The sequence below is a fragment of the Salmo trutta genome, chromosome 9 (genome assembly GCF_901001165.1).
Source record: "Salmo trutta chromosome 9, fSalTru1.1, whole genome shotgun sequence".
NCBI classification, from domain to species: domain Eukaryota; kingdom Metazoa; phylum Chordata; class Actinopteri; order Salmoniformes; family Salmonidae; genus Salmo; species Salmo trutta.
The window spans coordinates 11706189-11762495 of record NC_042965.1 but is presented as its reverse complement, the minus strand read 5'-3'; the positions used below and the strand labels follow the sequence as shown (position 1 = coordinate 11762495).

At 41.3% G+C, this 56307-nt stretch overlaps 3 protein-coding genes and 1 long non-coding RNA gene across 5 annotated transcripts; 1 reads left to right on the top strand and 3 right to left on the bottom strand.

Moving 5' to 3' along the window:
• Window positions 1-9143: 9143 nt before the first annotated feature.
• On the bottom strand, window positions 9144-12170 carry ier3ip1 (immediate early response 3 interacting protein 1). Its single transcript, XM_029762387.1, has 3 exons — window positions 11995-12170; window positions 11733-11834; window positions 9144-9824 (listed from the first exon to the last, which is right to left on the bottom strand). The coding sequence occupies exons 1-3, from the start codon at window positions 12083-12085 to the stop codon at window positions 9769-9771; spliced, it is 249 nt and encodes an 82-aa protein (XP_029618247.1). The 5' UTR covers window positions 12086-12170; the 3' UTR covers window positions 9144-9768.
• A 671-nt stretch (window positions 12171-12841) lies between these two features.
• LOC115199870 (mothers against decapentaplegic homolog 2) lies at window positions 12842-32967 on the bottom strand. Of its 2 annotated transcripts, none has more exons than XM_029762385.1 (11): window positions 32764-32967; window positions 26024-26430; window positions 20156-20245; window positions 19682-19875; window positions 19348-19482; window positions 19176-19250; window positions 18960-19013; window positions 18558-18770; window positions 15791-15928; window positions 15407-15551; window positions 12842-15039 (listed from the first exon to the last, which is right to left on the bottom strand). In XM_029762385.1, exons 2-11 carry the CDS (start codon window positions 26257-26259, stop codon window positions 14916-14918), a joined length of 1404 nt encoding a protein of 467 aa, XP_029618245.1. In that variant the 5' UTR covers window positions 26260-26430; window positions 32764-32967; the 3' UTR covers window positions 12842-14915. The 2 variants fall into 2 exon arrangements, with proteins under 2 accessions (XP_029618245.1, XP_029618246.1); XM_029762386.1 differs by having other exon boundaries at window positions 19188-19250.
• Window positions 32968-37292: 4325 nt separating this feature from the next.
• On the top strand, window positions 37293-46065 carry LOC115199868 (low-density lipoprotein receptor-related protein 2). The gene is made up of 23 exons (XM_029762384.1): window positions 37293-37350; window positions 37825-37983; window positions 38138-38353; window positions 38488-38718; window positions 39190-39402; window positions 39540-39773; window positions 40066-40281; window positions 40419-40648; window positions 40946-41075; window positions 41231-41421; window positions 41519-41705; window positions 41884-42096; window positions 42208-42394; window positions 42615-42816; window positions 42956-43120; window positions 43277-43477; window positions 43751-44282; window positions 44363-44482; window positions 44644-44751; window positions 44837-45070; window positions 45307-45670; window positions 45805-45907; window positions 45991-46065. Exons 1-23 carry the CDS (start codon window positions 37305-37307, stop codon window positions 46012-46014), a joined length of 4506 nt encoding a protein of 1501 aa, XP_029618244.1. The 5' UTR covers window positions 37293-37304; the 3' UTR covers window positions 46015-46065.
• A 3178-nt stretch (window positions 46066-49243) lies between these two features.
• LOC115199614 (uncharacterized) lies at window positions 49244-50741 on the bottom strand. The gene is made up of 4 exons (XR_003879388.1): window positions 50701-50741; window positions 49930-50179; window positions 49740-49815; window positions 49244-49596 (listed from the first exon to the last, which is right to left on the bottom strand). It is a non-coding gene; the product is annotated as an uncharacterized LOC115199614 (long non-coding RNA).
• Between the last annotated feature and the right edge of the window lie 5566 nt (window positions 50742-56307).

The window sequence follows — 56307 nt, the reverse complement described above, 5'->3', positions numbered from 1 at the left end:
TACTTGCCATTTTGAGCCTGTAATCAAACCCACAAATGCTGATGCTCCAGATATTCAACTAGTCTAAAGAAGGCCAGTTTTATTGCTTCTTTAATCGGAACAACAGTTTCAGCTGTGCTAACATAATTACAAAAGGGTTTTCAAATGATCAATTAGCCTTTTAAAATGATAAACTTGGATTAGCTAACACAACGTGCCATTGGAACACAGGAGTGATGGTTGCTGATAATGGGCCTGTGTACGCCTATGTACTGTATATCTAGGAACAGCATTTACCGTGTAGAATGACTGTGATTGAGGCTAATCGCAAAGTCCTGTGTCATCTGTTTATTTAACCTTGAGCCAGTTAAGTCATTGACAAGAAATATTCCTTACCAATAACAACCTGTTTTATATGTTCTTTCTTTCTTTCTTTCTTTCAGCAACTCCCTCAGATGCACTTGAGTCAGTGGACATATCCCAGTTTGAAGTGCCAAGGCTGCCAGTCAATGACTCTCACTGTGAGATTAATGAAATCCTGCTGGATCTCAAGTCATCAGGTACAAAACTATCCCTTTACTGTAGATCTTACTTTACTGTAGATCTCACTTTACTGTAGATCTCACTCTCACTTGTGGCTGCTTATATCAGGATACAGGATATAGCAACCTGCAATGTTGTTTGTTCTGAGATTCCATCACTAAGTGTGCTGCAACATATACACAGTACATCATATCTCTATATATGACTCTGTAAGCGTGCCACTAAGTGATGCAGCGTGCCACTAAGTGATGCAGCGTGCCACTAAGTGATGCAGCGTGCCACTAAGTGATGCAGCGTGCCACTAAGTGATGCAGCGTGCCACTAAGTGATGCAGCGTGCCACCAAGTGATGCAGGGTCTCATGGGGCCGGTGATTGTCTTGAAGTTATTTTGTGTCTGAGAAAGATCAGGAGGAGATGGAACAGGCACTTTGGATGTAAACCCCTGACTTCAACTGTAGATATTCCATATAAAATCTGCCGTTTACAGCTACAATAGTCATTTACACCATTAACAATGTCTACCCTGTATTTCGGATCAATTTGGTGTTATTTTAATGGACAACATTTTTTATTTTATTAAAAAACAAGGACATTTCTAACAACCATCTTAGTAGGCAGCGTGCTGTTTGAAATGATGATTATAATGAAATTAAATCATATCCCTAGAACAAATTTGACTACTACATTGTCAAGAGACTCTGCCTTTGACATCACCATCGCAGGAGTATAAATGACCCTGTCTTTTAAGAAGAGCGAAAAAGGTAGGGAAACATAAAATTCTTTGATGACTGTCAAACACGACATTAGCTTTAAGTAGTTTATAAAAGCAATACATGTTTGTATAAAGAAAATATATGGCACATGCTGGAAACCCAGCAATGAAAAAATGTATCAGAATATTTCAAATTTTCAGAAAATTGATGAGAAGCTAGGTGCTTTTAGCAATGCGGGTGTATTTATATACACTAGCGTTGCTTTCAATTGTATGGAGGAATGCTGCGTTCATAACAACTGGGAACTCGGAAATCTCAGACTTCCGACTATATCGGCCATATACCACAAACCCCTGAGGTGCCTTATTGGTATTATAAACCGGTTACCAACATAAATAGAACAGTAAACAAGTATTGTCTGAAATATCACAGCTTTCAGACAATCAGCATCCAGGACCCAAACTACCTAGTGTAAATACTTTGCTTGTCGTAACCAAACAATGCACATATTGTGATCATTTGACAAAATGTTAACAATAATCGAATGATGAGATTGAAAGGATTAAAATCGATGGAAGATGAATGTCTGCAGACGGGGCCAACTAATAAGAGAGTGAATAGCTGAGCACTGAGCACTGCAATGCACATTCTGACAGAAACATAGAATTGAGGCAGTAATGTCCATCCTCCATTGACTTGATGCGTTAGAAGTTTCAGGAAATCGTCAAATCTCTGGCTGGCTGTGCCTTTCAGGAACTGATATTTTAGTCGCAGGAAGAATCTACAACATACAGTAATATGGTATTCCAAGACTGTGATGATACACAAAACAATACTTCAAAGACAAGGACAAACAGTGACCAGCATGTTAGTGTTAAATCATTTGTTTAAACAACAAGACTTGAATGACAACAGAAATTCCTAACAATAGAGGAATAATTCCTTATATTTGGGGTTTTGCTGGGGTGGACAGGTACAGTATATGATCCTGACTGGTTTGTTATTTGTTCACAATCAATGGATAGCTTTTCAACATTAATTAAAATGGCCAAGGAACAGACAGTAATGCCTTTTAATAGCTCTCAGTGAGATTTTTGGTGTTGCTATTCTCATGGCACAAGAAAGCCAGTACTTCCTCAGGTAGGCCAGGACAAAAGGATACAGAAGCACTTCCTCCAGTGTTGTTGAAGTGTCTTCAAAGTCTTTATCCTGTAAAGTGTATTGACAGAAAAACATTACGGTATTTCCAGTATGTGATGCAGTCATCCAGGTGGTCCATTCCTGTAATGCCAGATTATTTTGTTGTAATCCACCGGTTTACAGCCTGCAAAAAGATAACCCTATCATTCAGTGTATTCTTTAATCCTAGCCTAAAAGTGAACATGATTAATGTCAAAAGCGTTCTTTAAAACCATTCTTATAATAATAATTACCTGCTAAACGTGATACCAGCACAGAAGGATGTGGACATTTGGGAACACTTATTTTGTAGCCCCCACTTCCTTCATGTCCTTGTCCACCATAAAGGCCCTAAAGATAATTATAAATCACTCACATTGCACAATGTCTACAGATTTTCTAGGCACTGTAATTAGCCTACATGTACTGTAGATCTACAGCCATTCATCTTAATGCAGAACAAATACCTGGTCTCAAATTCTTGCGCAGCATTCCTGATCTTCCTCAAGCAGAATGCGACATTTTCCTTGGCTCATTATGAAAGTTGCCACAGGAAAGCCATACCCACACTCATCCCTGACAACTAGTGTGTAGATGGCATAGCCATATGCAGTGTGGCCTGAAAAAGAAATGCAGGTCTAAGCAAGTTAACCCAGAAAGTAGTGGCTCTGCACCTCATCCGTAACACATTGTGCCACTGCCACACAGGCTGTCACACAGGCTTTGATTTTCATTCGACCCTCTATGTGCGCATCTTGAAAACGTCTCTTCACTGATGTTGAATGAATAAGAATGTTGTTAGTGTAAAGTGTTACCATTTGTTTAAACACCAGAATAGGATGCATCCACGAGCAACAGGTTTTTACCACATTTCACCATCTTCTGCCTGCTCTTGATTTTGAAGAAAGAGGAGCAGAATGAGGAGCAGTGGATGCTCTATGTCTCGTTTTTTCAGGTCCGTCTTAGCTTGAGAATCCACACTCAGAGAATCGCTGTTGGGATGCCTCTCTAGCGACTCATCCTGTTCTTGACATTCTTGACATAGCACCTATCTTGCATGTCCATGAAGCCTCTAGCCTTAGAACACTCCATTAGATACACTCATGGCAATCTCATGGCACGCCTTCCCTTCAACAGCCAGGAATGAAATGTGGGACGTCAGGTCTGGGTGGATCCTGTTGTTTTTCTGCTCTTCAGTCATGTTACTGTGTCCAGTGTGCCGGAACATCTTTCTTATGATGGTGGGTCCATCCATTAGGTCAAAGGACACATAGGCCTTACAGCTGTTGGCCCTGGTCTCATCAGGCTGCCCAGATGACTTCCCTATGGGGTTGTCATGCCTTTCACAGTGGTAGTGAAGAGGCTTTTGTTTGTGTTTGGTGAAGATATATGCTTCCTCTATTTCGCCTAGACTCTTCTGTATGAAATCTTCAAAGATCGTATCCCCCTCCAGAACTCTCACCTCCACTTCTGCTCCCTGGCTCTTCTTTCTGTCTCTCTACCTTCTATGATTTATGAAGACTAATGTTAAATAATATAAAACGTATACCTCTCATTATAACTTCTATCTTTGGTTTGCTTTTAATTCACTGCAATGTTCATGTTTTACAGGGATGTTATGATCATGTCACATACCTGGACTGTAACCTTTATTTAAAGCTTTTTCATCAAACTGTTCCCTTTTTTTTATTTTGCGGGGCTGAAGGGTCCAGTACAATCCTCCGATTGTTGTTTTCATTTTTAGTGTCATTCTAATTTCTTTATTTAAAGCTTGAAAAACAGGTATGTCATGTTAGAAACATGGGGCCCTGGGTTAGTAGAGAGCATTATGAGGTATGAACGAATGTAGCATATAAACACTGAGTGTAGCTTTCACCTGGATTCACACTGACCAGGTGAATCCAGGTGAAAGTTATGATCCCTTATTGATGTCACTTGTTAAATCCACTTCAATCAGTGTAGATGAAGGGGAGGAGACAGGTTAAAGAAGGATTTTTAAGCCTTGAGTGAATTGAGACAAGGATTATGTGTCATTCAGAGGGTGAATGTGCAAGACAAAAGATTTAAGTGCCTTTGATCGGGGTATGGTAGTAGGTGCCAGGCACACCGGTTTGTGTCAAGAACTGCAACACTGCTGGGTTTTTCACGATCAACAGCTTCCCTTGTGTATCAAGAATGGTCCACCACCCAAAGGACATCCAGCCAATTTGACACAACTGTGGGAAGCATTGGAGTCAACATGGGCCAGCTCTCCTTGTGAAATGCTTTCGCCACCTTGTAGAGTCCATGCCCTGACGAATTGAGGCTTTTCTGAGGGTAAAAGGGGGTGCAACTCAATATTAGGAAGGTGTTCCTAATGTTTTCTACACTCACTGTATGACAGGGCACAAAGTTAACGGTAGGCATTGAGACTAATCTATATATAGATGTTTAAAATTAAACATAGGGGGCCCCTATGGACTGATTCGATGTCCAATTTGGGGTTAGTGGGCTCTTCAATAGCATTGCCCCCAAATCGATAAGGCCCCTACAAGTTGGCCTGACTGAGAGCACTCTCTCTGAGTTGAATTACCTCAGACTGCTAAAGTGATGTAAGATACCTCAAAGTGAATGCTCTCAGACTTGTCTACCAACCAAAAAGCTATTGTAATATTTTCCATTATATACAGTGCATTCAGAAAGTATTCAGACCCCTTGACTTTTTCCAGATTTTGTTACATTGCAGCCTTATTAAAAAATTGATGCAATTATTTCCCCCCTCATCAATCTACACACAATACCCCATTATGACAAATCAAAACAGGTTTTTAGAAATGTTTGCAAATGTATTAAAAATAAGAAACAGAAATGCCTTATTTACACAAGTATTCAGAACCTTTGCTATGAGACTCGAAATTGAGCTCAGGTGCATCCTGTTTCAATTGATCATCCTTGAGAGGTTTCTACAACTTGATTGGAGAACCCGCGTGTGGTATATTCATTTGATTGAAATTATTTGGAAAGGCACACACTTGTCTATATAAGGTCCCACAGTTGACAGTACATGTCAGAACAAAAACCAAGCCATGAGGTCGAAGAAATTGTCTGTAGAGCTCCGAGACAGGATTGTGTCGAGGCACAGATCTGGGAAGAAGTTTGGAAGAAGTTTGGAACCACCAAGACTCTTCCTAAAGCTGGCCGCCGCCTGGCCAAACTGAACAAACGAGGGAGAAGGGCCTTGGTCAGGGAGGTGACCAAGAACCAATGGTCACTCTGATAGAGCTCCAGAGTTCCTCAGTGAAGATGGAAGAACCTTCCAGAAGGACAACCATCTCTGCAGCACTTCACCAATCAGGCCTTTATGGTAGAGTGGCCAGACTGAAGCCACTCCTCAGTAAAAGTCACATGACAGCCTGCTTGGAGTTTGCCAAAAAGCAACTAAAGGACTCTCAGACCTTGAGAAACAAGATTCTCTGGTCTGATGAAACCAATATTGAACTCTTTGGCCTGAATGCCAAGCGTCATATCTGGAGGAAACCTGGCACATTCCCTACGGTGAAGCATGGTGGTGGCAGCATCATGCTGTGGGGATGTTCTTCAGCGGCAGGGACTGAGTGACTAGTCAGGATTGAGGGAAAGATGAACGGAGCAAAGTACAGAGAGATCCTTGATGAAAACCTGATCCAGAGTGCTCAGGACCTCAGACTGGGGAGAAGGTTCACCTTCCAACAGGACAACAACCCTAAGCACACAGCCAAGACAGCGCAGGAGTGGCTTCGGGACAAGTCTCTGAATGTCCTTGAGTGGCCCAGCCAGAGTCCGGACTTGAACCCAATCGAACATCTCTTCAGAGACCTGAAAATAGTTGTGCAGCAATGCTCCCCATCCAACCTGAGCTTGAGAGGATCTGCAGAGAAGAATGGGAGAACCTCCCCAAATACAGGTGTGCCAAGCTTGTAGCATCATACCCAAGAATACTCAAGGCTGTAATCGCTGCCAAAGGTGCTTCAAGAAAGTACAGCGTAAAGGGTCTGAATACTTATATAGATGTAATTTTTTTATTATAAATTCGCAAAAATGTATACAAACCTGTTTTTGCTTTGTCATTATGGGGTATTGTGTGCAGATTGATGAGGAAGAAAAATATTTCATCCATTTTAGCATGAGGCTGTAACTTAACAAAATGTATATAACCTCGCTACTGTTATTTTATTGTTGCTTCTTAATTATTTCTTTCTTTTTTTCTTAAAAAAAATTATGCATAGTTGGTTAAGGGCTTGTAAGTAAGCATTTCACTGTAAGGTCTACAACTGTTTAAAAAGTGACAAATATGATTTTATTTGTTATCAACCCCTTGCATTGGTGGACATGGTAGCAGGACCCAATACAAATATGCCTACAGACTGAAAGTGGGGAGGGAGAGAGAGAGCAAGAGAGAGAGAGCGAACAAAAAGATAATTACTTGACACATTGGAAAGAATTAACAAAAAAACAGAGCAAACTAGAATGCTATTTGGCCCTAAACAGAGAGTACACAGTGACAGAATTTCTGACCACTGTGACTGACCCAAATTTAGTAAAAGCTTTGACTATGTACAGACTCAGTGAGCATAGCCTTGCTTTTGAGAAAGGCTGCTGTAGGCAGACCTAGCTCTCAAGGGAAGGCAGGCTATGTGCACACTTCCCACAAAATGAGGTGGAAACTGAGCTGCACTTCCTAACCTCCTGCCAAATGTATGATAATATTAGAGACATATTTCCCTCAGATTACACAGACCCACAAAGAATTCGAAAAAAAAACAGATCTAATTTTGATCAACTCCCATATCTATTTGGTGAAATAAAACAGTGTGCAATCACAGCAGCAAGATTTGGGACCTGTTGCCACAAGAAAAGTGCAACCAGTGAAGAACAAACACCATTGTAAATACAACCCATACTTATTATTTTCCCTGTTGTACTTTAACTGATTGCACATTGCTACAACACTGTATATGGACATTTGAAATGTCTTTATTCTTTTGGAACTTGAGTGAGTGTAAGATTTACTGTTCACTTTTTTGTGTTTATTTCACTTTTGTTTATCCATTTCACTTGCTTTGGCAATGTAAACATGTGTTTCCCATGCCAATAAAGCCCATTGAATTGAATTGAGAGAGAGAGCGATAGAGAGAGAGAGAGAGAGAGGAAGGGGGATCTAGTCCATCAGCATGACTGTAGTTTTTATATCTGAAAACCTGTAATTCTACTCGTAATCCTACTCGTAATCCTATCTAATTCATTAGCTAGTCTGCTCAGTTTACATATTTCATGGAATCTAGCTTGAGGTCTGTCAGTCAAACATGAATAAAAACATGTGCTTCCATCAAATTGACTTGTTGCAGTTAAAACCCACTGGGCACACATTAGTTGAATTAACGTTGTTTCCACGTCCTTTCAATGAAATTACGTTGAACCAACGTGGAATAGATGTTGAATTGACGTCTGTGCCCAGTGGAAAGGATGTGCGTGATGACATAACGCACATAAAAACAACTTTTTGCGGTTAAATTCCAATGTACCGAGTTACAATGGGTTTCCATCTTGTTTTCAACTCTACTGATGGTTTTGTCACCAAAAAAATTGTTATATAGCGAATGTGCCCACTCCAGTCTTGGCACATGTGCTCTAGCCAACAGCTCGCAGATACCGTGTGGGTATAGCCTATATGATCAGATTATTATGGACAAAAGAGCAAGATTTGTTTTACTTGTCGAAGGGCAGCAAAGCATCAATCATCATGTCACCAGAATAAGACCCTCAATATTAATTGGAAAGGAGCATCACGCTCATAACTTATTTAATCTGTAGCCTAATAAATAAACCTAATAGCCTAATCAAGCTCATAACTTATTTAATCTGTAGCCTAATAAACTGCAGGCTTTCCCGAGTTGGAGTGGACCACACAACAAATCATCATGTGACTCCAAGTTTATATCCGAGAGAGATTTGCATGGTTATCAAAACGTCACTCCAGGGTAAACCTACACGAAACACAAAGTGTTTCTAAAATCGTCTATGGGAAGAATGAATGATTGGAACCATTTCCCTGTTTGACTGGTATTATGACACCTCCAACGTGGAGCTCTATTCCCCCGTCGTCATGACCAACTGGCCTTCCCACCAACAGTTATACAATTGAAAGCAACACTAGTGTATGTAAATACACCCGTGTTGCTAAAAGCACCTAGTGAGAAGCACCCACCTTATTTGGTCACCCTTGTGCTCAAGTTTGCAGCTAGTTCAAGAGTGCACTGATTGATGCCATTTATACAGGGTATTGCTAACATTTTTTACAGATTTGCCATAGGAAGGATTCATTTTGTTTACATGCAAACAATTAGCCACTTAGCAAATATACATTTACGTCATTTAGCAGACGCTCTTATCCAGAGCGACTTACAGTAGTGAATGCATACATTTCATACATGTTTTTTTTTTTTTTTTCTGTGCTGGCCCCCCGTGGGAATCAAACCCACAACCCTGGTGTTGCAAACACCATGCTCTACCAACTGAGCTACAGGGAAGGCTAAAATATATATTTTCAGCAAGGTCTCTTTGGTCTTAATGTGCTTTTGACACAGCCATGATCAAAGAAAAGTTGTGTAAGTAGGTAGTGTGTTCTGGGACAAAAAAGTTATGTAATGTACTACAGTAAATCAGTCTTTTTTTTATAGCTAATGTTGGGTTATGAACAAACTCAAAAGTGGTAGATTTTTAAAAAATCTTTATTTTTTTTCAAGTAATTCATAGAAAGTTACTTAGAAAAGGTCATACATAATTAAATTGCGCATGGGACACAAAATATGACATATCCCAACTAATGGTGTTTTAGAGTAGATCTGTTCAAATTACATACACTTAACTTTTTATCCAGGAATATGTTAAAAGCAACATACATAGAATATACCATCAGAACTGTGATGCACCACAATTTCAAATAAGGAGAAAGAAAGTTGAATCATGAGATCAAAGTCAATTATCCTTTTACAATGAAGAAATCTTCCAAAAGCAACCGTAGGCACTTTTGAAATGCTTTGTGCTGTAACATTGACTAACAGGTGTCTGTAAAAGAAACTGCGAATGTAGTAAACCCAGATTTGTCTTGCATCTGAACTGTCACTTAACCTGACCTAAGCCCAACAGGTTTGACAAATGAGGTAAGGAATAATAATAAAGGAAATCAAATTTAATGTTGAATCTCTGAGATACATAAACGTGTGGGTGTACTCTTCTTCTTGGGGGGTCCCTCCTCCAGGTGCCAGGGTGACATCCCCCTGACCCCTAAAAGTGTCTTCTCTTAGTTCAGCGTCCAAATTCAGTCCAGTCTTCTCTTCAGCCAAAAAGCAGCAACAACACAATGCAGACAGAATTGACAGCAATCAAGGGCACTGCAAGATGAGAGAGTAAAGATTATGAATAATGCCAGACCAGTCTCAGTTCAGTCTGGTCAACATCAAATTGTTAGAGGAAAACAAGAATAATCTATTTTAAAAAAACAACAGTATGAATGCAGATATATATTTTTTTGATATTTGAATATGGTATTGATTTTTAGATGGACATCGCATTATATCTGTCCCATTATGGCGTCTGTGAGAACATGTGCAGCGCCACTGGGGCCATCTCCATTTTGAAGGGTTTCCACTAGATGACATAGCCAAAGTCAAAATTTTCTAGATCGAAAAAAATGTATGAAAACAAAAATGTGATTTTTTGTTTTAATTTAAGGTTAGCGGTTAGACATAATGTTAGCAGTGTGGTTAAGGTTAGGTTAAAGTCAGATTTTAAGAAGATAAATTGTAGAAATAGGAAGACTATATGACTTTGTGGCTGTGTTAACTATCGACAACAATTATATTTTTCTACTACTACTTTGTGCTGTCAAACAAACGGAAAGAGTGCACACTGCCACGTAGAATGTGTTGTTTGAACAGGTATAAAGTAAAGGTTGGTAATTTACTGCCACCCGCAGTTATGGAATGTTTTCTCACGAGTATAATTCATTGCCTGATCCCTCCTGGTAACCTGATGGAATTATGTGATCCTTCCTTAACCCATAGATGGGTTAGGCTACAACGTCATGAAAATGATGCCCGGGCGATGGGGCGAAATTCTGTGTGTTATGATTCTGGATGATCAGATAACTATTAAAAATTACAACACGTTGCAATGTGGGGAATTGCAGGTGGCTCGTTTCAGCTTGTTGTATCTTGCTATTGATAACATGTCTAGTTTTGAGGTGTTTTGACTTGTCACGCCTATGCCAATATGGCTAAATGTCGCTAGCTAGTTAACCAAAATTAACCAACAACTAACGAACTTAAAAGACAAGTGCTCATTGTACAGATTTATTTCTGTTTTCAATAAAGATTAGGAAAGGAAATATAGTTCACATCTTGTCAACAATCCTTTGATTCTATGCCAACTCCGCCTTGCTTGACTGCTGTGAGGGTGATAAGCACAATATCGTTAGCGAAATGCAGCACCTCAAACGATTCGTTCTCGAGTTCAGGTTTGTTTATAAAGCCGTGTCCATCATAACTTTTTCCGCAACCCGATCAAATTCACATAGAAATGTGAGTTATAAATCCGTCATTGTCATTGAAAGCCAGTCTAAGAAGCAGTACATAATGTTCTATGTACGCTATTTCTATGGTCGGAGAACGTCTCTGGAACCACTGAGTGTGTATCAATCATGCTGTGGGACTTAATATGGCCAGCGGATCAAACGAACAACTAAAATGACTAATCATGACTCTCGAGTCAGTACAAAAAGCATAAATCATTCACCAACTGCACATCACTACAACCCATATGAAGTCCCGCCCAGTTGACTACTTCAAAATGGTGAAAGTAATCAATGGCGCTGCTCAGTCTAAAACAAGCTTTTGGGCACTAAAGTCACAGATAGAACAAGGAGCCAGATGTTTCACCGGATGTATAAATCTGAAGCATCCGGAAGGAATTTTCACCCCTCACCAAATATGGTGAGGAGAGGAAGTCAAGTAGATGGCAGTGGGAGAGTATGGAGCGAGATGGAACTGGGTCGACATTCTGCAAATGTTCTCATCGAAGAAAAGCCCAACCTCAATACAGTTCTGTCTCCAAAACTTCCAAAGTTTTGTAGACATGACCCTTTGACAAAGTTTTTAAAACGTGCGTTGTTTACAAGGAGTGCAAGGTGAGCAGGTGTCCACATAGTTTTGATCATGTAGTGTATCTTGGGTTAGTTATAATATATATATACACACACACACATCTTTGCTAAAGTCCTCTATCCATCTCTATGGTCATACCTCTCATCACTGTCCTCACAGAGCGGACAAGGTTCATTAGCTGCACTTTGATGCCTGGTTCATCACCAAATCCACCAACACTTTGGTCCACACCCCAGCCAACTAGAAGGGGGAAAAATGCTATATTATATGCAAACACTAGGACATACGCGATATCATTGTATCAATAAACAAGCTTTTCCACGTATTACTAGTGTAGCTAGCTAACGTTAGCAAAACACTGTTGAAAGTAATGTTAAACAAAATATGCACAGCCACTTACTTTTACTTAAAAATCTATCTTCGTGCAATACGGCGACAGCATTAACACACAAAATCACCGCTTGAATAAGGGAATATAATGTAAACGCCATTGATATCTGTAAAGTATTAGCTAGCTAACTTTAGCAGCTTCACGTATTTCTTGTGACGTTGCCTAAATGCAGCTATGGCAGCATGAGAAGGACTAAATGAACGAGCAGTTCGAAAGCGTGACTTCCTGAAACGGTAAACGGCCAATGTAATACCAATAATGTATAATAATAATAATCCATACTCATGGCCAAATGGGTAGCTATTGATTTGATGGTGTTAGTGCTTGAAAACGTTGTCCAAAAACGAATATTCCTGGGAGGCTAGGGATGTAAACATAGACATATAATTGAATAGCTCTCATTGAATAAGATCAAAGACTCAATTTGCAACGATTTACTATAACGGTCAAATTTCATTTCTATAGATGAGAAAATGTAAACATGAGGACGCCACTGTAGACTGAGATCAGTGGAACACATTCGTGTTAATAAAGATTCTTCAAACTACAAATCTACCATTCCAGTGTTTTTCTTGCCATACTTTATTTACTTTGCCACCATGGCATATTTTTGCCTTTACCTCCATTATCTCACATCATTTGCTCACATTGTATATAGTCTTATTTTTTTTCTACTGCATCATTGATTGTATGTTGTTTTACTCCATGTGTAACTCTGTGTTTTTGTATGTTGTCGAACTGCTTTGCTTCATCTTGGCCAGGTCGCAATTGTAAATGAGAACTTGTTCTCAACTTGCCTACCTGGTTAAATAAAGGTGAAATAAAATAAATAAATAAAAAAGATGACAGGAACATGTTCATCATGAGAATAAAAATCTTTATTAGTGTTTTATGAAGTCTGCATAATATGCCACACGCCTGAGAAGCTTATGGTCAGAAAAAAAACCCTGCTCTATCAATAACGCCCTCTACTGGTAAAACAACTGTGACAACTACTATACTGACTGCTTTGCAAATAGTTTACTGTTAAATACACATATTACTGTTCTACTGTTATGTACGTCTGGTCCACTTCAGATTTGTTATGTACTCTTCACATTCATATCTTGTAGGCCAATGGTACAAGGCTTCAACACTGGACCCTAACACATGGTTCAGTTCCCCAAATCCAAACTCACTACAGTAGTTGCACTTACAAAGTACAATCACTAGTGCCGTAAGGTTAACAGATTAATAACATCAATAAAGGAGAAGGGAGAAAACAGATGTTAAAAAAATCTTGCAACAGCCACAAAATGACAATGGCATACTGCAAGCTCAGTCTTGTTGTACATACTGTATTTTATAGACAAGAACAAATACATACACTAATACAGAATCTATGTCCCAGTGTGCAGTTTCATTTCTCATGTAAGAATATGGAATACTGCCAAGTTTCTGTAACATTTAGCTAAAAAAAAAATATATATATGAAAAAAAAAAACTGTTTTATGGTTGACCTTTTATCCTTTATTGAGCACCAAATGGCTTCCAAGAGTGAAGAGATGAATGAGTAAAAAAAAGTTCATACAACATGCCTCTGAGTCACATAACCTAACCATACATTGCAGGAAAACAGATATCAGGTTACAGGCATTTAAGCTTTGATTTGTGTATTTTTGATGTACCAGGTTGTTTTTTTGTTGTTGAAAAAATAGCTGTTAACATTACGTGGGGCAGTGTTTTTTTGGAATTAGATTAAAGTTGAACCTTTAAAAAAAATAAACTGGAATGATCCATGCTCTCCATAGATTGCGAGCCATGTCACTTAAAAACAGGCAGTCTTGAAAATATGAACTATAATAAAAAGTGAATGACAGAAGAACATTTAAGTATATTTATATATAAAAATACATGAGAATACAAAAAAGTAGCAAAAGAAAGGGGATATAGGCTAAACACAATATAGAATGAAATTCACTGATACCTTTAATTCTCCAAGTGAAATAACCTTTCAATAATTCACCTCAAGAGACTTAGACACCCAGTGAAAGATGAGAAAAAGCTTTTGGAGCTGATATTCTCTGGTCCCTGCTTTGTGCATCCAAACTTAAGCAAGTTCAGGACTTACTAGCCTGCATTCTGAGGCTGTGTGTGGTGGAAATGAAACATAGGCTACCTATAATAACATTGAGGATGCCATATAATGACAAAGAGCTCAAATTAATGTCAACTATAGCCAGATTGATTTTGCAGCTTGTTTAGTTTTTTTGCTAAACATTCCTATATGTCCATTAAGAAGTGTGTCTTACAACGACACACATCTGGGAAAAAAAAGACAAAAAAAAGAAGAAATATTCTGACAAAAGAGTAAAAGAGTTAATTACGTCAATTAAGCAATTACATTTAAAAACATAATTTAGCATTTCCCTTAAAGGAGAAAGCAACAAAGGCCATCATAATTTCTTAACCAAGCTAACTCCCCCTGACAAAAAAAATATGTATCCATGTTTCCCAGAGAAAAGTTACCTCATGGTCAAAAAGATGGATGAATATATTTAGCATTTACGCTTGTGTTACTTATACAAGCATTCTCTTACTGAGAAACTATGTAGAATATTTTTTGGTATTTCCCCTGCCTACAACAATTCATCCCTGGACTTTAAAACCAATATACATTTTATTTGTACCACAAATAGATCTAATATTAAGGATTTGGGGAAAAGCAATTTAACAAGGTGCAACACAAAGATGGGTAACAAAGTGCCAAATTATATTCTGAAAAGTCTGTCTCACGGCGTGTGTGCGTTTAGACAGGGACGTGGCACTAGGCCACAATACTATGAAGTATGTTACAGCAGAAATGTATTCTGCAGCTTTTTTTCACGATGGGACTCAAGTTCGAATTTTATGATCTTTGAGTGGGCGACTATTTGGGTCATTTTCTTGGATTATGACATACTGGAGCAACGTACAGAAGGGGAACCCATCTGAGTCAACACTTTGTCCAGCCATTGCAGGGGTCCATTCAAATGCAGCTCAATCCAGCAGGGAGTGCTTGTGACAGTCTGCCGTCTGGGAGACAAAAAAAAGACCACAGCAAAGCCAAATTAGTGAAATCACTCGGCATGCAACCACAGGAACATCACCCAAAACCCAAGGTTAGCCTGAACTTTTTTTTACTTCTTGCCCTGTAACAAGAGGTATTGTTGAAGAGGGACAAGTAATGTTTGAATAACCCTCCAGCTCCTTAAACATTCCAAACTTCCTATAAATCCAGAAAAGCGGACCATTAGCAAGCTACAATGTTATTTTTTTATGTATGCCAATGAGTACATTAATATTACCGTCTTCCTCCGACTATCCATCGTCTACTAACTACTTAGATGTGAACAACTGCAAGAATAAAAGTACTCTTGTAATAGTCAGTCATCATGCTTGCCTGTATTCAGCCCCCCAGCCTTTGACAAAGCTCATGCGGATGGTGCACATCCTGGTGAGCTGGTACACAGCCTCAAAGCCCTGGTTTACGGACTGGGCCAGCAGTGCTGCAAACTCCTGGTTGTTGAAGATCTTCAGGTTACAACCTGAGGGAGCGAGGGGAGGAGGGGGTCAGCTGGGAATCATGTATGGACTTTGTTTAGAACATAAGTAAAGCCCGCAGAACCTCCCTGCTAACAATATTATATTTTCTGTAGAAACAAGTAGGAAGACTAACTAAACATAATCGAAACCTGAGACAACAGAAAACATATTAGTAATACTATGAAATGAGTATAGGAGTGAGCACATCGGAAATCAAAGAGATGGTGTTTGTCTCAGTTACCTGGAGGAATTTTGCAAACGGTTGCTGGGTGCCACCCATACCGCTGGTTGCAGTTTGGACTCTGAACAAAGATGGCGCTATCACTGAGACACTCAGCAAACACCTCACCGCCAATATAGTACAGCCGGACTCCTCTTCCTGTGGAATAATGCAAAATATACTGAACAAAAATAAATGCAACAATTTCCAAGATTTTACTGAGTTAGTTCATATACAGTCAATTGAAATAAATGCATTAGGCCCTAATCAAGTCACATGACTGGGAATACGGATATGCATCTGTTGGTCACATATAACTGTGGATAATTTTTTTAAATTTTTTTTTTACGGGGCATGAATCAGAAATCTGGCGACCACCATTTGCCTCATGCAGCACAACATCTTCTTATAGAGTTGATCAGGCTGTTGATTGTGGCCTGTGGAACGTTGTCCCACTCCTCTTCAACGGCTGTGCGAACTTGTTGGATTTTGGCGAGAACTGGAACATGCTGTTGTACACGTCAATCCAGAGCATCCCAAACATGCTCAATGCGTGACATGTATGGTGTGTATGCAGGCCATGGAAGAACTGGGACATTTTCAGCTTCTAGGAATTGTGTACATATCCTTGCAACATGGGGCCGTGCATTATCACGCTGATACATGAGGTGATGATAGCGGATGAATGGCACGAAAATGTATCTCTGTGCATTCAAATTGCCATCGATAAAGTGCAATTGTGTTCGTTGTCCGTAGCTTATGCCTGCCCATACCATAACCCCACCATGGGGCACTCGGTTCACAATGTTGACATCAGCAAACCGCTCGCCCACACAACGCCATGTGGTTGTGAGGCCGGTTGGACAAACTGCCAAATTCTCTAAAACAACATTGGAGGTTGCTTATGGTAGAGAAATTATCATTCAATTCTCTGGTAACAGCTCTGGTGGACATTCCTGCAGTCAGCATGCCAATTGCACACTCCCTTAAAACAGGAGTCATCTGTGGCATTGTGTTGTGTGACAAAACTGCACATTTTAGTGGCCTTTTATAATGTGCAATGATCATTCTGTTTAAACAGCTTCTTGATATACCACACCTGTCAAGGTGGATGGATTATCTTGGCAAAGGAGAAAAGCTCACTAACTGGGATGTAAACAAATTAGTGCACACAATTTGAGAGATATAAGCCTTTTGGGCGTACAGAAAATTTCTGTGATCTTTTATTTCAGCTCATGAAACATGGGACCAACACTTTACATGTTGCGTTTATATTTTTTGTTCAGTGTAAATAAGCATGAGCATTTCAGCTACAAAACATAGTGCTGCTATATTACTTTAATTCCATTTAGTTCTAGGTTTTTTTGTGAGTCCAACACGTTGTTTCTTTAGAGAGAAATCAAATAATTCACAAGAGAAATCTGAGAAATCAACTCAACTACACTGGGATGCAGAAAGCTGTAGTTTCATTACGCAAATATTCAACCTAGTTCAGTGCAGAAATGTGGTAATTAACTACAATGACCATAATCCATTGCGCCAGTTTTTTCCAGCTCAGAGACTGATCAGAGGAAGAGGCAAAGCGAAAGGTTGCACTCTCGCCAAAATCCTTCTAAAATAAACACAATCCGTTTCTATGGGTTTATTTTGGACCTGAGCTTGTCGCCTGCCTTACCACCTTTGGGACGGCGGCCATTGTATACAGATCTCTGGATGGATACACCTTTACGCCTGCTACGTTAGGTTAGAACCGTTAGATACACACAGACCGCATGGAACACAACGACAAGAGGGACAGAGACAATTCGTTTAAGTATACCTTTATCTACTTTGAAGAACTAGTCAAATGAATTCGTTAGAAAGGTCTACAGAAAACTTAGGCAGGCACGCTAAATTGGATGACTAAAGACTACTGTACGTAACGTTAGAGGGCTGACAGCTACTACTTGAGCAAAGGTGAGATGATTGCTTTAAGGAATAAAAAAAAATAAAGTCGTGGCCTCCCGAGTGGCGCAGCGGCCTAAGGCACTGCATCGCAATGCTTGAGGCGTCACTACAGACCCGGGTTAGATCCCAGGCTGTGTCACAACCAGCAGTGACCGGGAGTCCCATAGGGGGGCGCACAATTGGCCCAGCGCCTTTGGGGTTGGGAGAGGGTTTGGCCGGGGGGGGGGGCTTTACTTGGCTCATTGCGCTCTAGCGACCCTGCAGGCTGATTTAGGTCGTCAGTTTAGGAAGACGCATGACTCGACCTCGTCTCTCCCGAGCCCGTTGGGAGTTGCAGTGATGAGACAAGATCGTAATTGGATCGCAATTGGATATCACGAAATTGGGGAGAAAAAGGGGGTAAAATACCAAATTTTTTTAAAGTCATCAAATAAAAACGAAGTAATATACACAACAAATATATTATTTCATATTTTTCTATTGACGTCTACCCAATGTGGACCTGACAGAGACAATGGAATATTTTCAATGTTTTGGAAATTGAAGTTCACTATTTTAGGCTTTGGCATTTCCATTAAAAAGCTCTAAAATCATTATTTCACAATACATTTAATGTTTGTTTTTTAATTATCGAAACCGAAAACAGTGATCATTTTTTAAAAAATAATAGAACTGTACTCAAAAAGCACTAATCTCTCAGCACTAACAAAACATGGGTGTTAAATTACAGAACAAATACTGTGCACATCTGAATTGGCACCATATTCCTTTTGGCCAGAGCCTTCAAAAGTAGTGCACCACATAAGGAATAGTGTGCTTCTTGTGGCATAACCCATTGTACCTATGTGCCTCCTGGTCATCTCTACAGTGGCATTCCTGTTGACGTTGGAGAGCAGGCCCAGACAGAAACGCTCTGAGTTGGAGGGGTCTGTGAAACCATCCACGGTCAGAGAGGGCTGCGAAGCGTGGAATGTCTCTCCAACACGCTGGTTCAGCTCATAGTAGGCTATAGAGCACCAGAACGCAGGCTCAGAGTAAGTCACCGGCTGCAGGTCTGAAAAACATGGGGGATGACATTATAAAAAGCAACTACACATGTTGACGGGACTAGACCAATGATCTCCAGAGTAGGCACTGGGCTGTTTAAATAGTACTCAATGAATGTTGTCAAATTTGGTCAGATTACAAGTGACTGACAAATGACTGATGCTTTAGACAGACGTGGAGAGACAGTTATTCTTACCCATGCTATGATTGACAGGTGAGAGGGTGCCGGGGGACAATTCAGCAGGAGAACCTGATATTAAAAATACAAAAACAAAATTATAAAGTCGCATGGTTGGATTTATTGTTGCAAAGAATCGACTAAGATATTTAATCAACAAATCGAAACTTGACATCGAAACTTTTCTTTCTTATTTTATGTTAGAACTTCCTATTTGAGGTAAGTGGAATATACCTGTGTCCATACTTTGATTCATCGGTTGATCGCTGGCTTCCCCATCCTCACTTATGTATCCAGGTGGTGGTGTTTCTATAGTAACAGAGGGGGGAAAATACTGATGAGCTGAACCTGATACATCGTTATCACGAAGGCCATTTGCATATCAACTCATGGTAGATGCACAAACCTGGTATGTAGTTATTTGGAGGCTCGATCCCGGCAGGAAAGCTTGTGTTCTCAGGTATGGAATGAGTGTAGTCATCCAATGGGGGCAGTTCTGTCAGAATTTCCGAGTGTCTTGGCACAAGTACAGGAGGCAGAACTAGAGGAGAGAAGATTCTTCAAATGTCAAACAAAGTTCAAAGTTCTTTACAAAATATCAATGAAGACTATTCCCACTTATCCCATCCTTTTTCATGTCTCATGCCAGCGGAAAGAATCGCAGAACTAGCTGTTAACATAGGCTTTTATGGCACCTACAAGTCAGCACACACACACCACTGGTTCAAAAGACAACCTACCTGGGGTCTCCACCCTCTGGTAGTGGTAGGGGTTGATGCAGACCTCATCCTTCTTGAGGTGGAAGGCGTACTCGCAGGCCTCGATGGCACGCAGTTCATGGTGGCTGTGCAGGTCGGGCCATCGCCACAAGCGGCAGTAGATGACATGAGGAAGACCCTTTCTGTGGGAGACCTGCAGGCGCCCATCCAGGGATCTGACAGGATGGACAATGGAGGAAATAGATGTGAGAATTGAAAGTGTAAGGGAAGGAAGAAATGGGGGAGGAAACGATAGGAAGAGAAGAAGAGATGGAGATGCATGTGGCCAGGAAGACAAAAGGTGGAGAGGGGAAGAGGGGAGTGATGAGGTATGAATGATAGAGGCATGAATGGAATTTGTGTTCTCAATGTCTCTCACCCCCCTGGAATGATTACTTCCCACATCAAGGTTGTACAACAGTATGTAGCACAGGACAGTTGAGGATAGATAGTCACCTGGTTTGGTCAGTGTAGCTGTATAGGCCTGAGGTATCCCACTGTTCTATCGTATTTGGTGTACTCAGTCCCCATATTTCAGAGCAATTGCTGTGCACAGAAAAACCAAACAAAACAAAAACAAATGATAAACATGGGGCATGAGTCATTCAGAAATACCAGTATGGGTAATGTAAACATTAAAAGGCCTCTTTTATTAGAGTCATTTTCAATTAGGTATTTCATTCTTTCAGTCAGGAACTGAAAAAAGACACGCCAAATAAGAGAAGCCTTTTGACGGAATAAAGAAAAACGGCATAAGATGGGAATACAGCAGTGGAGGCTGGTGGGAGGAGCTATAGTAGTAGGGGTTCATTGTAATGTCTGGAATGGAATTAATGTAACAGAGTCAAACATGTGCTTTCCATATGTTTGATACGGTTCCATTAATTCCATTCCAGGCATTAAAATGAGCGCGTCCCCTTATAGCTCCTCCCACCAGCCGCCTCTGGAGTATAGTAGTATATACAAAGAAACAGTATGCAAGACAAAAAAACATTAATGTTACTGTGGCATTGTACCAAATATTCTGAAAAACTGTGAAACTTTTCCACCACAGCTGTGTAGGTTGGAAGCACTTAACTTATCTTGAGACATTCAAGTAAACACAGAAGACACACAATGGGACTAAAAGAAAAAGGAGGGCGCAACCTTGGAAAAAAAGTAAATTTCCATTTAACCACCCTCTACAATTCACTTTGTGATTCTAATGGACACGTAGAAAGGAATGATTACAAAATTAACTCTAGAAATTAAATAAAAATGGAATGGCGAAATATGATGTGATATTTGCTTCTGATACAATATCCAGAATCAGAATTCAGAGCTGATATAGCCTACCTCAGAAGTGGGACTGAATCTAAACTATAGGGTAGGCCTATATGTTGTGTTCCTAAAAGAGCTCTGAAATAGGTTCTAAACTTCCCTCTTAATACATGATAAGCATGACACATGGAGATTGGCGAGTTGCAATCAGGGCTCTAAATAAATAAAAAAATCATCGGTAGAAACCATGTAGGTATATAATTTAAAAAAAATAAACTGATATATAAAAACAATTATTTGATGAAACATTGAACTTGGCCTTACTGCTATTAGCCCATAGAAACACATTGAATAACTTTCATACATGCCAAAACATATTTATTTTTTTTATCAAAAGGAAGTATGTTTTGAAGTGTCTGCCCTATATCTGAGAAATATACCGCTTGTGCGATATATCGAATACCGGTATGATTTTCAAAACCGTGCTACGCCAGTGCTTATAACTAGCGTCAAATAAATGATGTCCAGCTGAGGGCTCCAGTTTTGCATTTGGTTTGCTAACTTGCTATCTAAGTGGCTCGATGTCAAGATCAAGCTTCTTGGTTACAGCAGAGGCATTCAATCTCCTCATGGATCAAGATCCCTGTTGCCTAAATTGTTTTGTGTGTCATTTTGAAATAGCACCCCTTGTGTGCACATTCGGTAATACCGTATAGCCCGGTATCGTACAGAAACGGTAGGAAAATCTGGATCGCGTTTGGGCATATTCTAATTCTATTAACTTTTAGTCCTTTTTACCGGCCGGTACCGGGTTACCTTCAGAAAAGTCTTGTGAAGCTTGTGGGTGTGAGCTCTAGGGTTGGACAGTGTCTACAATGACACATCGTCCGGTCCAAACATTGTTGTTATACAATTGTATTGTTTATATATCTATCTATTTTTTGGGGGGAGGGAAGAAGGCAATAGAAAATAATACATTGGTTATATTAGAACTGATTTGGTGCATAATGTAAATCGTATTTAAATTGTTACAAAAGCCACACAACGTCATTAAATCATTGTTCGAAACAAAATTATTTTCTAATTGGTAGGGCCATGTTTCTCAGATATCAGTTATATTAGCCTACCTTTTAAAAACGAATATTAAAGCTGTATTAAGTGTAGGCTATTGTCATTTCATCTTGATCATCTGGGTTAGTGCATTTGCGACATTCTTCCATTAGGCTACATTCTGACAGTTGACAAAAAAATAAATAAGGGACAGGATTTCACTCTCTAACTATAGTAGAGGCTGCCTTCACACGATGGCTGACTTGGTGGGAAAGAAAACTACGTGTTCACCTTTTTGGCAGTTCTTCAGTTTCAGGCTGAATGATGAAGGTGAGCCAGCAGACCTGACCCAAGTCACTTGCAGAATTTGCTAAAAGATTATCAGGGCAAAGGACTACAAACCTCCATCATCCTGCAGAGTTAGCTACTATGGGGAGAACATGCTGGTGATCCTTGTTATAAAGAATGTTACAAATGATTTGTTTTATCCGATTGTATATTTAGGATTTTTACAGTTTGATAAGCAAAAAGGCACAGCCTAAGGATAATAGGACTATTCGTTTTTAGCCCAATGTTCATTCAATTGTTAAATGTAATAGGCTAAATAATAATTGGTTTTATCTGATTGTTGTTGACTTTTATATAAATGCACCATTTGTAAGCCATTCAAATTAAAGTTGTTTGTGAGACAAATCCAATAAAAGAAAATGTGTTCACACGTAATGAAAGTGCTGCTGCAAGAGTTTTTCCAAGCACGTTGTGCAATTCAAGAATATGAATAAACACTGTCAAAGTAACCTTTACTGAAGCTGTTATTGGCAGTAGCCTGTGGTAGGCCTATATTATTGGCTGTTTGGTTTGCAAGGAGGGATTTTCCGACGGCACAATTTATTTTGCCTACACGTTGGTCAAGCAAAGCAGAAACGTACCAGGTCTGTTTAAACGTCCTATTCGATTACTCCATCTTGCAATTGTTTGTTCTCTCGCTCCTTGTTGCTATACTATGTTCTGATTTAGGCTATTAGCAAAGAACTTTGGGATGCAACTCCGTTAGACCTATAGATTCAGTCGATGGTTGATCATGAAAGAGTTGGCTATGCCTAGGTCAACAAGTCACGTTCAAATCAAAAACAGGGAGAAAATTATAATTTTAAAACGATAAGCCAGACAACCACGTGTCTGCTGCAAAAGGCCCGCGATCATCTGACTTTAGAGAGAGAAAAAAAACACGTTAGGCCCCATCTGATCTTTTGCGCTGCTTTGGTGCCCTTCGCTCTTTCTACATTGTTCTCTTGCATTATGTTAGTAGTCTAGCAAGTCTAGCTCTTACAGTATGTATTGAAAATGTAGGCTATGGAAATTAGGGAATTGGCCACTTGGCATGGTGGCCTGCTGTGTTCTCGATGCGCTGCCCGACTGCGTGCAGTTAAGCTCAAATATGCTAAACCATCGTTTGTAACATCGCAATGTCGTCACCATCAATGATAGCGGTCAAACATCGTCGATGGACGATGCAACTGTAATAGTCACCCAACCCTAGTGAGCTCAAACCATTGACTTTACTGACTTTACAGACATTGGTGAGAATAAATAAAAAAGTTAGCACAACGAAAGGACTGACGTCACACGAGTCCTGTGAAGCTTGTGGGCGTCGTATAGCAAAACAGGCAACATGTCTGTGTTCGTGAGAATCTGTTTTCGATAGTGGAATCCTTGTGGAATCCTAGCTCAAACCATTCAGACGACTTTACGGATGTTTTAGTTAACAGTAACTTTTTGGCATCGTCTCATGTCTGACAAACACCGCGGCAAACTACCGCAGATTCAGAAGCCTGACACTAGCGATTCCACGGATTGAGACGCAGCCCATGAAAAAACTGGAATTTTGTAGCGTAAACAGAGGGTTGTATTTAATAAAAAGGTGATGACGTCGCCGATTTCCGCACGGGCGCAGACATCAATCTTAGAGGGTTTAAAGAGCGCAGGGTTGGTGAGTGACGACATGCAAGAGATCAGTCATTCATTCATCGATCTCCTGAAGAAGCTATCCCTTTATTTGTTCCCCCAAATGTTTGGATATACTGGTAAAGTAACCAGGCTGTTCACTATCTAGCTACCTAATGAAGTAACATGATTGAACAAGGTGCAAACAAATGCCCACGAGTGATTTTGGTACGGCCCACGACATGGTTAATGAATGTAAAATGCAGCCCGCCAATGCACAATAGGAATATAAAAAACGTTGCACCGGTCATATATTGTTTGAGCTAGAAACAAGCCCTTTTCACTGTAGTAATGACAGGTACGAATTGGCGGTCTTTTTTTCTCTAGGGCACTCGTAAATAACGGTACAGCGAAGCTGAATCATTGCAACTACTATCTGGAAGATTTTTTTCCCTCCGCACTGGTGCTCGCAAAATAGAATGTCTGGTCGCACAGCAAACCATTTAGGAGCATGTGTGAACAAAATGGTCGAACTTCCGAGCCCTGGTTGCAATACATTTTGCAAGACCATCTATTGGTTTACACAATATTGATTCCACCTGTCAACAAGATCAAAACAAATTTACTCAGTACCTAATATACATACAAACATCTGAACTGTTCTAAGCAGGTCATCAACGAATAAAAAGGGTATTTTACAACATACCCAGAGAACATGTTCTAATCTAGGACATCAAGGTTAACTGGCTGATTACCTTACATCCTCAGACAAATGTCATACAATGCCTTCAGAAAGTATACCCCTTGACTTATTCCACATTTTGTTGTTACAGCCTGAATTGAAAATGTATTTTCTCACCCATCTACACACAATGACAAAAGTGAAAACATGTTTGGAAATTTTTGCAAATTTATTGAAAATGAAATACAGCAATATCTAATTTGCATACGTATTCACACCCTTTGCTATGACACTCCAAAATGAGCTCAGGTGCATCCAATTTCCTTTGCTCCTCCTTGAGATGTCGCTACAACTTGATTGGAATCCACCTGTGGGCAATTCAATTGTTTGGGCATGATTTAGAAATAAACACACCTGTCTATATAAAAGGTCCCACAGTTGACAGTGCATGTCAGAGCAGAAACTATACCATGAAGTCCAAGGAACTGTCTGTAGATCTCCGAGAAATAATTGTGATGAGACATATCTAGGGAAGGGTATAAAACAATTTCTAAAGTGTTGAAAGTTTCCAAGAGCACAGTGGTCTCCATTGGGAAATGGAAAAAATATGGAACTACCAGGCAATAAGGACCTTGGTCAGGGAGGTGACAAAGAACTCAATGACCACTGACAGAACTACAGAGTTCCTTGGCTGAGATGGGAGAACCTGCCAGAACAAGAGCCTACAGCAATTCACCAATCTGGGCTTTATTGGAGACTGGCTAGACAGAAGCACATGACAGCACAGCATACCTGTAGTTTGCAAATAGGCATGTGAAAGACAAGAGCATAAGGAAAAAGATTCTGTGATCTGATGAAACAAAAATGGAACTCTTTGGCCTGAATGCAAAGCTCTATGTCTGGAGAAAACCAGGTACAGCTCATCACCTGTCTAACACCATACCTACCTTGAAGCATGGTGGTGGCATGCTATGATGAGGGGAAAAAATAATAGATTTAATCCATTTTCAATTCAGGCTGTAAGACAACAACATGTGGAATACATCAAGGGGTATGAATACTTTGAAAGCATGGCATAAGTACATGGTGGGGTGCTGAGTCAGCATTTACAAAACTAACTGTAGGACAATTTCTGAGATTCAATGGAGGACAGAAAGATGAAAATAATTTGGGAGTTAAGACCTCTATGTTTTAGGACCTTGTATGTTAGAGAGGCTGTTTAAAGAAAGAGGAGGCCACTAAAGGGTTAGCTGATAGTAAATACACAGGAAAAATACACCGTATATAATCATCTCCATACAAAGGTTTCTGATGCATGGTCACTCCACAGAACCATACAACGACTGTAAGCAGAGCTCTGTGTTGTTACCTGGCATGGGGTTACGTACCTGGGGATGGTGACACACTTGGTGTTGCAGTTCTGGGTGGTGATGGCCTTCTCCAGCTCATCCAGCTGTCCAGTCTTCTTCAGCTTCTTAACCAGGCTCTTGACAGCCTTCTCACACCACTTCTCCTCCTGGCCATTCTGTTCTCCACCCCCTGCTCCCCCGGGGCCGCTGGCTGACTTCTTCCACCCCAGGAGCCTCTTCACGACCGGAGGGGTGAAAGGCAAGATGGAGGACATTTTGGGTGTAGCGAGGATTCTTGAGATAACTCAAAACACACTCGGGAGGCAGAGGGGACCTGGAGGAAGGGAGGCACAGTTTGGCCCTTTCTCTGGTGTGGTCCCTCTGTTTCGTGAGGAATCACAGGGCTGGTGTGAGGATGAGCTAGATATGTGCAGAAGAGATGACACCTGAGGGTAAAATCAAACAGGAATTCAGTAAGGAATGTCTGGAAAAAAGAGATTGTGATATGTGATAATGCATTCAATGTGTGTGGGGTCCTTTTCAAAGTGAATGGGTGGTCTTGAAAAACTAGTTAAATCCCTTATCCACCATTGCCGATGAAACTCAACCCCACAATTTATGATGGACTTGAGCAGCGACTAGTGTGGGTGAACTGGAGCTCCGAAGTTTAGTGTAATAGCGGGCTATTCTTTATGTGCTGAAATAAATGTTAAAAATGCGACATTGTAGCTCCAGTCCGCGCACACTAATCGGCTATGGTGGATGAGGGATTTATCCAACTAGTTTTTCAAGACCACCCATAAAATCAGGGAGTTGAGTTTAGTCAGCTAATCCCACCATCACACCCTTTTATCAGCTTCAACTGCAGTTACATTAGGCAGCAGATCCAACCCGCTTGCTTACAGCTGCACTAGGGTCAGACAGCCTTCCTGTGTACATTGGGGGGGGCAGGGAAGCCTAGTGGTCAGAGCGTTGGACTAGTAACCGAAAGGTTGCAAGTTCAAATCCCCAAGCTGACAAGGTACAAATCTGTCGTTCTGCCCCTGAACAGGCAGTTAACCCACTGTTCCTAGGCCGTCATTGAAAATAAGAATTTGTTCTTAACTGACATGCCTAGTTAAATAAATAAAAAAACAAAACATTAGGAACACCTTCCTAATATTGAGCTGCACCCTCCCTTTTTGCACTCAGAACAGCTTCAATACGTCGGGCATGGGCTCTACAAGGCGCTGAACGCGTTCCCACAGTTGGCTGGATGTCCTTTGGGTGGTGGACCGTTCTTGCTCAACAGTTACCCCTTGTGTGTTGTGAAAAACCCAGCAGCGTTGCAGTTCCTGACACAAACCAGTACGCCTGGCACCTACTACCATACCCCGTTCAAAAGGCACTTAAATATTTAGTCTTGCCCATTCACCTTCTGAATGGCGCACATACACAATCCATGTCGCGAGGCTTAAAAATCCTTCTTTAACCAGTCTCCTCCCTTTCATCTACACTGATTGCAGTGGATTTAACGAGTGACATCAATAAGGGATCATAGACTGACCAGTTAAAAGCTATGTCATGGAAAAAGCATGTGTTTTTAATGTTTGGTACACAGTGTATATCAAGATACTGCGGAGCCGGCACAAGATATGGCTCGGAAAACAGTTGTTCAATCTTCTCGGTGTAACAGTTGGGATAATGGGACAATTCAGGGTACATCCCTGGATTGAGGTACTTTTTCCGAACCATAGCTCACGCTGGCTCTGTGGTGTCTTAAAAGGGGAATGGAAACACCGTAGGAAGTAAAGCCAAGCAACTAGATATATTCCATCCACTAATACTAAACATGTGCATACACTAACATACACTGAACAAAAACAAATAATTTCAAAAACAGTTACAGTTCATAAGAAAATCAGTCTATGGATTTTACATGAACGGGAATACAGATATGCATCTGTTGGTCACAGAGACCTTTAAAAAAGTATGGTTGCGGATCACTATTTGCCTCATGCAGCGCGACACATCTTCACATAGAGTTGCTCAGGCTGTTTGATTTTCAGCTTCCAGGAATTGTGCACAGATCCTTGTGACATGGGGCCATGCATCCTCATCATCATGCTAAAATAAGAGGTGATGGCAGCGGATGAATGGTACGACAATGGCCCTCAATCTTTTCACGGTATCGCTTTGCATTGAAATTGCCATCGATAAAATGCCATTTTGTTCGTTGTCCGTAGCTTATGCTGGCCCGTACCACAACCCCACCGTGGGGCACTCTGTTCACAATGCTGACATCATCAAACCCACACGACACCGTCTGCCCGGTTAAGTTCAAACCGGGATTCACCCATGAAGAGCACACTTCTCTAGCGTGCCAGTGTCTATCGATGGTGAGCATTTGCCCACTAAAGTCCATTACGACACCGAACTGCAGTCAGGGATCTTTTACTTCAGCTCATAAAACCAACACTTTTCATATTTCTTTTTAGTATTTTTTATATTGAACGTTTATTTTGAGGTATGGGTAGCGCCATCTTGAATTGCCATAGTAATGATTGACGCCAATTGCGTTATTGGCAGGTTTGAGCAAATTGTGAGTTTTGGTACAGGGACTGAAAGTGAACGAATGCTGCTACCGGAAGGACCCTCGCCTCTACTGGACCTGAAAGGTTTCTCACAACTTTGACAGCTTTGAGATCAGGACAACAATTTGTTTTTATGTTAGTAATTATAATATGTACATATATATCTTTCTGATTGATAAGATGAGTCTGTGAAATTAACTTTTGACAGTCAGCCAAAAACAAGGTAGCTAGTTAACCAGCCTACTTGATTTAGCTCATTTTGTCTTTATGTTATGTTAATGTGGACGTTGATAACTGTACAAAATAAAATGCTCATATTGACAATTTGAAAAACATTTGTCGTCATTAGTATTAGCTAGCTAAGAGCTAAAATTAACTGTCTGATTCGATTTGCAGCTAATTAGCTACAGCAGATAGCTTACCAGCCACAACTAAGAGGGCTGCAGGATTGCTATTTTACCAGTAAAATGTATGATACCCATATAATTATTAGCTAGCTAGATCATTAGGTGTCTGTTTATATGTGATATGATTCCTAAGAATAGTAAACTTGCTGGCTGTTGATTGCAAGAATGAATGTAGCCTAAGGCTGAAGCTTAACCCTTATGACGAAAACTAGCTAATAGCTATGACATTTGAAAGCTCAGGCTGGTAGTCAGCTTTGCAACTAAATCATCCTGGTCTAGCTGGTAACGGTCAATGATGTATTATTGTTGTGTACTATTATTACCTTGCAAAAGTATCCCGACCCCTTGGATTTCTTCAAATTGTATTGTGTTAAAGTGGGATGAAAATGTATTTAAATTGTATTTTTTTTGTCAACAATCTACTCAAAATACTCTGTCAAAGTGAAATAAAAATGCATTTTTATTTTATAAAAAAAAAATATATATATTGATACAAAGTAATTACTCAAATGTAGTCACAGCTCCTTTGTTCAGGCAAGCCAAATTAGTTCTGGAGTAAAATGTCTTAAATCACATAAGTTACACGGACTATGAAATAATAGGGGTTCAAGGGCTGACCCCAATTAGTCCACTGGTCGATTGTTTGGTTGATAGGCTGTTGGTCAGCCGAGATGACATTTTTTGGGGTCAAGAAGTAGCAAAATAGATGTTTTTTCTCAGTGGACTAATTGATTGAGGCTGCAGGGAAGCCATGGTCCTAGAAGAAGGGGAGTGTGGTAAAGATGCACAAGGCACATCTCTCTCCAGAATGCACTCTTTCCCACCATTTCGTGCTCATTCAGCATTTCATAACTTATATTTTGTGAATAGTTCGCCCTTTGATTTTTAATGTCTATCCCCATTACATGTAGTAACCTACATGTAAATGTAGTAGCCTACATTTACAGTTAATTCCCATAATTTCTAGTCTACAATGTTTCTTTGGTTATGGTAATTTCTGTTAATACATTCCTGCCTGATTCACGAGTGTCTCAGTTCGGAGGCCGTGGGGCTGGCACACCAGTAGTACATTTACTGTTCTAAAATCTACAATGTTTGTTTGGCTAAGGTAATTTCTCTTAATGCATTCAATATATTGTTACAGTCATGTACCGTTCCCATTGTCGGGGTGGACACGTTGTTTGCAGAGCTCACAACCTATGCTACATTTGAGAAACAAGTTTTGGTTTATTTAATTCCATTTAAGAGTTGTCAATTTATTCACTGTCTTTTATTTGGTGCGCTTATGTCAATGTTGAGTAAGCACCTGATTACGCAAACAGAAGTAGGCCTAGCCTACCTGGCCCATTTGGGGAGCTCTGATAGTATTTCTGATCTAATTAACTCACCAGTGAGCTGTGGAGCTTCTCAAAATGTTTCACCTCAAAACAGCAAGTAACCTTTTTCAGAATCCATTGAGAATGACAATAGTTCCTTAATACATTTGACAAATATGTCCATCTCTCCATATATATATATATATATATATATATATATATATATATATATATATATATATATATATATATATATATATATATAATATAATATAATATATTATATATATATATATATATATTATTTTTTTTCAAAAGTTTGGGGTCACTTAGAAATTATTGTTTTTGAAAGAAAAGCACATTTTTTTGTCCATTAAAATAACATCAAATTGATCAGAAATACAGTGTAGACATCGTTAATGTTGTAAATGACTATTGTAGCTGGAAACAGCTGATTTTTTATGTAATATCTTCATAGGCATACAGAGGTCCATTATCAGCAACCATCACTCCTGTGTTCCAATGGCATGTTGTGTTAGCTAAACCAAGTTTATAATTTTAAAAAGGCTAATTGATCATTAAAAAACCCTCTTGCAATTATGTTAGCACAGCTGAAAACTGATATTCTGATTAAAGAAGCAATAAAACTGGCCTTCATTAGACTAGTTAGGTATCTGGGGCAACAGCATTTGTGGGTTCGATTACAGGCTCAGAATGGCCAGAAACAAAGAACTTTCTTCTGAAACTCGTCAATCTATTCTTGTTCTGAGAAATGAAGGCTATTCCATGCGAGAAATTGCCAAGAAACTGAAGATCTCGTACAACGCTGTGTACTACTCCCTTCACAGAACAGCGCAAACTTGCTCTAACCAGAATAGAAAAAGGGGTGGGAGGCCCCGGTGCACAACTGAGCAAGAGGACAAGTACATTAGAGTGTCTGGTTTGAAAAACAGACACCTCACAAGTCCTCAAGTCGCAGCTTCATTAAATAGTACCCGCAAACACCAGTCTCAACATCAACAGTGAAGAGGCGACTACGGGATGCTAGCCTTCTAGGCAGAGTTGCAAAGAAAAAGCCATATCTCAGACTGGCTAATAAAAATAAAAGATTAAGATGGGCAAATGAACACAGACACTGGACAGAGGAACTCTGCCTAGAAGGCCAGCATCCCGGAGTTGCCTCGTCACTGTTGACATTGAAACAAGACATTTCTAAGTGACCATAAACTTTTGAACGTAGTGTACTTTTGGCCATGTAGTGTATTACTATTCTGAGTTTCAATCCTTACAAAATACGGAAGACTCAATAATCTCAAGTGTTTCCTCTATCTTTATTAGGATGTTGTGTAAATGGCAGTTTGGGGGAAAAGCGTAGATGTTCATATAAGATAGACGTTCACATGTTTTGTCTTGACTGATTACCATTTGATTTATGTGGTACGTCATATCATTTGAAAGGGCTGTTTCTCAGCTTTCAAAATATGTAGAATGTTTTCATATACTGTTTGATATTAGCAATTTTGCTCTGTAATGCACGCAGAGTTCATGGTCTTTCAGACAGTTTTGGAAAACCTGCCAGTGATGCAACAATGCCACTATGGCGATTTACAGTTAGTTAGCTGATGTTCTAAAGCCTAGTGTTTCCATTCCCCTTTAATATACACAGGAATGCTGTCCAACCCTAGTGTAGATGTAAGCAAGTGGGTCGGATCTGCTGGCTATAGCAACAAGTTAACATCATAGCTACCATTGTTTGCGAATATACACATGTTCAAAAATTATATTTAAATAATAACAGTGCGGGTGGATTCTGTATAACACCACATCTTCATTTACCGGGTGGTTAACTAGCTACAGTGATTAACTGTTTAATTCATAAACTCCAATGCTGGTTAGATTATTTATTGTAGGTACATGTAGTAGCAAGCTAGCTATCTCGACTAAGGTAAGAGGCTAGCTAGTTATCCGGGCCATAGCTAACGTTAGCTAGCACTTCCAGGCCGGTTGGTTGATGGCCATTTTATCAGCAGTAAATCAACTAACGTTAATTATATACCTAGTCAAATTAGATAGCCAACTTAACTATTGATTATTCATAGATAAGGTAGCTATGAAAAGCTAAGGAAATGATTGAGTACGTAACTTGTATGGTTGGAGTACATTATCGCCAATTCCTATTGTTGTGCTACAACAAGACTCAGCGCAACAATTAGCTAGCTAGCCAATGTTAGCTAAACCAGGCTTACTCAATACAGCTAACGTTAGCTAAATGACGAGCTAGCTAGTTCGCTAACGTATACTATAATGAGACAATGATTTGATGGCGACATGATACACCACCACCATTGCCAGTTAGAATAATAATCACATGTTATATTAACACTTGAAGTGATAAATAGGATACCTAGACCAAATGTAAAAAACCCTTGCAGCTAACATCACACAAAACAAAAGTCGAGGGAAAATGAAAAGCATTGCATTACCCCTAGATGATGAGAATCTCGAGCTCTTCTCCGTGTAACGATATATGCAGTAGACAAAGGGGGAAACCTTTCCTTTAAACCCAACTATAAATGTAGCCGCTATCTCGACGAGAAGATTGCTGTATTTTCTCAAATCTGATACCTGGCTAGCCGCTTAGCTTCACAAGTATACCTAGACCTGAACAAGAAAGACACCCTAGTAGGCTAGCTGCATTCAGAATCTTAATCCCTCCTGATTGGATCAAACAAGACAATGATATAATTTTAGCATATCGGATTGGCCTACAGCAATGTCAATCTTTTTTGTTTATTTGACAGCATGGGTTATTTTTCGAATCTGTCGTTGACATTGTCAGAGTGAGGAACTAGCTTCCGATACATACTTTTATATGAATTGATATAACTGATAAACCTTTCTCATATTCCATAAAGACTAGAGGCGAGGAAAGAAATATTGCATGTAGCGGCATCCCCTAATTTGAAATGATGCACAATTGGTTACTCAAAGATAAGATTTCATGCGAAAAAAAAATCCAGGCAAAGGCTACTTTAGATAACAGGTTGATGAGACAACTTTATATGATGTTTCTGTTTGAAAGTAGCAACCGCGGCTTGTGTATCTCTCATTCCCCCGTTGAAATAATTGATCTAACACATCAGAGTGGCAGGTTTCAAAGCTCTTCCTAAATCAAATCAAATGGTATTGGTCGCATAGGTCTACACATACCTCGACTAACCTGTACCCCCCCACAGGTGCATCGGCGCTTATGTTTCTAACTCCAACAACGCACCATACCTAACAATACAAAACATTAATACACAAATGCCCCAAATAAAATAAACAACTTAAGAAATATAAGAACAAGCAATGTCAGAGTCCAGGATATAAAATATATATGTATATAATGGTGCGTATGGACAGTATATAAATATGAAAGGAGTGTACAACAGTAGTTTTGTAAGTCGCTCTGGATAAGAGCGTCTGCTAAATGACTTAAATGTAAATGTAGTTATATAGGATTTACAGATGAAGTGGGTAACAGTATGTAACATTATTAAAGTGACCAGTGTTCAATCACTATGTACATAGGGCAGCAGTCTCTAAGGTGCAGGGTAGAGTACCGTATGGTAGCCGGCTAGTAACAGTGACTAAGTTCAGGGCAGGATACTGGGCAGAGGGGCTAGTGGTGACTATTTAACAGTCTGATGGCCTGGACATAGAAGCTGTTTTTCAGTCTCTTAGTCCCAGCTTTGATGCACATGTACTGTCTCTGCCTACTATATGGTAGCAGGGTGAACAGGTTGTGACTTGGGTGGCTGAGGTCTTAGATGATCTTCTTGAACTTCCTGTGACATATGGGTACTGTAGACATCCTGGAGGGCAGGCAGTGTGCCTAGTGGTTTCTGGAGAAGTGGGTATACTCTAATTTTGACAAAACATTTCCAAGCGGCCACCCGGTCAAGGAAAGGCACCCTGTGTGAAAATGTTATGAGAAACAGTGACACACTGAATGACCAAAAATGATCAATCCCATATTGGTCTTTCACAGTCAGGCCAACCCAAGCTGTACTGTGCAGGTAAGCTATTGGTAGGCCTACTATTGAACAGATAAATGAGGCTGTCAACTGACTCAGAAATTCACAGGTTTCTGATTAATTATTTTCCTGTTCTGTTGGTTTTCTTCCTTTCATTGTTTAGCTGGGAAAGGCATTATCCTATTCATATTAGTAACCATGATAGTTGTTGCATCTTTAATCTCACCTCTTTCTAATTTTCGAATGGATATTTTCATCTCTGTCCATGAAACCGCTCGCATGTGTGGTGCACATTTTAGAAAGGTGTTTTCCCTCAAATTGCATTTTGGAACATTGGTGCGTAGGCCTACCACCTTGTGCTTGCACACTGCTGTGCCTAAAATGTGAAGAAATAGTTTATCAACATTTTAAGCTAAACATTCTAGTCTGTTCCATCAGTTTGTCATCTTTTCTTTTGTTTGTAATGTATTTTTCATTACGTGTCAGACCGCAGCAAGACTAGCTGTCGGTTTTGGCGTCGGCTAATGAGTATCCTAATAAATCAAATCAAACCTTATTAATTGATACAGCATATACCTCCACTACACTACTTTGAAATGCATCGTGGGGATTAAGATGTGAGTATATGCAATGCTCACTGAAAAATAAGTGGGTATACCTGCATATACCCTCCACTACACCACTGAGTGTGCCCCTGGTGGTGCGTTGGGCTGACCACACCACCCTCTGGAGACGATACAGCCCGACATGGGGCTCTCAGTTGTGCATTGTAGAAGTTCGTGAGGGTCTTCTTCGTCACACTGTCTGTGTGGATGGGCCATTTCAGGTTGTCCGTGCACACCGAGGAACTTGAATCTTTTCACCCTCTCCACTGCAACGCGTCGATGTGGATGGGGCGTACTCTCTGCTGGCTCCTGAAGTCCACGATCAGCTCCTTAGTTTTGTTGACGTTGAGGAAGAGGTTATTGTCCTGGCACCACTCCGCTAGGGTCTTCTCCTCCCTGTAGGCTGTCTGGTCATTGTTGGTAATCAGGCCTACCACTTGTTCGTCAGAAAACTTGATGATTGAGTTGGAGACGTGTGGCCACACAGTCATGGGTGAACAGGGAGTACAGGAGGGGGCTGAGCACGCTATTACAGTATCAAATCAAATGTATTTATAAAGCCCTTCTTACATCAACTGATATCTCAAAGTGCTGTACAGAAACCCAGCCTAAAACCCCAAACAATGCAGGTGTAGAAGCACAGTGGCTAGGAAAAACTCCCTAGAAATGCCAGAACCTAGGAAGAAACCTAGAGAGGAACCAGGCTATTTACATTTTAGCAGACGCTCTTATCCAAAGCAACTTACAGTAGTGAATGCATACATTTCATAATTTTTTTCTTCGTACTGGTCCCCCGTGGGATTCGAACCCACAACCCTGGTGTTGCAAACACCATGCTCTACCAACTGAGCCACACAGGACCATGAGGGGTGGCTATGAGGGGTGGCCAGTCCTCTTCTGGCTGCGCCGGGTGGAGATTATAACAGAACATGGCCAAGATGTTCAAATGTTCATAGATGACCAACAGGGTCAAATAATAATAATCACAGTGGTTGTCGAGGGTGCAACAGGTCAGCACCTCAGGAGTAAATGCCAGTTGGCTTTTTGTAACCGATCACATTCAGAGTATCTCTACCGCTCCTGCTGTCTCTAGAGAGTTGAAAACAGCAGGTCTGGGACAGGTAGCACGTCCGGTGAACAGGTCCAGGTTCCATAGCCGCAGGCAGAACAGTTGAAACTGGAGCAGCAGCACGGCCAGGTGGACTGGGGACAGAGCAAGGAGTCATCAGGCCAGGTAGTCCTGAGGCATGGTCCTATGGCTCAGGTCCTCTGAGAGAGAGAGAGAGAGAGAGAGAGAGAGAGAGAGAGAGAGAGAGAGAGAGAGAGAGAGAGAGAGAATACTTAAATTCACACAGGACACCGGATAAGACAGGAGAAATACTCCAGATATAACAGACTGACCCTAGCCCCCTGACACAAACGGATTCCCCACCATGGTATCATCTTAATAGTCTAAGTGGCTTCCTTTCCTAATTTCCTTCCATTCATCTGCATGGATGTGGAAAACGAGGATGGGCGGAAGCAACATTTAGAGAGCATCAAAACCATGATGAGTAAATTTAGACTGACTGACTGATCAACACATAATATTGAGTAGTTATTTAGGATGTAAGGTGATTTGTAGATCAGTCAGTCAGTCTCGACTAACCTTTAAAGTCAGCTGCAATGTCAAAAGAATCGCCTTTAAAGTAGGCAAGCCCTGGGTGTTCAATATTGCAGCCAACAGTGCAGGCAACTGCCGACTGACTGATCTACAAAGAACCTTGCATCATAACTAACTACTTATTATTATTTTCTAGATTAGTCAGTCACAATTTATCCATTATACATTAGTTTTGATCCTTTCGAACACTGCCAAAGAGAGGAAGCCAATGTAGACTACTGGGTCACAGGGAGAACCTCAATTGCATTTCCTTGACTCCTCCTCGCATTTCCTTGATTCGTCCTTGCGTTCTCTCTCCTCACCTCCTTCTCAAAACCCATTAGAAGGAGGTGAGGAGAGAGGATGCAAGGAATCAAGGAAATGCAATTGAGATTCTCCCAAACTCCACAAATCGTCCTCAAAGGCCTTGTTCGAGAGGATCAAAACCTCAATGTATCATGGGTAAATTGTGAATGACTGACTGATCTACAAATAATAATGAGTTATTTATGATGCAAGGTAATTTGTAGATCAGTTAGCCGGAGGCCATTGTAATATGACATTGAACAAAGACATTGTAATCTTGTTTTTTTAGTAGTAAAATAAAAAAAATTGTCATCTGTCCATGTGAGATTAGCCTCATAGAGCTCCTTCACCCTCACTGATTGGTTCAATGTTCAATTAGTATCACCTGGCATCGTTATAAAAATCCTTGACCTGAGCACTTGCATTACTTGGTCATCTTGCAATCATCAGGCATGGCTTTCTATCTGCTTCTGTGTATAGCAATTTTGGAAATCTCAGGTGAGTAATGGGGCATGCGTGTGGTTGACGGCTTTCACTAATCTGTTAAACTTGTGTTTAAGTGTTTTTGATGTTGGACTAAATCTGCCACCAGTAAGAATTTAGCTAGCTTCATAAAGTAGCCAATGTTGCTAATAATACATTTGGCTAACTATGTTATCAACACTGTTTGGAACTGTCAATATATTTGTCTTTGGTTGAGGTGAGAGGTCAGTACCCAACTGGGTTTAAAAAAATAATTAAAATCTGTTTCCCACTTGTAATTATGACTTAGTCATTCAAGTGAAACTTCCCAGTCGTAACTCCATAACAGCATGTGAATGCCCAATAGTTGTACCAAAAAACTGACTAGACCGCCCTATACAATCAATAGTTAGTCACAGAAAATGATTACCTTTAATTCCTTTGCGTGTCATTGTTCAGACATCTCATATTTAGAGAATTAATTATTTGTTATTGATTACTTCCAAATAGCTTTGAGTGCAGCTGTGCTGACTCCATTGAAATGCAACCTGGGCACTAAACCTTGCAAGACTGGATCTGAGTGTATTCTCCACAAGCATGTGTGTGACGGAGAAGTTGACTGTAGGGATGGCTCTGATGAGGAGGACTGCACTGTCACATGCACTGAAGGTTTCCACTCGCTTTCCATTGCTTTCACCAATCTAGAGTTAGATCAGTGATTTCCTCGGCTGGACTCCAGGATCTTTAAATCAATAAAATCATCAGTTTAAGTTACATCTCTGTCCCTCCAACATTTTAAGTAGTGTTTCGTCCATTCATTTAGGCCAGTTCCTGTGTGCCCATGGGAAGCAGTGCATTGACCAGGAGCAGGTGTGTGATGGGGTGGCCCAGTGTCAGGACCGTTCTGATGAGGTGGACTGCCTAAAGCACATGGAGGGCTGTGCTCACCACTGTGACAACGCAACCCGCTGCCTCCCTGACACCTTCCTCTGTGATGGAGAGAAGGACTGCCTGGACGGCACTGATGAGGCAGACTGTGGTAATGCCCCTGTCACTATTGCCTCTAGAGTTTTGATAAAACATGGTCCTTATTACATCTTTCAACTTATGTAAACGCATGTCAATTTATTGCATCTTGTCCTTTGACACTAAAGTCAGTTTGAATCTCCCCAGATTCAGACTCTGATGGTCATAAAAATCATCATGTTGAAGTTTCTGAAAATGAATCGCGCAACTACAAAGGGTTTACCACCATGTCTGCACCAGCACCCCTCAAGTGTCCTTTTGGCACTAAACCATGTCAGGATGAGACTGCGTGTGTTCTTTACAGCCATGTGTGTGATGGAGATGCAGATTGTCAAGATGGCTCAGATGAGGAAACATGTTCATTAGAATGTGAAAATGGTAAGAATCAGCGTGTAGAAATGTGTATGACGTTCTGAAAAGCATATTCCTCCCCCTGTTTTATATTGTGTAAGACAATACTGCTCTAGTGCAGTGGTTCCCAACCAGGGCTACTAGGATCCCTGGGTTTTACATGGCCTATCCACAGGGGGTACTTCAAGACTAATGAGACCATAGGCCTACTAGTAAAATGCACATGAGGGGGAACTTCAGGCAGAGAAATTCAGATGGTGGTACAGTAACCGCAGAAGGTGGAACCAGTGCATCTTGTGTAATGCATGTTAACTGGAGCAATGTTTTGAACTAGCTAGCATATTTGCATTCACTCAAATACCAGTAGAACATACACACAGAACATAGTTGCATAGACCACTGCATGGTGTGCATGTTCAGAGTTCCATCTTAGAAATATTCCTCACAGGTCACCATTTCTTTGTTATTGATTGCTCTTAAACTGTACTGTATGTTCAGGCCAGTTTCAGTGTGCCCATGGGAAGAAGTGCATTGACCAGAGGCAGGTGTGTGACGGGGTGGCCCAGTGTCAGGACCGCTCTGATGAGATGCACTGCCTGAAACCCATGGAGGGCTGTGCTCACCACTGTGACAAGTCCCGCTGCCTCCCTGACATCTTCCTCTGTGATGGCGAGAGGGACTGCCTGGACGGCACCGACGAGGCAGACTGTGGTAATGCCTCCCCCTCCACTGTCACTATAGCTTCTTGAGTTTTGCTTAAACAATGGTCCTTATTTATCTTTACACAAGTTGAGCTATAATGTATTGCCTCTTGTCCTTTGATACTAAAGTCAGTATTTCACCCTTAGATTCAGACTCCACTGATCATAAAAATCATCGCTATTTTGTTGCTGAAGATTATGACGGCAACAACGAAGGGAATGCCACCTCAATGTCGGCACCAGCACCCCTGAAGTGTACTTTTGGCACTAAACCATGCCAGAACAATATTGAGTGTGTGCTTTACAGCCATGTGTGTGATGGAGAGGCAGATTGTAAAGATGGCTCCGATGAGGAAGGGTGTTCATTAGAATGTGGAAGTGGTAAGAATCGGTCAAAAAAAATAAAAAATAAACATGAATAGTAGCTTGACATTTTGAAAAGCATATTCCTCCACCTGCTTTTATTCTGTACATGACAGTACTGCTCTCTAGTGTAATACATGTTTACTGTAACCTTTAACTAGCAGGAATTCACTCAAACCCATTGAACATGTACACAAAGATCAGTTGCATAGACCACTGTATGGTGTGCATATTTAGAGTTCCATCTTAGAAATATTCCTCACATTTCACCATTTCATTGTTATTGATTGCTCTTAAACTGTATGTTCAGGCCAGTTTCAGTGTACCCATGGGAAGAAGTGCATTGACCAGAGGCAGGTGTGTGACGGGGTAGCCCAGTGTCAGGACCGCTCTGATGAGATGCACTGCCTGAAACCCATGGAGGGCTGTGCTCACCACTGTGACAACAAGACCCGCTGCCTCCCTGACACCTTCCTCTGTGATGGCGAGAAGGACTGCTTGGACGGCACTGACGAGGCCAACTGTGGTTAGTTTCATTTCCAAGGAACTGCTAAACTTAAGCAGAACTGGGGCCATGTTGAAACTGTCAAATCTTGTCCAAACTACTTGATTTTAGAGGAAGTTCAATTTAAGAAATTGCTGATTGGTCCCCTTTACCCATAGCTGATGAGAGCTGTGGCAGTGGGGAGTTCCGTTGCACCAGTGGTCAGTGTGTATCTATAAGCATGCGCTGCGATGGGCATCCTGACTGTTGGGACCACTCTGACGAGGAGAGCTGCACCAAGCCCCCCCAGTGCACCACCAACCGCCGCTGCCCACAAAGCCAGGAGTGTTTGCTGGAGGGGTGGGTCTGTGATGGGGAGCAGGACTGTAAAGATGGCTCTGATGAACAGGTGGGAATATTTGGCCTGGGTGCAAGTCTGTTTCGCATGACAATTCATTAAGGAGTTGGCAAGTGGGCAGAAACTGACAGGCAGGATGGCTAATGTAAGATTTGTACGATGTAGAATTGAGTTCTTTAATGGGTTACAGGCTTATTTATTACTCTTGATTTAGGATAGCCTCAAGCCACCTGATCTCACGAGCTTGCATGGCTGTTCGCTATACGATAGGCTAGTAGCTAATGTGCTTTTACCTCATGGTGTAAATCAAAACTTGGGTATAATGCAGTATATTGAATTCTCTTTCAGGATTGCAAGATGGTCCAATTGACATGTGGGGAGTTCCAGTGGGCCTGTACATCAAAGAGCCAATGTGTTCCCGAAGCATGGAGATGTGATGGAACAAAGGACTGTGCTGACGAAAGTGACGAGGCAGGATGTGCGTAATTTGAGAAACTTATTCAAGCTATGTATGATTTGTTAATTACTGGATTGGTATGTTGAAATTGATTTTGTAATAGTAAATGAATAAGCCTTTCAATTATTCAGACATTAAAAATGGACTAAGTTGTGTTTTTGTACATTTGTTAATAGGCGGTCAGGTGGAAACATGCCCCTCTCACCAGTTCCAGTGTGCTAGTATGTCAGAGTGCTTGGACACAGCCCTGGTGTGTAACTTGGTCAGAAACTGTGCTGATGGTTCTGATGAGGGTGGCGACTGTGAAACCAAGTGTCCAGACAAAGCCCTTTGTGTCCAAAACTGCTACAGCACACCACAGGGAACAGTGAGTAATGGGGAAATGCTCTTGAGAGATTTGTTTTATTTATCTGCTTCTCATTGTGTTTGACCACCTCTACCGCTTCTGTTTCTCTCCCATAAAGAGGTGTGGGTGTAAGGCTGGTTACCAGCTCGACAAGGATGCAGTGTCCTGTGGTGATATTGATGAGTGTGACGGTGGTAGACAAGGTGTTTGCAGCCACTCATGCGTAAACACTCAGGGCTCCTTCCACTGTCACTGCAACCCTGGTTACCTGCTGGAATCTGACGGCCGCCGCTGCAAGATCATGGGTAAAATATCAAGGCTTAGTGACAATCATGGAAATTCCCTCTGCTTGATTATTTATTTTTTTTAAATTGGGGATGAATGTGCAGGACAGTGAACGGACTTTCGGAATGCAGGGTATGTTAGCTGAAGTACTCGTATACATCACACGGGTCTATACCAACCCACATTCTTTTCCCGCAGGTGAGCCTTATCTTCTGGCCTCTGTGCAGACAGACCTGTTCCTTGTTGGGCTGAGAAGCAGTAGTCTGGATGTCCTGGTGTCCTCTGCTAAGAAAGCCATCGTGTCTGTGGATTATGACTGGCGGGATCAGAGGGTGTTCTGGGTCAGCCTGGATTCAGAGAGCATAAAGTGGTCCTCTCTAGACCAAAAGAAACGAGGAACTCTTTTCAAAGGTTAGTATTATGGTTAAATTAAGCACAACAAATGAGGCTGTAAATGGCACTGTGAAAACAACAGGTCAAAGTTATTTGTTCATTTATTGTTAAACATTTTGACCTCTACAGGTGTCAAAGTTGACTGCATTGCTGTTGACTGGGTAGGGAGAAACCTGTACTGGATTGATGGTGTTGGAGGTGGTCGGATTATTGCTATTGGATTAAACTCAACTATTACAAGCACTCTGGATCTCACTGTCATTCTTGACAAGGATTTTGAACAACCTCTTTCTCTGGCACTCCTGCCACAGAAGGGGCAAGTATATTTTGTAGTTGTGACTGAACAGCACCCAAATAAACATTCTAGTGCTTTTATATTGGTTTGGAGAAGGGTGATTGTGACCAAATTAATACATGCTGCTAAACAATCTTGGTGTTTTTATTGTAGGCTCGTGTTATTTAATGATTTATGTGTTTTGTTTTCAGGAGACCTTTTCAGTAATCAACAATAAACATTGATTTGGATTTAATTGCAGGCTCATGTTCTGGTCGGCGATTAGTAACGAGGCAAAAATTGAGCGGGCAGGAATGGATGGGTCTGAGAGAAGAGTGGTGGTCAGTCACAGCCTCAGCTGGCCAGGCAGTTTGGCTGTGGACCCAATAGGGGAGCGGCTCTACTGGACGGACAAAAAGCTTGGGGGCATTGGCTCAGCCACCCTGGATGGCGGGGATGTCAAGGTACTACAAATGGATGGGTGTTTGCATAGGACTAGATCAGACTTGTAGTGTAACGGCGCTTTAAATGAAATCCTACCTGAGTTGGATAACCTAAAAGCCATATTTCAATGTCCGCTATCTGTTCCTTTCCCTCCTGAAGATTCTGCAGTTGACGGAGACCACCAACCCATTCTCAGTCACAGTTTTCAATGACCTGCTCTACTGGTCAGACACCAAGAGGGGAACTATTCAAGGGGCTGATAAAATCACTGGAAAGAACTGCAAAGTTCTACTTAAACGACCTGCACAACCCTTTGGACTCAAAGCAAGTATCTTTTCCCCAATTTCAATGTGTGAATTGTAAACAAATTTTAATTTCACCTAAATAAGATGGCAATCTCATGGGTTTGCTGTAATTGCATGAAGATCATGTTTGTTTTCAAATGTGTGCTTAATGATTTGTATGCATCTGGGGGTGCAGGTCATTCATCCACTGCTGCAAACAAGCACCGATAGTCCCTGTGAGAAACTTCGTTGCTCTCACCTGTGTGTGTTGGCCCCTGGCCCCAAAGGGGTCTGCAAGTGTCCCTCTGGTCTGCTCCTAGCGGATGATGGCCTCAACTGCTCCAACCTGGCCAACTCGGCCTTCCTCTTGGTGTTGTCTCCAACTGTTGTCACACAGGTAGGACTCTGCCCACTCAGGTTTACCCACTTCACTTGATACTGCACTATATTCAATGCCACTAGCTACATGTTAATGAATCAAAGTCCCTGTCCTCTCAAATGAAAAGCTCATAGGAATGCCTGGTAACATCACGTAAACTCTCAGTAATAACCTGTACTTTGAGTCTGGAAGCCCGATTGGCTTTGCGTGATACTTGTGTGCAGTTATTTAGGAGTAAGCAACAAACTTCTCCACCACCATGTACTTAGATGTATGTATATATGTCTCTAGATCTACCTGCAGACTATGCTCAGTGCTGTGGGCCTGAAGACCTGGCCTGAGCACCTCTCCCTACCTCTTGCCAATGTCAATGAGGCAGCCATGTTGGATTACACCCTACGCGACAAGATCCTGTACCTGGCTGACTCTGGCCAGTCTTCTGTAGGCCTCTTCAAGCTGAAGGAGACCAGCTTGGTGCCTCGCGGCCAGTTCCTGCAACTTAAAGGAGACACTGTCACAGCCCTGGCTCTAGACTGGATAACCCTCAACTTATACTGGAGTAGCACCAAACAGCCACGCCTGCAGGTCACCTCTTCCAATGGGGAACACACTGCTGTGTTAATTCCTGATATGGGAAGTCTGGAGTCCATAGCTCTTCACCCACTCAGTGGAAGACTCTGTTTTACCAAGCAGGGGGAAGGTGCTCATGTGGAGTGTGCTCACATGGACGGGGGGAAGCGAGCTCTGGTTTGGAAGGATGCTGTGCAGCCCACCTCCCTGACTTTCTCCAATGATGGCGGGGAGATTTACTGGGCTGACATCGGTGAGGAACCACTGTTATACAATACAAACCTTCCCTTTAAGTCAATCTATAGGTGGTGATGGAATACTTTTATGTTCCAGGTGCTGGGGTGATCGGCTCCGTCAGAGTTGATGGTTCTGGATACAATGAGTTTACAACTGGGGATGGCCTGACTGCATTTGCACTCAGCAACGGCATGCTCCTCTGGGTGACAGACCGTGGTAATGTAGATTATTCTTTACACAGCTGCCAGTACTGAGTGCCACATATTACTGTAGCCAGAAGATGGCTCTGATACATTAATCAAAGTAGAACTAAGGGTAATGGTTCTTTCACCATGGTTCTGGATTATCATTAATGTTGAACATATCAAATGTTTCAGACATGACCCAAGTTTGGTATAGAGACAACCAACTGATCAATACACTTTGGTTTGAGGTCAACACTGAAGTTGTCAGTTTGAAGGCCTACAGCAAGTCCAGCCAGATGGGTAAGAAAGGCCACAACATTTGCACACTACTCTATTTACTGAGACTTCTCACATTTTGTTCTTCCTCATACACACCTATTTCTAGGCTTCAACTTCTGCTCAGATGGGAATGGAGACTGCAGTCACTTGTGTCTGGCTGTCCCTGGTGGTAGGACCTGTAGGTGTGCCCATGGCCATCAAACAGTCAATGCCACACACTGCACCCTAGACCAGCACTGCCCAGCTGGTAGTAGACCCTGTCTGGATGGGCACACATGCCTCCCCCTGGAGAAGTTCTGTGATGGGCATCCTGACTGCCTTGACACCTCGGATGAGAATTGTGAGATTTCTATTAGCAATGCCTGAAATTAACAATCTTAGCTGTAACTCGGCATTTCCCACACCTGGTCCTAGAGGGTCCTTAGCACTACACACCTGAAGTGGTTAACACAAGCTTTGATTATTTTAAGTTGTGTTAAGGCAAACAAATGTGCAGCTCTTGGGGTTCCCTGGACCATGATTCACTGTCATAACCTAACCTCAATTGAATACAAAACTAGTCTGATTCTCCACCAGGTGTCCATCTCAAAGGGCAGTCTGAAGTCCAGTCCAAAGCTCCAACCCTGCCTCCAAGCCCCAGCATTCCCATGTCTGCAGATCCTGGCACTACCACCTCTCTGGACAACAGTGGGCTGGTGAGAAACCTGGATGTCAAGCAGCAGTGTAGTGAGAAGCGCTGTAATGGGAATGGAGAGTGTGTGGAGACCAATGGGGGCACCTCCTGTGCCTGTGATCTAGGCTACAGTGGAGACTCCTGCCAAGACCAGCTCACCAAGACCATGCAAGGCCCACTAATCTATGGGGCTGTTGGTCTCTGTGCTGGGATTGTAGTTCTCAGTGTCCTCGTTGCCGTGATCAGGAGGAAGACTGCAAACACAAGGTACGCCATCCAAACTGCTTGTATGGCTCCACCATTTAGTTGAACATATCAATCTACTAGGTTTCTTGTGTTTAGAATGCTTTCTAATGTGAGCTGTTTGTCAATAGATTGAACTTTTTCTCTTCCATTCCTAGGCGAGCAGGCCCTGTGGTAAAGCAGACCAGTATGACTGACTTGGAGAAACATGGCGATTCTCCCTCTACACAACCTTCACCTGACGATACTAACTTTTCAGAGGTACAGTAGGCTGTTCTATATTTTATTTAAAATCAAATAAGCTTCAAGTTTGGCCTAATACAATTTTTGCTTTTTTTTCACAGGAAGTGGTGTCATCTGTGGCGTAAAATATGCGGTTTAATTATTTATGCCTAATCAATAAAGAATGTTGCATTTTCTATGGGCTTGTTCTTTATACACTTCTAATCATAATTTTGGTCCATGGGGATTAGGTCTACACAAGTGATGTGGTTTCAGATTATAGACCTTTAGGCAATGAAATGAACTCATTTGGTTCTGACCATGGTTAAGTGACTTTGCCTTTGAACAGTATTCCAATATAAAAGCTTTTATGATTCTGAAAAGTTATATGTAGTGGTAGGAAGTACTCCAATTGTCATACTTCAGTAAAAGTGAAGATAGTCACCCAATAAAATGCTACTTGAGGAAGTGTTTGGCTTTAAATGTACTTTATCAAATGTAAATTTATTTCAAATAGCTTATTAAGCAAACCAGACAGCGCACTTTTCTTAATTTTATTCACAGCTAGCCAGGGGCACACCAACACTCAGAATTAATTCACAAATTAAGCATTTGTGTTTGCGTCCGCCAAATCAGCAGCAGTAGGGATGACAGCTCAAGTCTTGATAAGTGACTTGTTACATTGACAGGAAAGTGGATCAAGTACTTTTGGGTGTCAGGGAAAATGTATGATGTAAAAATTACATTGTCTCTAGGAATGTAGTTGGTATAAATAATACGTTTGTACTTGAGTACTTTACGCCACGGGTTGCTACATTTGATATGTAGCCCTTTACACATATATACAGGTTGAAAATGGCAGATTCAGGCACTGACAAGCACCTAAATTGGAACGCTGTGGCTATAGTGCTATGAATGACTTCAGGGCTCTGCGCTGTATTGGTCTTGACTGATGGCTGTTCTGAACTTGTGGCAAGTAGCCCCATCCCTCCTAATTGGCAATATTTTATTTTCTACATAAGGGTAAATTCAGAACTTGAAGGATTTAAAGTTTTTTTTTTGTTTTTTTTTTTTTGTTAGGCCATCTAGAATTCACATTACTAGGAATAAGATTCTAGTCAGACCTTAAATGGGTCTCAGGCTCATGGTATTTTTGTGCGTTCAAATTGCTATTGATAAAATGCAATTTGTCCATAGCTTTTACCTGCCCATAACACCACCCCCATGGGGCATTGTTAGAACTGACATCAGAAAACCACTCAACACCATAGGTCTGCAGATTTGGATGTACTGCCAAATTCTCAAACTGGAGGTGGCTTACCGTAAACATTCTAGTAATCAGCATGCCAATTGGACACTCAACTTGAGACATCTGTGGCAAGGTGCACCTATTTAATCAGGTGTAGCATAGCAAGAAGCTGTCAGGTGGATGATTATCTTGGCAAAGGAGAAAATGCTCACAGGTATGTCAAATTTGTGAGCACAATTTGAAGCTTTTTGTGCATATGGACATTTCTGGGATGTTTTTATTTCAGTTCATGAAACATGCGACCCAACACTTCACGTTGGTTTTCACATGTTTCCACTGCCACTTAAAGATCCCACCATGTCAAATGAACATTCTGTTGGCTTTTATAAAGACTTTGTGACTTTTCCATCCAGTTTGAGAGTGTGGTTATAGTTGTCAAAGTGCATTGAAATGAACTGTGCACACTTCGGAGTTGTGGTGCCACAGACCGTAGTTAGTCCTCTCTCACACCGGTCATTTTTGGTCTTACGTTGTACCTAACGCACATTTTCCAGGTATATTATTTTTACTGAATGGTTTGAGTATTAAATGTAGAGTGTGTAATGCTTGGCAGGTGGACTGGGCTTTTCATAGTTTAAGAAACATTTCAATTTTGCCCTATCCATAGAGGCCAATTCTCCTGAGTGTAAAGGGTTAAGCTAAATTGAAAGGGGCAAGGTAGTCATGATTTTCATACTAAAATTCTGAATGCACTTTAGTGTAAGAGCTGCTTAAAGACCCAGTGAAATTTCAGCTTGTTTGGCAGTGTGGGGTTTTTGGACCGCCAGTTGACATCACTAGGCAGTATCAGTTACTAGACCAATGACTTTCCTCAGCCAATAACAGCTGGTGTTCCGGTTACATATACCTCCAATTAGACCTCTGACAGTCTTAACTAATTCTGTTTGAAAAATAGCACTTTGCTAAGAAGCAATTTTGTTTTTTAGTTTACCATTAAGTCACAGTAAGATACTCAATTGAAATAACAGCTGCATTGGACCTATTTTTTTTACATGGGAGCTTGAAGGAGACATCCTAGTTTTGTTTAACCTTAAATCAGCTCTCCTGGATAAATGAACATTGGTATTTATTTGACGGCCAGACCAGTGACATTGCAATCACAGGAAAAGATATCACAACACAGCGGGACAGAAACACATGGCAACGTAACATTGGTAAAAACAGTCAGCAATAAATGATATCAGGTACAAAAGAAATGTAAAACATCCATAGGAATGCCCATAATTTGTGTTAGTGTCAGTGACCATGCATGATATTAGCTAGGGTCATAAGTACAGGTGTCCATGATTTAAAGGACTCAAAGGCTTTTTGCAGATGTAAAATCTCTAAAATAAGGTAGACGAGCTCAGTGCGAGGATCTTTTATCAGAGGGACATAAGGAACTGCGACAATCTGCACAGAAATGTGGCTTTCTTCAATTTGTCTAGCCAACCCACCCACCAGGGTTCTCATCCATCGTACGGGTAGGAAGAAATAACTCCAGGAACATTTAAAGGCTGAGCGGTGTTTCATTATAACTCAAGGTGTGATTGTCGCAACATACAGGAACCAGTTATTTTCTCCCGATCTGGAATACCTCACCATCAAATCCGACCCCAATACATTCCAAGAGTTTTTGTCAATTGTTACAGCTGTGCAAAGGTGGGACTGAGTCACAAGCAAGTCAAGTTGAGTCCCAAGTAGAACAGGTTGAGTCAAGTCGTGCATTCTAAGCGCAAGTCAATTCACAAGTTATCGACTCAAAAAAAAAAAAAAAATGTAATGACTTGTTCAACTACAAGTGTCTGAGGCAACCAGACCGCTCTTTTCAATATTTTGTCTACAACACACTTTGATGCAAAATAGGGCATGAAATCAGAAGGAAAGGCAGGTTAATGTGCTTAGTGTACATTCTAAAAAGAAAAGGTTCCTCAGATTACAATACCGGCAGAATCCCTTATGGTGCTTCCAGGAACCTTTTCCCTGAGGAACTGTTCAAGTTCCCTCAAAGCACCTTTTTAGGGTGTTAAGGTTCCTGTAGGAACCTTTTTGTCCTTTGTAATCCATTGTGAATTATAACAAAAAAATACAAGTTACATTGATTGGCAAACTTAGCCAATTCATTTTATTGACTAGTCACATCTCACTTGCAGACATCACAGAAATTGCTGGTCTCCCTTATCCTTCTACTGCAAAAAGTTTGCCATTCATACAAAATTTGTTGGTAATTTAACCCCTCATCAATTCCCAGAACACATTTCTGAATTAACAGCATAATACTTTTTACTGATGCTGCATACTCAATATTAAGAAGGAAATGACCCCCATTGCCACTCCCAATCCCATGGAGATGTCCTCCGGCTTTTCAGTGAGTAACTTCTATCCATCCAGGAAGAGCTGGATGTGGCTTTCATCTGAAAAGGGATTCCCCTCTATTGTTCTGGTAAGTGATAGGAATTTTACACATTGCAAGAAGTAAAAATAAAAAGTCAAAGGTTACTCAAGTCATATTTCAAACAGTAACTTAACTGAGCACAGCACATAACTTTGCATTTATTTATTTGTCTGCTGGGAAATACATACCCTGTCTGACATACAGCCCACTTGGATCTTCTTTGAAGAGGTAAGAGGCACAAAATGGCTGCAGTGACCTTAAAACCTTAAATTAGAGGGTGTGTAATAAAAAGGCTGGATTACAATCAATAGAATTAGAACGGCTGCATTCTGTTAAGGGTACATTTTACATGCAGTAACATTGATTTAAAAAAATTACCATTGTGAGCCTCCTCCGTGTGAGAGAAGTGTCGTCTTGTAGAGATTCAGCAACTCCATGGCCACACCCCTCTTCTCAGTTTCTGCAATGATTCTGTCGGCAATTACCTTGGGTCTTCATTTTCGGTGTCATCTGGGCTTATTTTTTCCCCCCTTACCTCCCAAACCTCTTCTGCATGTCCTGTACTTTTGCAACGTGAGCAAGCGGCTGACGTTCTTTTTTGTATTTATTCTCCATCATGCCGTACCTCCTTAAAATAAATAGTAGAGAGGAGAAATGTCATGACATATTATTGGGACCGAGGTCAGAGGAGCATTGTGAGAAAAAAAAATATATAAAGTTAGCACATTATGGTCTGGGTAGGCAAAATGGTGTAAAAAGGTTATTAGTGTGAATTAATGTGAGTAGGAACACTGAAGAATTCTTACATAGCCCTTCTCTGTCTGGTCTCTCAACAAGGGGTACTTTTGAATAAGAGCTTTGCACACATTGAGAAGGAGAGTATGGAGACAGGCTCAGGCTCACACACACAATGATGAGATGGTGAGAGTAGCATGGGTTTAAATGAGGACTAACATTTGTCAATATTGAATCTAGTAAGCTAACGTTAGCTAAAACGTACCAACACTTATACAATTACCAGCTAACATTACAGGCCATGTAGCTTGGCTAGCTGATGAAAAAGGAAAATTACATTACATGTATTGCTTTTAATTATTTGATAGTAGTTTGATTAATTATTATCTTGGCGAATAGCTAAGGTTCACTCACCTTCCACGTCGATCTGTTGCAAGTCATCTCTTATCTGTCCCGTCTCTCCAACCACCCGCGCGCTTCTGGCTTCCTCTTTTCAGCAACGTACATAGCCCTTCTCTGTCTGGTCTGAGTCAACTGCTGGTTCCAAAACAAACTTCTCTTTTGAAATGGGTTCTTCTAAGCACCCCTTAAATCCACAAAGGTTCAGAAACGAACTGATGGCAGAGTATATGTTCTTAAATTAACCTGAAGGATCCTGCAGCGAACCTTTTAATTTTTAGAGTGTAGATTTATTTACAAGTCTTGGATGTCCAATGGTGAAAGTGCCATATCATGCAAGAAGATTACCCAAATATGCATGGGAAATAGCCCAAAAGATATAGCCTCTGCATCTGGCTAACCTGTCCTATCTAAAGGGACACAGGTAGAGAGCGAAACAGCACAGCCTCCCCCTTGAGAAATCGAATCTGTCTAAAGTTGCTTACACAGGTAGACTAATTCTGATATCCCCCCACTACATTTACAACCAGATACTTTTAGACTTTTACTCAAGTAGTATTTTACTGGGTAACTTTCACTTTTACTTGAGTCATTTTCTGTTAAGGTATCTTTTACTCAAGTATGACAATTGAGTACTTTTTCCATCACTGTTAATACAATGTACAATTTTCTCTTACAGGCCATGTAGCCTACAGTTGTGGCCAAAAGTTTTGAGAATGACACAAATATTAATTTTCACAAAGTCTGCTGCCTCAGTTTGTATGATGGCAATTTGCATATACACCAGAATGTTATGAAGAGTGATCAGTGAATTGCAATTAATTGTAAAGTCCCTCTTTGCCATGCAAATTAACTGAATCCCCCCAAAACATTTCCACTGCATTTCGGCCCTGCCACAAAAGGCCCAGCTGACATCATATCAATGATTCTCTCGTTAACACAGGTGTGAGTATCGACGAGGACAAGGCCGGAGATCACCCTGTCATGCTGATTGAGTTCAAATAACAGACTGGAAGCTTCAAACGGAGGGTGGTGCTTGGAATCATTGTTCTTCCTCGGTCAACCATGGTTAACTGCAAGGATACACATGCCGTCATCATTGCTTTGAACAAAAAGGGCTTCACAGACAAGGATATTGCTGCCAGTAAGATTGCACCTAAATCAACCATTTATCGGATCACCAAGAACTTCAAGGAGAGTGGTTCAATTGTTGTGAAGAAGGCTTCAGGGCGCCCAAGAAAGTCCAGCAAGCGCCAGGACCGTCTCCTAAAGTTGATTCAGCTGCGGGATCGGGGCACCACCAGTACAGAGCTTGCTCAGGAATGGCAGCAGGCAGGTGTGAGTGCATCTGCACGCACAGTGAGGCAAAGACTTTTGGAGGATGGCCTGGTGTCAAGAAGGGCAGCAAAGAAGCCACTTCTCTCCAGGAAAAACATCAGGGACAGAAGGATATTCTGCAAAAGGTACAGGGATTGGACTACTGAGGACTGGGGTAAAGTCATTTTCTCTGATGAATCCCCTTTCCGATTGTTTTTTGGCATCTGGAAAAAAGCTTGTCCGGAGAAGACAAGGTGAGCGCTACTATCAGTCCTGTGTCATGCCAACAGTAAAGCATCCTGAGACCATTCATGTGTGGGGTTACTTCTCAGCCAAGGGAGTGGGCTCACTCACAATTTTGCCTAAGAACACAGCCATGAATAAAGAATGGTACCAAAACATCCTCCGAGAGCAACTTCTCCCAACCATCCAGGAACAGTTTAGTGACAAACAATGCCTTTTCCAGCATGATGGAGCACCTTGCCATAAGGCAAAAGTGATAACTAAGTGGCTCAGGGAACAAAACATCAATATTTTGGGTCCATGGCCAGGAAACTCCCCAGACCTTAATCCCATTGAGAACTTGTGGTCAATCCTCAAGAGGCGGGTGGACAAACAAAAACCCACAAATTCTGACAAGCTCCAAGCATTGATTATGCAAGAATGTGCTGCCATCAGTCAGGATGTGGCCCAGAAGTTCATTGACAGCATGCCAGGGCGGATTGCAGAGGTCTTGAAAAAGAAGGGTCATAACTGCAAATATTGACTCTTTGCATCAACTTAATGTAATTGTCAATAAAAGCCTTTGACACTTATGAAATGCTTGTAATTATACTTCACTATTCCATTGTAACATCTGACAAAAATATCTAAAGACACTGAGGCAGCAGACTTTGTGAAAATTAATATTTGTGTCATTCTCAAAACTTTTGGCCAAGACTGTATTTCTACGCGCACGACGTCCTATTATGCACAACCAGAATGACAGGGACAGGACACATGGCGCTTCAAGACAACTGGGAACTCAGGGGGAAAACGAGGTCAAATCAATGTGTCAGTGATCTGCAAATCAGAAAGTCGGAGGACTAGAAAGAGGCCCGAGTTCCCGACTTGGAATTCAGATTTGGATGACCGTTCAAAACTGGGTTTTTTCCCCAGTCGGAGCTCGTTTTTTTCCGAGTTCCCAGTTGTCTGGGAAGACAGTAGGCTAAGTTAGAAGAGGGAGAGGGACCAAATTATTAGGGTGAGGCACATAGGCTACTAACAGCTTACTACACAACATACACTTAGTATTACCTTCTTAGCTACAGTATACATATCTCCCTAGCATATTACATAATTTATGCAGCAGCATACAAGAAATTTTTGGACTCAGGTTGTTGTGCAGTGCTCACTTGAACAGGAAGCAGCGCGGTGGTCCTTTGTGGGCAAATTTTGTCATCAAAGTCTGGCATTCTCTGGATTTATGGTGCTTTCAAGACAACTGGGAACTTGGAAAAAACAAAGTCGGATCATGACGACAGTGATCTTCAGGTTGGCGCTCTAGAAAGAGGCCCGAGTTCCCGACTTGGAATTCCGAGTTTGATGACTGTTCAAAACTTATTTTCCCAGTCGGAGCTAGTTTTTTCCCCCTGAGTTCCCAGTTGTCTAGAACTCACTGAAGTCTGAGATTTCCCAGTTACGAGTTTCCAGTTGTTTTGAACACAGCAGAAGTCATGCTGGATTTATAGCATGGCCTATGTATTCAGCCTTTTCTGGACCATCATGTTGAATGTTTATCCTTTTAAGCTTGAAAAGAGACCCTTAAACGCAGACTTGGACCACACACCCACTCCACTGAATAGCAGGCTAGTGATTGCTTTGGATTCCTTCCAAGCCACTCAAAGTTGAATTTGCGATTTCCAACTTGTTGTGTAATGTTTATGTCCAATGGCCAATGAGGACCGATACGTTTTGTCTATAATTTCTCTTCATATGACAAGGAATGAAAAGATGACTGCTAGCCTCCTAGCTAAGATTTTGAAAGTATAATGTTGACATGTTCAGTCCAATCAAAGCTACTGTAGATACAACGTGATTTGACGGTCATTTTATCTGTGGCCAATGACCTTGAGCCTTCTTGGATGGGCACTTCTAATGTAACTATGGCAGCACCCAAGGGGCCTTCATTTTCGAGCTCTACCCGTAGATTTTGCAGTGACGTAGTGTCCCCATGAGTGACAGAACACTGAGCCAATCACGGCACAACTAGAGAACATTACCAACCCCTACGCTATGTATTTTCTGCTGGCTGCCCCACCACCACAGAAAGCATTGAGCTAGGCTGAAACACCTGCATTTTGGAGCTGCCTTATGAAAAAGAGAGACAATGTTTGTATGCGGCTTTATTAACTCAATGATTTGATTTTTTTTTTTTACATTGTTTGCAAACTGATGTGTGACACATATTAATGCCAAAATAACATGCAAATCAGGTTAAACACTTGAAAAACGTTTATTTTATTTATAGCTAAACAGGTGGGGCTCTGAATGACGAGTCAACACTGGCTGTACATTAAATCAGCAATCTGATCACTAGCTCACCCGACCTGTTGATTGACAGTTTGTTGGTCCAATCCGAGGGAAGAGTGTGCGTTTCACTAGCCAATCTGTTGCACGTTTTTGCTAGGGTGAGGCTACTGTCTTCTGTGGCACAAAATGAGTGACAAAACATTACAAAACCTGGCAAGATAATTTCTATTCATCATTCTCAAATTCAAGTCAAGTCATGTAATTTTATTTTATTTCATTTCAAGTCAAGTCATGTCCCGTGTTATCAAATTGGTGACTCAAGTCAGACTCGAGTCCAAGTCATGTGGCTCGAGTCCACAAATCTGCAGCTGTGTACATTGCCCCTCAAGCTGACACCAATGAGACTGAAAAGATTTGGCATGGGTCCTCAGATCCTCAAAAGGTTCTAGGCCGCACAATCGAGAGCATCCTGACGGGTTGCATCACTGCCTGGTATGGCAACTGCTTCCTCCGATCGCAAGGCACTACAGAAGTTAGCGCGTACGGCCCAGTACATTATCGGGGTCAAGCTTCCTGTCTATAGCAGGCAGTGTCAGAGGAAGGCCTTAAAAATTGTCATGGGTGTTCCTAATAGGTGTTCCTAATTTGACACTAAGTGTACATGGGGCAGCAGTCTCTAAGGTGCCAGGCAGAATACCAGGCGGTGGCCGGCGTGTGATGGCAATTCAACAGTCCGATGGCCTGGAGATAGAAGCCGTTTTTTCAGTCTCTTGGTCCCGGCTTTGATACACCTGTACTGTCTCCGTCTGCCTGATGATAGCAGGGTGAACAGGCCGTGGCTTGGGTGGTCAGGGCTTTGTGATGGCCACTCCAATACCTTGACTTTGCTGTCCTTAAGCCATTTTGCCACAACTTTGGAAGTATGCTTGGGGTCATTGTCCATTTGGAAGACCCATTTGCGACCAAGCTCTAACTTCCTGACTGATGTCTTGAGCTGTTGCTTCAATATATCCACAATTTTCTTCCCTCATGATGCCATCTATTTTGGGAAGTGCACCAGTCCCTCCTGCAGCAAAGCACCCCCACAACATGATGCTGCCACCCCCGTGCTTCAGGGTTGGGATGGTGTTCTTCAGCTTGCAAGCATCCCCCTTTTTCCTCCAAACATAATGGTCATTATGGCCAAACAGTTCTATTTTTGTTTCATCAGCCCAGAGGACATTTCTCCAAAAAGAACAATCTTAGCCCCATGTGCAGTTGCAAACCGTAGTCTGTCTTTTTTATGGTGGTTTTGGAGCAGTGGCTTCTTCCTTGCCGAGCGGCCTTTCGGGTAATGTCGATATAGGACTCGTTCTACTGTGGATATAGATACTTTTGTACCTGTTTCCTCCAGCATCTTCACAAGGTCCTTTTGTTGTTCTGGGATTGAGTTGTACTTTTCACACCAAAGTACATTCATCTCTAGGAGACAGAACGCACATCCTTCCTGAGCGGTATGACGGCTGCGTGGTCCCATGGTGTTTATACTTGCATACTATTGTTTGTACAGATGAACATGGTACCTTCAGGCATTTGGAAATTGCTCCCAAGGAAGAACCAGACTACTGGAGGTCTATAATTCTTTTTCTGAGGTCTTGGCTGATTTCTTTTGATTTTCCCATGATGTCAAACAAAAATGCACTGAGTTTGAAGGCAGGCCTTGAAATACATCCACAGGTACACCTCAAATTATGTCAATTAGCCTATGAGAAGGTTCTAAAGCCATTACATCATTTTCTGGAATTTTCCAAGTCG

What these genes read in the sequence shown, in the direction of transcription:
- LOC115199868 (XM_029762384.1), top strand. Translation starts at nt 37,305, where the DNA reads ATGGCTTTCTATCTGCTTCTGTGTATAGCAATTTTGGAAATCTCAG. An exon ending in CACTGATGAGGCAGACTGTG is followed by an intron (nt 38,354 to 38,487) that starts GTAATGCCCCTG and finishes GAATCTCCCCAG; the next exon opens with ATTCAGACTCTGATGGTCAT. An exon ending in CGAAAGTGACGAGGCAGGAT is followed by an intron (nt 41,076 to 41,230) that starts GTGCGTAATTTG and finishes ATTTGTTAATAG; the next exon opens with GCGGTCAGGTGGAAACATGC.
- LOC115199870 (XM_029762385.1), bottom strand. Translation starts at nt 26,259, where the DNA reads ATGTCCTCCATCTTGCCTTTCACCCCTCCGGTCGTGAAGAGGCTCCTG. An exon ending in AAGTGTGTCACCATCCCCAG is followed by an intron (nt 20,246 to 26,023) that starts GTACGTAACCCC and finishes TTCTGTGCACAG; the next exon opens with CAATTGCTCTGAAATATGGG. An exon ending in TCCAAATAACTACATACCAG is followed by an intron (nt 19,251 to 19,347) that starts GTTTGTGCATCT and finishes CTGTTACTATAG; the next exon opens with AAACACCACCACCTGGATAC.
- ier3ip1 (XM_029762387.1), bottom strand. Translation starts at nt 12,085, where the DNA reads ATGGCGTTTACATTATATTCCCTTATTCAAGCGGTGATTTTGTGTGTT. An exon ending in AGATAGATTTTTAAGTAAAA is followed by an intron (nt 11,835 to 11,994) that starts GTAAGTGGCTGT and finishes TCCCCCTTCTAG; the next exon opens with TTGGCTGGGGTGTGGACCAA. An exon ending in TGTGAGGACAGTGATGAGAG is followed by an intron (nt 9,825 to 11,732) that starts GTATGACCATAG and finishes CTCATCTTGCAG; the next exon opens with TGCCCTTGATTGCTGTCAAT.